At 40.1% G+C, this 63,870-nt stretch overlaps 1 protein-coding gene across 1 annotated transcript; it reads left to right on the top strand.

The window, feature by feature from the left end:
• Positions 1-3,603: 3,603 nt before the first annotated feature.
• Positions 3,604-56,283, top strand: TPH2 (tryptophan hydroxylase 2). Its single transcript, XM_074825896.1, has 13 exons — positions 3,604-3,689; positions 5,602-5,824; positions 9,581-9,733; positions 12,006-12,189; positions 12,298-12,398; positions 15,538-15,605; positions 20,792-20,988; positions 22,755-22,890; positions 28,003-28,089; positions 28,311-28,437; positions 48,214-48,309; positions 55,620-55,753; positions 55,840-56,283. Exons 1-13 carry the CDS (start codon positions 3,604-3,606, stop codon positions 56,012-56,014), a joined length of 1,767 nt encoding a protein of 588 aa, XP_074681997.1. The 3' UTR covers positions 56,015-56,283.
• The last annotated feature ends 7,587 nt before the right edge of the window (positions 56,284-63,870 follow it).

Below are 63,870 nucleotides of genomic sequence, written 5' to 3'. Positions count from 1 at the left end.
GAGTTATACAGGCTACGTGTACCCTATCTTAACATTAGTTCTTTGACTGTTTCTACATGTGTATCTCGTTATTAACCAACTAACCTCAGAGCCCCATTGTGTAGAGCCTAAATTTTTGCCCAGGCTAGCAGTTCAGCAGATGGTGGTCACTTGTTTCCTCTCTGTGTGTTGTGGTTGACCCTGGCCCGCAGCCAAGCACCCACCCAGCCCCTTGCCCACTCCCCTCTACCATGGGATGGGGAGAAAACAGGAGGAAGGCAAGAAGGCTCATGGATTGAGACAATGCAGTTTAACAGGGAAAGCAAATGCTGCTCCCGCAGGCAAAGCACAAAGAGGGTTTCATTCGCACTGCCCATCGGCAGGCAGGTGTGCAGGCACTTCCTGGAAAGTAAGGCCTCAGCACAGGTTCCTCAGAAAGATAAACACTATCACCATGAATGTCCCTGATTCCCCCTCCTTTCCCTGAGCTTTTATTGCTGAGCACAATTGCATGTTGTATGGAACATCCCTTTGGTCAGTTTGGGCAATGTCCTGGCTGTGTCCACTCAACCTCTTGCCTGCCCCAGGGAAAGAAGCAAGAGCTCCAATGCTGCGCAGGCAGGGTTCAGCACCAGCTGAAACACTGCTGTGTTGCCAGCACTCTTTTGGGCACAAACCTAAAGCACAGCAAGCACTGTGCGGGCTGCTATGAGGGAATAACTCCATCCCAGCCTGAGCCAGTTGGGTGTGATGACAGCCATTCTTGATGGTGTCGTGAGATCATGTTAGAAAAAAACCCTTCCTGTTGAAGAGGATGCTTTAAGTGCTCATCTAGGCATGATGAAAAAATAGTTGTATTACATGCAGGCAACTTATAGTCAGCCATTCTGTTGCCTGTCATGATGAGATGCAACACTGGAAATTTTTCCAAAACACTCTTGGTGTATTAATTGGTCCAAACGTCCTTTAGGTTACATGGGTGCATAGCACCTTTGGGCATTGGTCTTGGAGAGCTTCCACACTTCTGGTTTTACTGTAAAAGTAACTGATGGAGGAGACCAAGAAAGTCTTTAAAGTACAGATATTTGCTTGGTAATTCCTCAAGCAGCAACACAGTACAACTACTGCTACCAAAAGTGGCAGTCCCAGTTCCTTGTTCACTACCCTGTGCTGCTACATCTTTTATGCTGGTATGATTAATTTGTGCAGTGTATGGTGAACCACATAAAGGAGATGATAAATTTCAGACTTAACCAGTTCTTTTACCGCGATCATCATACCACACATTTTTTCACCATGAGGTATATACCCGAGTATATACATATAGCAGGATTGTCAAAATCATAGATTTGCAGAACTTTTAAAAGCTTGTCAATAACAGACGAGCTAGACTGTTTCCTATTGGAAGGTATGTCTGTCTTCTGCCAGATGCTCGTCTAACCTGTTTGCAGGATACCTTTGTAGATCCTGCAGTCTATTATGCAAGCACTTTTCAGGTGTTTGTGGACTTCCAGGGCACACTGAATGACCGCATGCAGCTGGTGATTTTCTGTAACTTCTAACTCCCTTCACATGAGCTCTGCCTTCTCTTGTAATTGTGCAGCTGTTCATCTGTAAGTAATCCTTCCCCTGCCAAGATCTGTTTAAATTTTGTAACTTACAGCATCACTGAGGTAGGTACAGTCTGGGAATTTACGGGTGGTCTTTACACAGTCATTTAGGCTATTATTAAACAGTATAGGAGTGAGGGTAGGTACTTGTGGCGCTCCTGTTCTCCGCACCCTTCCATTTAACAGTGAACCCACCCCTTTGTCCAATCTATTAGCTTCATCTGGACCTAGTTTCCTTATCCGATTTATGAGAATGTTATGAGACCATGCCACATGCTTCACTGCCATCAAGATGAATGACATGTATTGTTTTGCCTTGGTCCACAGGACTGTCATAAGAGGAAATGAGATTTGCTTGACAATTGGTTTGCAGCACATCCATCCTGGCTGTTTAATCACCTGTTATTTTATAGGTCTTTACAACTAATTTCACTACCTCTGTTTTCTCAAACAAATGAAATTATACTGGTCCATAATTCTTCAGCCCTTCCTCCTCTCCAATATGTTCTTGACAGTGGACATAATTTTGGCCTTTTCCTAGCCTTTTGTCACTTGTCCATCCCCTGAGTTCTTAGAATAGTTATTGATGGCAGAGATATAATGAGCCTACTCTGTAAGTGTGGTTTCTGTGCCAAGCCATTTGCTATGATCAGATTTATCCCAAGTATTCTCCAACATTGTTTCTGCTTGTTAAAAGCTAAGAGCTTACCTCCCTGTCCTTGCTATTAATTATGATAGTCCCCTGGTCACAGTTAATTCTTTTAGCAAAGAATGATGTGAAAAAAAAAAAAAAAGCATTAAATACTTAAAATACTCTTAAGTTTTTTCTGTTTTGTCTTTTCCTTGTGTTCAATAGTGGTCCAATACTTCAATTCTTCTGGCTGCTGCTGTATTTACAGAAAAAAATTGCTTTTGATGTCCTATACTAATTACTTTGAGTTTTGTACCATAGCCTTTGTCTATGCATTAATGTGTTATGCTGCCTGTATTTAGTAGCTTGGTCCTAGTTTTCATCTCCTGTAAGCTCCTTTTTTGAATTGAAGGTAATGCAAACTGATGACTTATGATAATACTAGTAAAAGCATAATAGAAAACTCTGCTTCCTCTACAGTGAAATAGTTTCATGATGGAAACTTTGGTTTTTTTTCCTGAAGCAAGGAAAGAATTGTCTTTCTGCTCTAGGTTTCCTCCCCTTTGGGGCTGTAATAACTGTATTTATTGAAGTCTTCTTTTCTGAAATTGTCAGTTTCTGCTTTCTTAGAACCTTTTTTTTTTTTTTTTCTGGAGACTGTGAATTCATTTTATGTTCATTCTCACACAGTCTACCTTCTGTATAATATTTTCAACCAATTACTCTCTGTTGGCTCAAATCAAATCTACCAGAGCCTCTCCTTTCATGGTTTTCTTCCAAATCCTGGATCAAAATTTATCATTTGTATTCCCAGATCTTCCTAGCCAGTTTATCATTTGGTAGATGTCCTTTCCCAACAGCTTTTGGTTGATTAAAATCCCCTTAGTCCTACTAGAACTTGGGATGGTTTTGCTGTCTGCTTGAAAATGTGTGCTTCCCATATCTTCATGACTTAAAAATTAAGTCTTACATTCACATCACAGTTTTTTTCGGCAGACCTGTATCACTTTGAGAAATGGAGTTTGGAGTTCATGTGTGTATCTCTGATAATCTGGGAACAGATTGTACATCTTTCTTTTCCTGTTGAAGAAGCTCCTTTGGCTAGTCCACTTGTCAATTATTTCACAAAGTTGTTTTACCAACTAAATTGTGATTTGGTTAGGTATTGAGACTTCTGTTTTCTACTTGTCAACATGTCTTGCATTAATAATAAGCGTATCTGTTCTCTTCCTTGCCTTTTTGACCTTAAATTGAATAATGTTATCTTCATTTTTAGGTCCTTGTGAAGTCCATCTTTCTTTTATGCTTCTTTGATACTTTTTCATAGCTTTCTTTCTCTGTTCTGCTACCTGATGAATTGGAAGTTCTCCTTTCTGCTGTAACATGCCGGTAGACACAGTTGGTGGTGATCTGGGAGAGCCAGAAGTAAATTCAGATTATTTCTTGGTGTACACTAGCTACTCTGCACTGTAAATTTTACCCTCCCTTTAAAATCTAATGGAAGGTCTTAAGGTTGCTAATATACATCATCAAACTACAGTAAATGTTACAAATAGTTTTAAGGGAAACTATGCTGAAATTGACAGTATCTCTAAGGGGGAAAAATGACTCAAACATTGAAAACATCTCTCAGACTTGCTTTGGATTTAAATTTCCACTTGAGAATTCTGCACTTTTTTAAGCTTAAAAAGTGCATAGCTTAGGATTTCAGACAATGGTGACTCTGTTCTCTCATGAGAGACAAAAATATGTGTACATAAACTAAAGAGGATCTTGCAGTTTCTGAATTCTGATTATAGGCAGTAAGATGCCTTTTATAATAAATAAATAAAAGTAAGCTTATCTCTTTATTTCTTACTATGAGCATTAACTCCATTTCCCGAAGTGAAGTAAGATTGCTGTGTGGCACCCTGACATAAGTTCTAGAACAGATATTTCTGAATAGCTGCTTCAATGAACTTCCAATTTTTTTGGCCAGCGATTTTAAGTGTTCACCTGTGTTACGTATACAGCACTATGAACTACAGAAAAATTAGTTGATCTCTAAACAAAATCTGTAGTTTAGCAGTATTCCCAGAGCCATATGCCAGCTGTGTGTAATGTAGCTAGAACAAAAAAAAAAAACCAAAATTCAGTCTATAAATGTATGTCTTTCAATCTGGCACTGATATGGGAAAATCCACCTACAAAATACAAGTTGCAAAAGAAGTAACTTCCTCTCCGTGGGAACAACTTCCTCTCTCTGTGGGATTCATGGGCAGGCAGCATGGCTAAAATGGTTGAATGTTAGTCTTCCCTGCCTAATACCTGCTGACATAATGTACCTTTGTTTGTTTTGCATTAATGAATCATCTGGAAGAGGTTATGAGAGACAGAAAACCTTTACCATGCTTTAGTTACTGCACAGAGCTGTGATAGATAGCAAGCCTACTGGGTAGTGGGGTCATTGATTTGTGTGATGTCCCAGCTGCAGAGCTCACATCTAACAGTAGATAAAATCATGCTCTGTCACACCGGTAGGAGAAAATCCTGCTCAGTAGAGCTTGGTTTCGTCACTGGAGCATGCAGAGACTGCTCAGTCTCCTGTGAACTGTTCAACTGCAGAACTGTGTCTAGATTATCTCAGGCAGAGCAGATACGAATATCAAAGTTCAAAGACTCTGACATCCTTTCCATTATTAAAAATAATGAATAAACATGACAGAGAATATCTTTTAATAACTTAGGATATGATTGAAGTATCACATGTAGACATGGTTTCCCCTAACTGGGAAAATGAAGCAAAACTTTGTGGGTTAGTGTCCTGATCCAATGTTGGGGGAGGTTTCAATATGATCCCAAGAGCGAGATTAAGTCACAAACAAGGTCAAATGGCGTATACCTAAAACAGGTTTTTATTATTAAATAAAAAACGGGAAGAGAGGTTGTAACAGTACTTTCACTACAAGATGTAATTCACCTTCTCCAAATGAATCCATCCTCTCCAAACCAGCCCCTTTTCCAAAGCAGTACTACATAAAAGGGGGAGAGATGAGTTTCTACATCAGCACCTTTCTCACGTCAAAATCCCACCGCAACTTTTCTGCGTAGAAACTCAGCCCCTCTTTTTCTTTAGCATATGGTCCCCACGACCCCCCTGGGCCTACTCCCGCCCAGGCCCCCCCAGAGCTGCCGGGGCCGCGGTGGCAGCGTGCCCCCGGGCTGAAAGCCTTGCCCTGCCCGGTTGCCCACCCTGCCCGCGGTGGAGGGAGAGGGCGGGCTCCTTCGGCTTCCTGGGCTGGGTTCAGAGCGCCGTTTCCCTGCCCGCGGTAGGCGGCCGGGCCGGTTGTGCCCTGCAGCGGGGCCGAGGCGCGAGGCGGCGGCGTGAGGGGACGGCGAAAGGCCTCGCCCAAGGGCCGCCCGAGGGGCGGGCGGCCCCGCAGCGGGGACCTCCGGGGTTGCGGTCGGCGCAGCTCCCCTGGGGCGCCCGCCGCCCTCCAGGCCTCGGGGGGGGGGGCTCCTGCCGGGGTGGGGGGCGGCGAGGCTGGGCAGCGCCCGGAGCGATACCGCTCCCCGTCCCGTACCCCCCTGGCGGCGCTGGCGGTGCGCGGCGGCGGCGGCTGAGGTAAGCGGGGACCGTGGGCGTCTGTCTGCCGGCGGCTCTCGTCACCCGGAGACGGGTCTCCCCTAATCGGGTTTCCATCAGTCTCCGCGGGGGCGTATAAAAGGAGCCGCCGCGGGGCGAGGCGGGCAGAGCGCGGCGCTGCCCCCCGGCCGGCCCCATGCAGCCCGCCATGATGATGTTCTCCAGTAAGTACTGGGCGCGGAGGGGCTTCTCGCTGGACTCGGCCCTGCCGGAGGAGCGCCCCGCCGTCGGCAGCCTCACCGTAAGTGGCGGGGCTCCGCCGCCCGGCCCACCCGCGGCGGCGGCGGCGGTGGGGACCCCCGCGGGGGCAGCAGGCGGGGGAGCCGCCGGGTCAGGGCAGCGGCGAGGGCGGTCGGGTTCGGCTGGCCGGGGCTGGGGGGTTGCGGCCCCGGGGAGCCGTTCCCCTTCCTCTTAACTTTAAGGTCAGGTGAAGAGTTTTTCAGCAGTTGCAGGGGGCCGATGAAGCGAACTTCGCAGTCTAGTCGGTCCCCGTTCAAAACGCCGCCTTGAAAGTGTCTTTGAATAATAGTAAAAGTTTCGTTAGAAATACATGCCTCAGTGCAGAAATGAACCGTATTGCTATTGGAATGATATAAAACCACTAGGGTCCGGTTCAGGTGGTTTTAAGTGCTGGAATTTTGAAAAGCTTTAATTAGTCCTGCGGACTGTATGCATCAGCAGAATCTGACTTTTCAAGGCACTTGTAAACCTCACAGCGCGATATATAAAACATTTTTGGCAATAACGCGAATTGCATGCACTTACGCTGCATTGGTGCCTATGGCACTTTAGTTGCTGAGCAGCTGGCTTTGAGGTTTCCCGGCTTCTGCCGAGTAGCAGGGGCACAAGAACTTGCGGGAGCATCGTGCAGGGGATGTGCAGTTTCCCTGCTGAAAACCCTGTTAGGAGGTGGAAACAGTTCTCTGTAAAATGATGGTGTGGGTGCAACAGGTGCTTGGGTGATTTCAAGAATGGGATAAACTTCTGTATGCTTAAGGTAAACGTATTTGAATAGGTGGCTTTAATAAGAGTAAAGAATGTTGAAAGGTGCTAATGTAATCTGCTCTGAATATGTGAAATATTTAGGATTATGAAGACTTTGCCTCCTAAAAAATTTTGCAACACGTGAAGATTCAGATCACTTGTAGAACCAACAGAATGCACCAGTTTGTACCAGCTGTGAACTGGCCTATTTGTCTTTATAGTAAAATATGAAATATCTCTCTTTATACGTGATTTGCTTCTGTTGGAACTTTGTACATTGTTTGCTTCTTGGAAATACTGGATTAAATGGGATAAATTTGTTTTACTGTCTTTATATTTGAGTTACTTTCTTCACTGAGTTCTGCTGTAGACGACTTCTATTCCTGAGTACTTGTGCTTGCTCCAGATAATTCATTTTCATTAGGAGCTAGTTGACCTGCTAGTCATTATTTAATTATGAAGTATACAGTGTACTAATGAGCATGGCAGATAAGATTTGAGTTCTTGCAATATCACAGCCTCTTCTGCTGGGCTCATAACAAAGAGGTATTCTAGTTTTCATGTGTTTAAGAGGGTCTTTCAGTCATCGCTTCTGGTAATGCTTGCTTGAGAGTATTAGGAAACCTGTGACATTCTTAGAAGGAGCCAAGTGCTCTCTTTTCCCAAAGAAATAGATGGTATTGAGATTCTCAGACACTCGGTTGACTACATGATCCTTCTTACATAGCTTCCAGAAAGCAGCACACAGTGAAAAGTCACGGATGCTATAAAAATAGCACCTTTGTCACTTCATGTGGAGGTTGTGTGCTTGATGTATGTGAAAAGGACTCAGTGAAATCCCACATATTTTTGAAGTTAAAACAAAAGTGACCTTCCCCTAAACTATCCCTGAGCAAACCTCCTCCAGAGCAGAATCATACAAGCTCAATTACTAAAAAATAAACATGTTTGAAACCCTTCATATATCATTCTACAAACATAATTGCTTTTCCAGATTGTGTCTGTGTAGTCTAATAAATGATGAGAAAAGACCACAGAGACTTTTTATCATGTGTAGTACTAGTTTAAGTGTGGCTGGTTTAACCTGTACTGTTTAAAGAGTGGCTGTTGGTAAGATTTGCATTTTGACTAGCCCTCTTTTTAATTCAGTGCCTTCTTGTACCTTAAAAAAAATAAATCTCAGAAGATCCAGTGGGAGCTGACTGGAGAGCTGTGGGCTGAGGGAGATATTTCAGAGTGGACTAGGATCAGGTAAAAAAAATAAACCAGTTTGACATGAACCATGTGGATGCATTAAGATGGATGTGATGCAAACACTTTGTCGCTGTCAGCGATATCCATTTTTAAGAAAACTATTTTATATAATCCGTTTTGAAAAAGAATCAGGCTGAAGCTTACTAATTTTCTGCTGGGTCATGAAGCACTTGATAAAATCTTGTAAAATCTTCTAGAAGCACAGGGAGACCCTTTGCTGAAGTCCATCATCACAGGTCCACAGACATTGTGCAAGTGGGATAGCCTACCTGTAAGGAAAAAATAAGAACAGAGCTTTAATTTGGCTTTCATCAAGTGTTATGAGACCTGTTTAAAAATTCACTTTTGGGTTATTTTCCTTAAGCTGCTTTACAATTTACTAGAGGACAGTTTAATCCATGTGGAATAGTTGTATATGATTCTTAATTTCTAGTTTCACATTTTTTTAGTGACTATATAATGGATGATAAAAGAGCAGTTAACATCTCACTGGAGATATAATTCCTTCAGGAGTCACAAGGTGTGTGTTGGAAAACACAGGCTGTTCTTGAAAATCATGGTCAGTCTTAGAAAAGTTGTCTACAAAGGCTGTGCTGTTGGCATCTCAACAAGATTTAAGGTGATAAAATTACATTTTTTTTGGAAAATGCCGACTGAAATTTTGCTTAAAGCAGTCTTTGACCCCCAGATTGTGAGAATAATGTAGGAGCGGCCAAGGTTAGTGTAATTTTCTGTATTTTTTTGAGTTCCTCAACCAGCCCATCTTCTATAGAAGGTACAGTTTTTCACAATGAGAACAATCAGCCATTGGAATAATCTCCCCAGGAAAGTGGTGGATTTCCCTGACATTGGACACTTTTAAGATTTGGCTGGACAGGGTACTGGGCCATCTTGTCTAGACCGTGCTTTTGCTAGGAAAGGTTGGACCAGGTGATCCTTGAGGTCCCTTCCAACCTGGTATTCTGTGATTCTGTAATACAGCCTATGCTTGTATTTCTGTCCTTGTTTGTATAATCAACAGAGGTTTTGTTTTCTCAGGAAAAATTACATGACAATATTAATTGTACTACAACAGAGAAGATAAAGTTTGTGTTTTAATGGTTAATACAAATTTACAGACCAGTGTAAATCATCGTAGATTGACTGGTACACGTTAGAATAGCATCACTGCAGGCTTTGCAGTAATTTAGACTGTCTCAACTTCCTTCATATTTATTACTAATGATAGCACTGCCCTAATAGTATTATCATATTTGTATCCCGAACATTCATATGCTTTTCCTTAGGCTTTTTTTTTTTATGGACTGGCCTCTTGCACAATCATCTCTAACAACTGCCTTTGACCTGTGATTCTGGTTCCGCATTACCTTTAAAATTAAGGCTGGATGAGTTCCATTCAGCTATTTTCTAACAAAAATTTCTCCTTGCCTAAAAAGACTTAATTTTGGGAAATGCGCATTTACATCTGAGATGATGCTGTTCTTTATCCATTTGTAGCTAAACAGATCGAGTTCTGGGAAAAATGAGGAAAAGAAAGGGAAGAAGGGAAATGGGAAAGGTGAATCTGTTTCTGAAGGTGGAAAGACAGCTGTGGTGTTTTCCTTGAAGAATGAAGTTGGTGGATTGGTGAAAGCTCTCCGACTCTTCCAGGTAAAGCTTACAAATCCTTATGCTGCCTGGACTGAGGAAGGCTACTGAGGTCAGGTTGTTTGTTGGTATAAATCTAATGGACTGTGGCAGAAGGAATAGAGTGCAGTTACACCCTGCAGAATTGAATAAAAGTAACTTAAAATTTTATGGACAAAGCATTTTGAGCTCATGAAGGGTTTTCTGGAATAAAGTTTAACAGTGATGCTGATGTTCACACCATTTGCTTTAGATTTCCAACGTGTCATTCTCAACACCGTAAATGAGATTTGAAGTTGTCTGTGCAGGCCACAATGGGGACACTTTCAGAGAGCAGTTCAGAATCTAAATTACATACAGTCGGGTGGTGATGGCAGCCTTGCTGCAGGACAGTGTTTGGTCATGAAGTTACATGCACCTTTAAGTGCTTGTAGAGTCAGGGCTTTAAGTGTCTAACTAGAATGTAAATTGTGAAGTATTGGTTCCCATGTAGATCCCCACGCAATCAGTGGTTTTCGGTCAGACTGCTGGTACTGCATGTAGTCTGCGTGCCTTATTCATAATTTGAAGAGGGCTTGGAGACATGTCTGAGGATAGCTAAAGCAAAGCAATACAATGAAAGTCTTATGTTGTTCACTCTGTGCAGTGCAGTGAAGAGAAAGTTAGGAGGTGGCTGGCAGCCTACCTCAAAGGCCAAAACCTCAGAGGGGTGTAAGTACGGGAGCACTAGGTAATACCCATCCTAACTCACAGGAACTGGCTCTGGGAGCAGATTCCCAAGGCTGATGTAGATACTTAGATTCCCCAGCCAAGGAAAAGGGGTGAGTTAGACCCCCAGGAGGGAGGCCGCCAGGAAGCAGGTGCTTGATAGAAAGGGGAAGCTTAAGTGAACTAATAGGAGTTGCAGAAGTGTCATGTTTTCAGTGCAGCTTCTATCCAAGAGTTAAGTGTCTAACTGCAGCTCTGGCTTAAATGCTTGAATGGGTTCATGCATGAAATCTTGGATTTACGCATCAACTCCCCCTTCTTGGGAACGGACATATAACTCACTCTGGTCTCCTAAAACATGGCTGGAAAATTTTGCATATATATCACCCCCATTCACCTAATTAACAATTTGAGTACTGTGAGGGGGTGCGCAGGGTTTTGTTTTGTACTTCACCTAGGGTAGATCAGAGTGAATTTGTTACATGAATGGGTTAGCCAAGGAGAAACACCAAATACATACCTTATGGAGCATGCTAGTGGAAGAATTATGTACGTATATCGAGAGGTTGTAAAAGCAGAGTGCGCTGCTTGGCTGTACCAGAGGGGACCTTCATCTGAAATGGACATTTATGTAAAATACAGCAGGCAAATGGAAGTACAAGCACAGATTTCTCCCCATTTGGAAGTCAAAAAATGTTTTATTGGCTTCACTAAGTAACTGAAAGAATAGTTGTGAAAAGTAACAGTAACAGAAAAGAAAAAATCAGAGTCAACACAAGTATTGGTTGAAAGCAGTCATCTAGTCCAACCTGCTGTTTTGAAGCACGTCTATCACAACACTAGATCACATCAGCCTTAACACGTTATGGTTATCTGATGTATGACGCCCTGAGCAGACCAGTAGTTGTGGTGGGAGAGATATTCCGCAGGAAAGTTTTCATGCCAGAAGTATTTGCACACTCATGTTTGTTTGTATCATTCAGTTTTGATGGGGACATTGTAATAGAGAATAAATTGAATTAGATTTTAATTTTATTACTGTTAACTCTTTGGGTTGTTGATAATTACTGCGAGAAAGATAGATGAGGACTGATACACAGTTATCCTCAGAAAAATATTTTCTTCTTCATGAATTCATAAGAGGTACTGAAGTAGTACACTTTTAATAGCATCTATGTAAAGAAGCACACTCAAATCTAGTTAAATTAATACTATTATTGTGCACATTGCCTAATAAAATTTCATTAGAATTTAATATTTATAGCAAAGGTAGATATAAAACTGTTAGATTTATTTTTCTTTTCAGAAATTATATTGGTATATTGTCCTCTGTAAGAGATTGTCTTGGTAGATAAAATTTAATCATTAGTTGACCTTCTTCATTAAGTACAAATTTTATTTTTACTTTCAGTATACAGACATTTTTTGTCTTCGATATTTATTAAGCATCACTAACTAGTTGTGTAGTGAGTACTTTCAAGAAAATGCCTTTTAATAACTGGGAAAAACTTTCCTGAGGAATATGCCATCTGTATTGCTCTTCTAGCTGGTATGTCTGTATTTCAGCTGTTATTTCATCTTTCCACAGGAGAAACATGTGAGTATGGTTCATATTGAATCACGAAAATCGAAGAGAAGGAACTCAGAGGTGGAAATTTTTGTGGACTGTGACTGCAGTAAGAAAGAATTTAATGAACTAATCCAGTTGCTCAAGTTTCAAACTAATATCGTATCTCTCAATCCACCAGAAAACATCTGGACTGATGAAGAAGGCAAGGCTGCTTTTATATCACTTGGTTTAGACACTGACAAATGTTTTGCACAAGTATCTCCATAGTCTTACACTCCAGTACATTCAACTCACATTCTGTCTTCTACAGATCTCGATTGTGTCCCTTGGTTCCCCAGGAAGATATCTGAATTAGACAAATGCTCACAGAGAGTTTTGATGTATGGATCTGAGCTGGATGCAGATCACCCTGTAAGTGTAACATAAAGTTGTCTTGTAGATCATTTGTTCAGATTATTTGCCAGTCAAATAAAAAGCCCGTTGACTCCTGATTCTGAGTACCTTTTTCAGGATATGGTTTTCAGAAGATGGGGATTTAGTTCTCTTCAGTAGTTTCTGCAAATTAATTTCCTTTTCTGTAGAAGGACACCCAAAAAGGAGGTCCTCCAGAAAACTTACTTGCTCTTTAACAACTCTGTCCCCTTTTGTTCTGCTTTCATTTATTCATTGTTTTAATTAACTAGTTGATAGAAAGGTTTCAAACTCTGAAGAGTTTAGATCAATGTGACCTTCAGTTTTGTCACAAGTAGCTCTTAGGTAAGAATTGATATTAACCTAGGTGTCAGAGAAGAAAGAATTATGAAAGAAGACATCCTTGGGCACTGAGAAGGTAATTACAAAATAAAACAGAGCAACATGTTCCTGTTTCTGCATGAATGCAGCAGATGGGAAGGTGTCTCACATTGTTTCCTGACTTTGGTGACAGAAGACAAGCCTGCATTTCAGACAAGCTGTAGTGCCAAATGCTCAATGCAAAAGGCAGAAAAATAGATTTATTACTGTTTTATTTCTTTTGGCTGATGTCCATAAATGCTTAACCTCTCTGAGTGTTTAGATGGCAGATGATTGCAAGCATTTGTGTCACAACATTTTGACTTGTTATAAATCCAAGTTTCTACCTTTGGATCACTTGGCTGAAAGACCCTGGTGGTAGCTAGTTGTATTAATTCCTAAAATAGGCTGTATTAAACTGGTATTGTAGGAAACTTCCAGCTGAAAGAAAGTAGGTAATGAACTAAGATTTCTTACCATAAGACTGTCTTGTAATAGAATCAGATTGAACTCTAGCTGTAGGTGATAGTCTCCTTTGTTTTTTGTCACACACATTTTTGTTGGTATTGTCCAGTGTGGTGAAAAATGGCCCTGAAGAATTTGTAAGTGACTGCAGAAAGATCAGTTTTGTCTAAGGGACTTTCTAGTGATGCATCTGTATACTGTGGTACTACAGTGCCTGTGTAGACTCCTCCCTGGTGACTGCCTTGGCTGAGGAAAGGCAGGTACTCCTGGTGGCCCTGGGTTTGGGGCTCTACGCCAGTGCAGAAATGTCACTGAGACTGCTGCCTTCTATGCTGTCTGCTCCACAGCTCGTACAGCGGCTGTGCCACAGTGGGAGCTCAGGCACAGACCCTCATGCCTGTGCACACAAGCAAATGGACATCATCACGATGTCCCCTGGCAGCCCCACTTCCCTGTCTCTGGTGTCATCTGCCCGTGTATCAGCCACGATGCCAGTCATCAGCTTGCTTGGTTTCCAGCCACCTCTACCATGTGTGAGCCCTTACCACACTGTGGGCCCACAGTTGGGGAGCACGTTCCTGGATCCTGGGTTCTGCCATGTACTTCTTGATGACAAACCTCACATTTTCTCAGAATGGAAAAGTCTGTTGATTACCTTCAACCACTAACAGTAATTTGATTCAAACAGAGGCTGTAGTGGCAGCTCATTCTAGCCTTGAGTTGATGACTGTGATGGGCCATTTGATACTGTTTTATGTTCTGAGCTGGTGCCTTCATTAAATACTTGAGTGCTCTGCTGAAAATGTGCTTTCAGTTTTACAGACAATGAAAAAAGACATTTGCATTATATGAATATATATTTTACACTTGGGAGAACTCTTATAAACATAATTTACACACCATTTGTTAGCCTATGCAGCATGCTAGGTATTAGAAATGGAGGAAAAAACCTGTAAAATCTGTGACTGGCCTTTCAAAGGCCACTTCTGGTGCCTGCCCTGCTCCTTAGCGGTGGCGTGTAGGTGCCAGAGGACCAAAGAGAATTACCCTATTACAGAACCAGTATAGCACCACTTCAGCAGCATAGTCCTAACCCATTCTATATTGGCTAATGTTTTCAGTCTCAGTTTCACTACACGTGACAGGCTTTTAAATCCCCTGTGCTGTCTTCCGTCACTTTTCAGCTCTTGAATGGCCTGTGGCTGAGTAATTCAGTGCTTATGTCAAAAGATATTAAGCAGACAAGGAGGCTCCCCCAGATTACAGTAACTTTTTGCCAGTCAGAAAGCTTTTCAGTGTAGGAGTGGAGGCTTGAAGGTTTTCTGCAGTCCTCTGACATCCTCCCTTACTCCGCCCCAGCAGCACAGCTTTGGTTATGGGGCAGTAAAATGCCTTCTGAGTTTTCTGGAAGCTCATACAAATACTTCAAATCACACGATGTTATCTTTTCATTCCCTTCAGGGATTTGCATTTGTGTATGTGAGCATTAAGGAGAAAATGCATTTTACCCTTCACTCTGACTAGGGGAAACTTAGATGCACTTTCTGGGCTACTAACTGGGGAACTTAGATAACTCTTTACCCTTTTTCATCTTCAAGAGGTTGGCAGTTCTGCCTTGAAAATAGATAACTCTTTTTGTGGTCCAAAACGTGAAGTGTCTACATCTTTTATAGGTATAGAAGAGATCTTGTTCTAGTTTTGAATAGCTCAAAGGGCTGTAACTGGCTGGTGTGTATGTGTTATACAGCTCTGTTGTGCTTAATATGGAAAAGGTGTGAGCCAACTGTAGCCCATGAGGTAGACCCCTTCCTCTGTAACTCAGATTGGAGCAGCAATATGCATATTTGCTGCTGGAGTCTGATGGTTCAGTCCCTAATGTGTTGGTTAAGATGGCAGCTGCTGAAGTAGCATCTTCAAACTGAGTTGTGTATGAATTCTGAGCACTTGATTCTTCTAGTGAAAAAAAGATGTATTAAAGATAGGTAAATTACTCTGCTTTGTACCTGCGTGTAGATTTCCATTCAGATTAAGGAAAACCTGAGTGAGATGAAATGACAAGGAAAAAGTTTCCCTTTTTCATCATCTTGGATGAATGACTGTACCTATGTACAATCCTGTCTCGAAAAAACTCCTGTGGGACTTTGGTGGGGAAAAAAGTGAAGAAATCGTTATCTTCTCTTGCAGTCCAGTAGATAGTGTTAATCAAAATGCAATATAAGTAGGTACTAAATAAACGCTTTAATGATTTATTTTATAATTCTTACAGCTGATTTTCTGTCCTTACTGTAAATTACTCTCCTCTTCCTTGCTTAAGGGATTTAAGGACAATGTCTATCGACAGAGAAGAAAGTATTTTGTGGATGTTGCCATGAGCTACAAATAGTAAGTACTGGCATAATTCTTCCCCATGCTGCTGACTAGTTAGAATTCATGCTCTTAGTTCTGTAGGATGAAGTTTAACAGTAGACAAAGTAATCCTTTAAACTTTGACTAGTTTAGTGTAGGCTATAAATGACAAACCTGATGCTTGAAATACCGTTACATTTTAGGTACAGATACAGGCAAGTAAAGCATTTGAAAGGTAAGCGCTATCTCCAGTATTTTATTCATAGCTGCTTAAACTTAAGCGTTTTACAAATGCTTGCATGTCTTAATGACAAACTGATGCACTGCTGAATCTCATGTATCTAGCATCCCCACATAACTGGATGAGCTCACTAAAAAGCAAAATTACTATTTTCTTTTCATGTGCTTACTATACTGGATGCTGCAAAATGCCATTTACCAATTTTACCAACGCAGCTCTAAATCTCTCAGAATTCAGTTAGTCGATTTCTCTGTAGTTATTGGAGCTGGTGACTGCACAAATACACTGCATGTGATTTCTAATTTTGATCCCCCCCCCCCCCCCCCCCATCAAGTCAGTATTTTCAATTTGCTACCATCCCTAGAAGTTAGGAAACTTTCTGTGCTACCTACAAATACCTACTGTGTTCCATTTTTCTTGTCACAGAAGCATTAAAATAATTCTGATCATACTCTAGGTTTTATTTGCAACAGGCCTAAGCCCTCATTCTCAAGGGAAAGAACATAATAATTTCATGTTCTTTTCCATTTTACCACACTACAGGTTTTTAATTTTTCTCCTTTGAGATTTCTACCTATGCTGTTTAAAGAATCTAAAACACAACAATTTTTTTCTCCCTTTGTAGAAGGCACATCCTGTCAGGAAGCAATTCAAAAATGGGTTTTTGAAGGTTTTCAGTTTTGTTTGTTGTTTTGGTTTTTTTTAGTACAAGGCTAGTATACAGGCTGCAGAAGTCTGGGGTGACAGGACGATGAGCTCTGCTTTGTGACCATGTAATCCTGATTATATTTCTCCTTTAATTTTGTCTCAGTCCTGTCGTTAAGCTACTACCAATCTAATAAATGTGTAAGTGCTTGTGTTGGTTCCCTTTTTTCCTGCCTGTCATGGCATTTTTTTAGCTGGGTGCTCATGTCATTCATCCAGCACACTGAGCTGATGCCTGCTAGGGGCAGGGTGCTCATTGGTAGAGAAGCTTCCTAGGCTGACCAGGTAAGTCCTAAATTTAGCCAGCTTTCAGATGTAAATTGAGACAATTTTTTTGTTTGTTTGTTTATAGCTGATTGATTTATTATCTCTTTTTTCAGTCTAATGGTTGTGGTAGAGTTAGTGCTTCTTGCCTAGCATTTATTGCAGTGTGAAATGTCAGGCAGGTACCTGTGGATGAAGGCAGACTCTGTGTGCTCCTAAAGTGCTTTCAGTAAGTTGGATCGTTCTCCATTTACCCATGACAGTAGCAGTAGTGCCATGCATTTCACAGCTGATAAGTTGCTGGAAATATTCCCCTCTTTCCCCTCTTAGCTGCCTAAGTGCTGGAAAGATCATGCAGCTGGCTCACTAAGCGGTGGTTGGTCTTCTGCTACAAAGGGGTTTTTTTTTTCATCCTGAAACCAGTGAGAAACATCTTTTCACAAAAATCACGTAGAGTAATCCTGCATATTCCCAGAAAAACAGGGAAAGGAAAAAATTTTTCATTCTTTAGGTTTTGAAGGCTCAAGAACCATTTCTGCAGGCACATTACAAAAATCAAACGACCCAAAGGTTATTTGCAAGCCAGTCTTGTATTTTGGCAAAATTCTCAGAAGTACTTCTTCATCCCAGTGATCTTGTCAAACCTTTAAAAGATTTCAAACTCTTCCTACTATTAAAAGCAGAGGGAAGACAAGATGCTTCAAGTATTTTTAGCCAGGGACTACGAAATGACTGGGAGGCCAGTGCTTAGGGCAGTTACCTAAGATGTGACAAAGTCTCATTCATACTCCTCAGGTCTCTTGCAGTGGTTATGTTAACCCCAGGGATGTGCCATATCCACTGGGCTGTGCAGTCAGTCTGTCTCCAGGTGTGCCTGTAGGGACAACCCAAGGAGACATTCACTCTCAGCGTCCTGCAGCTCAGCCTAAGCCATGCTAAGGAAAGGCTCATCAGCTCAGGGAGGACTCCATGCTGCTACAGCTAAGCTATTGTTGCTACCCATGCTGGGGAGCTCAGAATTAATACAGGTGTCTTGACACTACATTGCAGTCTCATCACACTCTCTTCTGTGGTCTAATGACTATTTACTTATTTATACAAAAGGAACAGCTCTGTTGTAAGGACTGCTTCCCTTAGGGATAAATTCAGAGCATTGTCTTGAACCTCTCAGTGTCTTTCAGATAAGTGACCTTCCTAATCGCTTACTGAGGCTTGATGCCTTTTTTGCTTTATGTTTTCTGGTGCAAAAAAAACCCAACCCACACTTGTTTTCTTAAAAAAAATGACTAAGACATTTGGTTGCAAACAATTGTCTTCGAGAAACTGGCTCTGTAAAAAAATTGTTGAGTTGAGAATCCCAGATCAGCATTTCCTTTATGAATGGGTGTTAAAGGGAAAGACATGTTAATAGAGCACAGCAGTGAAGATCAGCTGTATGAAATAAATGGACCAAAAAAAAAAATTCCTCCCTCCTTCACTTAGCTTCTATCCTAAAGATAGTGAAAATGTGTTAATCTTGCTAATTGGTCCTTTGAGACTGATTAGGGATTGAAAAAGTGTTGAGAAAATTAAATCTGTAGGAAAAATACAATGTTTAAGTGTGAATTCATAATATGAGTTGATAGCTCATGACCATTGCAAAATGGAAAGACCCTATTTTAGTAAGGGGAAATAAGAATTCAGAATAGGTTAGCTTGTAGAGTCATCTTACTCAGCCACAAGAAAACTAGCTATGCAGGCTGGCCATTTCCATGATTCATTGAAATGTTTGAGCTCAAGGTGGGTCTTGCTTGTTGAAATAAGAAGGTGAGAAAAATGAAATTTGCAGAGCCGAGTGAGAAAGGCGTAGGTCCTCCCTCAAGTCTGACTGCCTTGATCCTCTTGATAAAGAAAGCAATATCATGATCAGCTGGAAATAAGATCAGCTTTCCCAGACATAAATCCTATTAAGGAATTAATGTTCAGTGAACCTTACTTCAGTACTAATGAATTAATTGAAACAATAAGTTATAAACCTTTTAGCGAGCAGTGACCAAGCTTCAGATCTTTGATTGTGTTTATACCTCTCTAGTGACAGGCTAAATCGAAACCTGAGTTTTCCCACTGGTGCACACATTTCTTCCTCTTTGCTGGGCCAGTGCTGACCTGTACTGGCAGTATCCGTAATAGAGGTCAGGTCTAAGGAAAAGGGACGAGGCTACTGCACAGTATTCTGGCAACCCCACGTGGATGAAGTAGCAGCCTGCTTGTATCTGTCATGTATGGTACAATTCAGAATAGCTGTGTTGTGCTTTCCATGAGCTGGCAGCCAGCTTAAGGCTGATAAGAGTGTAAAGGTGTAAGACGGATACTAGACCTGAAGGACTGACTCCCACTGCAGAATGGGCACAGACCCAGTTGATGAGAAATGCTTCACTAAATCTGTTGTAATTCTTGTCGTGTCTGCAAAAGAGTGTCTGAAGGGGAACTAGTGGATGTATTGGGTATTCAGTGAGTCCTTAACAAGTATGAGTACCTCATACAAAGTAGCCTTTGACTGACAGATAACTGCCGTGGATCAAAATCCTTTGATATAGTGAAAGGCAAGGGGATTAAATGGTAACTTTTCAATAAAGATGAGGGGACAGCCACAATGAATGTAGGGCAGATGATCGTCTCTTGTGCGTGTAGGGACTGCATAGGATCAATTGCATGTGACAGGAGGGCCCATTCATTGTTACCTCGTACGGTGGAGACAGGATTATGAACTGGGCAGCAACCGAGATGGAGAGTCAACCCCCAGCAAAAGCTCAGCACTGCATTTCTCCTGCTTCAGTGGGATTCCCCATGTCAAATACGCCCATTCAGCTGCTGTCTGCAATACTAGGGAGGCTGCAGTCCTGGGCTGGGAGTGCCCACATTGCTAGCCCTGTGGCAGGGGAGTGGGAGATAGAGACCAATGGGGTGGAGGAGGATTCTGTGAATCCCTTTGCCAATCTGTACTTTGTTACAGTGCGGAAAAAGAGGATACCCGAGGAGAAGGCAGATTGCACGGATTACATACTCTAGATTGTGAACGTTAAATCCAGAGAAAGATTATAAAGTTTCTAGGGGGAATTAATGATGTGAGATGATGGCCTGTGACCATGGCATGGGAAGTTCTTTACAGCTAAATACAAGGTAGTGCAAATTGGAAGGAGCCCTTCACATGCTTGACACTGTTAGTCAGTTTTGAATTAGCTGTAACCACTCAAGGCAAATCTTGGATGTCAGAGACAGATTAGCAGGTACCCTGGAAGGCTCCTGCTTTGCGATTTCTGTACATCTGTGTGAGGGGGAGGAGGCAGGGGAACAGTGCAGAAGAAGAAAAAAGGAGAGATTTATTTTTAGAGGCTTAGTTTCATCTAGGCTAGGCTGTTGGCTCTGAGGTGAGCTTCCTCATGATGATGTCCTGCATGAATTTAGGATTCCAAACATATCTGCACATGTAAGCAACAGTCTAAACAATAAATATACATATTTTAATTGGATCCACACATTTCTAGACATCTGTGTAATTGCCTAATCTTTGCTTTGTAAAATGCTAGGTAATTATGCTGTGTGAACATTATGTATTTTAAAGAATGCATAGAGCATGCAGTCTGCTGGTGGACTTACTGAATCTGCAAGTTAGACTGAATCAGGATCTTCAGCTAACCACTTGCAAAGGCATCAGTGGCAGTAAATGGAGAAATATTACTCTGGTATAGGAGCATGGCATATAAGAGATCCATATTTGTCCTATAAAATGTACAAAGACTAAGAAATAATCTCATTGTTTAATGAGAAATACAGGTCTAAAGAAATTAATATGTACAATGTGACATCAAGATGTAATTCTAAGAAAAAGCATCTAGCTGTCATTTAAAAATAGTCTTAATAGTCTCTGTTTGCCTTTATTTAAATAATACTTTTCACAGAAATTTTGCCATTCACAGTCTGTCTAGAATCTGATTGTATTCAAATGTGTTTTGTATTATTTTATTTTTTATAGTGGTCAACCCATTCCCAGAGTGGAGTACACAGCTGAAGAAATTAAAACATGGGGAGTGGTATTTAGGGAACTCAGTAAACTCTATCCCACCCATGCTTGTCGTGAATATTTAAAAAACTTTCCTCTGCTGACCAAGTACTGTGGATACAGAGAGGATAATGTGCCTCAGTTGGAAGATGTTTCTATTTTTCTTAAAGGTAAGATTCGTATTTGGTTTGTCAATAGTTATGGTTTCATGAAAACACTCTTTTTTGTTAGTATGAAATACAAAGCACATTGAATGAAAAGACTCCCAACGTTGTTTGTGGACTTTGGTTTAGCCTGAAGTATTATTCTGTTTTTGACATTCTCCATGGCAGAGAGTTTGTTGAGTCAGGAGGGTTTTATGTATGTATTTGCAAGTATGAAGTTGAGAGGCATTAAACAGCTGAACATGTATCACATGATGTTATCTTGCACAGGGAGAAAAGTCCTTCAGTACAATGAAAAGAAAGAGCAGAGTTACCTCTACTCTTCTCATGGCTCCAGAGTGGGAGTTCTTATAACCGCAATGGGCATCCCCCCAATATCCAGGCAGGTAAAAGAGGGAATATGCCAAGATAACTGAATTTGAGGAGAGCAGGTTTGGCACATTGTTGTACAGCCTGATGAGTATGAGGCTTTCCTGAGTGCTCAAGAACTCATGAAACTAGTCATTATATGTTAAAAAAAAATCAATGGGACTCCATAGGTGATCTGGTACTTCTCTTTCATGTTGTTTTTTAAGTGATAAGTATATTACATATTTAGTTTTGAAAATACCCTTATTTTTCATCTGTATTGGAAATGTATCCCATATGGAAGAGGTGGCAGACATATACCTGCTGGAGGAAAAGCCACCAAAGAGTTAATTTAAGATTTTAATTTCTCCTCAAGGTTCTCTTCAGGTACATATACTTGTTCCTTAATTGTCTTGCTCAGGAGCTCCAGGAGCTCAGGAACTAAAATACTATAAAGATGTGTGTTTGGAAAAAAATGTTATGTGCTGTTAAGTGTTACAAGAAAAATTAGCAAATCGTTTGTCCAAAATATGTATGGAAAATACTTAGCTAAGAGAAATACAAAATTTGTAATGAAAGACTTACTTCCCTCAGTCCCTGCTTTATTTGTAACTCGTTTGTGAAGACCTGCATTTATTAATAACTGACTGACCATTCTTTGAATTTGGTTGTGTCTTTCATATACTGTATTATGGTCTCTAAGGAATGATGCCAAAGTGTACAGGTTCTTTCTCCCTAACTAGAAACTCAAAACCTCACACTTATTTCAGAAATACGTTTTCAGACTAAAATACAGCAATAGTAGTAGTGTCTGTGAAGAAAAATTTGGAACGTTCTCCTGTAAGCACTTGGAAAGAGTGAAGAATGAATTTGGGAGAGAAATGTGCTTTTCAAAATCATTGACTCTGAAATTATTCCCCACTGGGACTAATCTGAAAAAGGAACACTTTGTTAGATATTTAAATGAGGACCTCAGCTGTGGAAGTCAGTATTTTACTGTCACAAACAGTATTTTATCTGTAAAAATAAGGACAGATTCGATTTAATCCTATTCTGTTCTGTTAGTTTTTAATATATTTTAGAGAAGTCATCTTCTGTTTTGGAAACTTCTTTCCTGTTTAGTACCAGACATAAATATCAGATACTCTGTGATTTGAGAACATCACTTATGGTACCTTACCATCTTTTCTAGACAGACGTATTCAAACCAATTTTGAAATACCTCAAGTTGTTTTCATTAAACATATGCAGACAAAGCAAAATAGTTCTTGTATCTAAGAGGTGACAGTGATGTGTGGTGTTCTTCAGCCAAGGTTTCTCATGTCATGCTTCTGGTAGAATAATTAACAGATCATTACCTGTCCTTAGAAACTGATACAGTGATATATCTATAATAAGGTCTTTTATTATCTCCTTCACTTCAGAAAGGTCTGGCTTCACAGTGAGACCAGTTGCTGGATACCTGTCTCCCCGAGATTTTTTAGCTGGCTTAGCATATAGAGTTTTTCACTGTACTCAGTACATACGACATGGCTCAGATCCTCTCTACACACCAGAACCGTAAGTTGCTACATTTGCTTTAGTGCTGAAAAAATATACTCAATAGATTCTTAAAAGACCCAATTGAATTTGCCAAGATTGAAAAGAGGAACATTCCTACAAATGTAAAAAATCTACGTACACTGTTGATGACAAAACCCTTCACACCGGTAAGCCAGAATTTAATTCAAAGGCCTCTTTTAGACTTTTGACAAGGGTCTTAAATAACTGGGTTATTTATATGGTGGGTCAAAAAATTCTATCTATCTGGATTATATTTCAGTGGAAAATGGAGTTTTCAACTAAACGTTTTGAAAAAGTGTCAAAAAGTTTACTTTCTGTTGGACAACTAAGAAAGAAGTTGGGAAAAAAGCCCTGAATCCGCTGAAAAAAAATTGCTTTTAAAATTATAATTTGGTCTTCTCGTATCCCCATTTATTTTTTTTGGGCCAGACTCCACAGCTGAACTATGCTTCTCTCCTATAACACAATGCAAGCAAGTCATGAAACACTATTCTCGCACACAGAGAGGGTATTAGATATGAAGCCTGTTGTAGGGAACATGATAGAAATAAGAGACACTTTAATTATGACTTTCATGGGACAGCATTGCAGCTTTTCCAAAACAGAATATTGCGAGTTTGGATGAAATATTTTGGCATTCAGTCTCTTGATGAAAAGCAGGGGAAGAAAAGATGGAAGCGATTGTAGTTCTTGTCTTGTATTATATATGGTGTGCTCTGTGCAGTAATAACAGAACAATACATGTCAGTTAGATAATATGAAGGTAGTTTTACCAAAGGCATCTGCTGATCTTGTAACCACAGGAATAACATTTTCACAGTGAATCAGTCATCAGGCGGTTAACATGGAATTGTAGCTGTTGTTTAGTCAGCTTGGACTATTTGAGTGTATTTTTTTGGCCAAAATTTACAGAAGGGGTTCATACATATATATTCAGATCCAGTCCTGTAAACATTTGGACCCATGCCTAACTTTGATCTCATGAATAGACTGCCAAAATCATGGAGTAATATTTTTGGATATAAAAGGATTAATGGAGCCACATATTAAGCTGTATCTAAAAATGCTCTAACGTTATTCTGGCAGGAGTCACCAGGTGGTGCTGTTACACACTTACCTACTTTTTTCCTCGGCATGTGAACTGGGCACAGTACTTGCTGGAATGCTATGAGGCTAGTTCTGTGTACGTGTTTCTTTTGGGAGAGAGGTGGTAATCCCTGAAGGGATTCACTCACTTCTGTAACCTCTGTAATTAGAACTTTAATCTCTTAAATTTGTAGGCAAATGCTACAATGTAAAATCCTGAAAGAAGGGCTTGGATATATGATGCTGGACCTTTTCTGGTCTATCTGAAAATATCTGTAGATATTTCAAAAAAGAAATTACAATTAGGAAGTACCAAGTTTTGCACCAATGACTTCCTCTCCTGGGGGAAGCCAGTGTCTCAGATTGCAGTACCGACCAATATTCAGCAAAAGAATGATGACATTTATTAACTTAATACAAACTAGAAGAACATTTTCATCTATTGATAGGGGATTTAGGTACCTAACTCCAACAGGAACAAAGGAAGGAACACCTTCCAGGCAACAATTAAGTGCGTGTCTGATTTTGCTGATGTTCTCTGGTTCATTAATTTGAGACCCCCTGTAGTTTTCAGGATGCTGCTTAGATTCAGAATTGTGCAGTGTATCATAGCTGATCCTTAGTAGTAACAGCAGCTACTCTTTCTGTAACCTTTCTGGTCATGGTGTCTGGAAAGTCACTGTTTTGTAATAATAGTTCAGTTAGAATGAAGATTTTTATTCCTTGTTTGGGCTGAACTTAATCCAGATCATGGTCTTAACACTTCTAAATATGACTAACAGAGGAATTAAGTTGTCATTTTCTAATGATGTTACTCTCTTCTTGCAGACCTCATTGTTCACATAAGTTATGTGTACTGACTATCAGGAACTCCATAGGAAAATTTTGAAAATCCCTTTTTAAATGTGTTTACTTTTTTTCATAAGATAGAGCATATAGTAAGTGTTATCAGAAATGCAGGGTGAAATCCTGGCCTTTTTGAAATCAACAGCAAAACTAAATTGACTTGAGTGGGGACAGCTCTTCATTTTCCACAGTAGCTGCAGTGCCCTGATATCTGCTGGTTGATATATGGGGGCCATAATGACGTTTGCTGCAGGTCCCTGGCTTGGTGAATGTTGCATTTCAATGATATAAACCTGGTAAAAAGACTCCCTTTGACTTCAGTGGGCTTTCCATCAGATTTAACACCCAGGCTATAGAGCTAGATACAAATTACAGAGTTCATTTGGTGTGATCTGTATCACTACTGTATGCATTTTAAAACATTTCCTCCTGTGTTTCATTACGTTTCTACTACATTTACAGAGCTATATAGATTTCCTCTGCTCTGCTAACTAATTTACTCCAAGAAAAATCTTTTGCTGTGAAAAGTGCATTACAAAAATCTTATTTTCTCTGAGCAATGTGTGTGAATAAATTAAAGGAACGTAATTATTTTCTGAATAAAACAAAAGTATCAAGCCTTGGTAGTTAAGCGAAGAATTATATTGTTTAGACTATCTATAAAGGGCCAGACTGGCAGGGAAGTATGAGAGACGCCAGTGACAATCCCAAATGCTCGTTCATGGTTCTATCTGGAAGATTTCTTTTTTTGTTCTTTTTTTTTTTGTTCATGTGCTTTTTGTTTCAAGCTCCCCTCTTTATAACTGCATGTTTAAAATATTACTTTGCATAGTTTTAATGGAAGAACCTACAAGTTAAAGGCATGAGAGAAATAGCTTCTGCCTCCTCATCCTCCTCCCCTTGCCAAGAGAGACAAGTTAATGGGCCTAGGCTTTGTCTGTTCTCATTTTGTCTGCAAGGGTGAAAGTGACACAAAGAGCCTGTGTCCAAGTGTAGAACTAGGAATAACGCGTCTTTGCTTATTTGTTTCTGGGGGTTGTGGCATCAGCACAGGAAAACAGAGATGTAGACACTTGCTGAGATAGCAGTAGTAGTGATGTTGCTGTAGAAGCCTGCCTGGAGACAAGCATGCTTACCTGAAGCCAGGAACTTGTAGCCAGTTTGACTGTATCTTTGCTCTTACATTTAACTCCACATCAGTAGTTCAAATAGTATCTGGATTGATGCAGTGCAGCATAGGTAAAGTGCTCTACAATCTGTGTTGATTTCTCCAGTGAAAATAAGAATTGGAGTTAGAGCTCTGAAATTCCAGAGAACGGGCTTTGGGGCCCATTTCTGTGTTGGAAAGTGATGGTTGGAGGAGTGAGGTTCCTCCAGTGAATTGTTTGGTACTGGGAATTCTCCGGGTGTATCTATCAGACTGCAAACTCCATTTCCCTGCTGTCCTTTATATTGTTAGCGAGCTAAATCTTGCAGGAGATGACAGAAGAAATTGTTGTGACGGGAATGGAATTAATTAAAGAATGGTCATTAACCTTCGTTGATTATCCCCTCAAGTAATGCAAACCATCTCCTCAATAAAGAGATGGATATTGTGCAGAGCCAGCCAGTTTTTGAAGTCTGAGCTCCAGTGAGGAAGGGAGTACTATCTAAGCTATGGGTCTTGTGGTAGGGAGCTTTGATCATCTTTTGAGACTCAAGAGCATCATCAGAGGGGTGTGGAGGTCATAAAGGAGAAGCCTTCCTTCCAGCTGCTTTTGAAGAAACTGGGAATTTGCCAGGCTGTGAAGGGACATACAATGATGTAGAAACAAAGGAGGAAAGATCTTACTTTCAGGAGGAAGGACAAGCTTTACCAGGCAGTGGAAGACAAATGCAAACAATTTTCCTTACAGTCTGATACTGTTCCTGGTCAGCTGTACTTATCAAACATGTTTCATGGATGTTGACTAAACATACTGGCGCACAGTAAACTTGCCTATATTGCTACAAGTGAATCTCTAGTCAGTGTCCATGGACCATGTTTGTTTTATCATGTCAAGCACAAGAGTATCTGTTCACCTCCCCTGCTTGTTTGGAAAATACATATATCTAGGAAGGAAGAGAAATGAGATTTGGTACTTCCTCTGTACTGTTGAATGAATTACTCATATATGAAATTGGCTCAGACTTGTCATGCACAACTTCAGAGTGGTGGTTGTCTCACCAAAATGTGTGAATATAACATGAGCAAATGTTGCTAAGCATCTGTCAGTGAGGCCATCTGGGCTGAGAAGAGAGGCTTGTATGTAGCCCTCCAATACTGGAACTATATTTGATAAGCTTTTGGTGAGGCAAACTAGGAATGCCAGAAATGCTAATCTTCATTTGCATGTGTTCAGAAACTACTATTTACTACTATCTACTATCCACAGTTGGTGCAGACTTCTTGGTGAAGAGTACTGAGTAAGAAGACTTGAAATTCTATAGAGGGTTGTTTTTCTGTTCATGATTTAACTGAAGTGTCAGGTTCTGTGTCTTTTCAAACAAAAATAGTTTATAAAAGACAAATTGGATGATTTTGGATAGAAAGCAGAAAACTTGATGTTTTCTCCCTGCCTTTAAAACATTTGTTTACAGCTGAGGGAAAAAAAAAAAAGAGAGAAATGTCTTTGAAGAAACAAAAGCAAAGGAAATGTCAGATCCGATTTTTAAAGTGAACTTTACTACCAAGTCCATTATTTTCTGTGAACAAATGCACCAAAACTCTCAGAATTGTTTGAGAGCTTTTGTAGATGATGCATGTGCACTTTTGTTAGGTTGGTTAGCAGTTTTTTGTACACTTGTATCTCCACTTTGTCGTGACTAATAATGCACTTACAGGTGTGGACAGCAGTTCTTTCTGAAACTATTTGGGTTCTCTGCTTTTTCTGAAATCTGCTAAGTGAAAGGTGGACCGTGTAATAAAAGTACCCGGTAGTTGCAGTAGGAACTCAGGACTAAATGATAAATTAAGCACACAGAAACCTCTGAATTTCTGGTGGCAAGTGACAAAATCTTTGGTTGTGGAGCTGTACCCAGGTGTGTAAAGGGGAATGGAGAAGGTGAAGAGGGAATGTGTTAGAGTTTGGACTTGATTCATGTGGAGAGAAATGCTGAAAACTGTACATGTGAGACATCTGGCTTTCCTTTGGGCAGTTCAATCTTCATGCTACTAAGCCTGGAAGACAGCAATGATCAGGTCCTCCCACTCAATCTGAAAATGATGGGGAAATCATGGAACAGGTGGGTTTAAATGACATATAGCCCATTTGATAGAAACAAATGTGTATGTTTCTGCAGAACCATACATAGGGAAGAACCACTACACTGTGAAAAACATGTTTCATGGTAAGACTTTTAAAGTAGAGGTCAGACCTATGTAAAATGTCTTATGTTAAATTAATTATGGAATGATTATGGCATTAATTTCAGTAATGACCCTCTTTTCATTTCCATTCCCTTAGGGATACGTGCCATGAACTCTTGGGACACGTGCCTCTACTTGCTGATCCCAAGTTTGCACAGTTTTCACAAGAGATAGGACTTGCTTCACTGGGAGCATCTGATGAAGATGTTCAGAAATTAGCCACCGTGAGTCAAAAATCTTTTTGTGGCGTGCTCTCTCATCTGTCCTCCTGTTTGGTTGATGAAGCAACGTGCATTGTCTTATTAGAGCTAACTGCATTTGCAGATTGCAGATGACTATGATGTGACAATCACAGAGCTTTAGGTATTTTTCCATTGTTTTTAATAACAGTAAAGCTGAACACACTAGTCTTCAAGTAGTCAGTTTTACTTTTTATGTGCAATAACCACCAGTTTTCAGAGCTAGCTGAGATGGATTTTGTCTACTTTAAGGTGCTGAAAACAAGCAAGGTAATTTTGAAAAAAAAAAAGAAAGAAAACACTTTGGTGTGTGCTCTCAGCTCTACACTGTTAGCTCCTCCACAGGTGGCCACTTTGGCTCTTAGCACTGCTATTTCTGTACTCACTGTACTGTTTTGCAGCTGTTCACTGTATTGTAGCGTGTGATGGATTTTAAGATTACCTTGCATCCTTGCTTCTGCTTCTGTTGGAGAATATGTAGTTACTAAGCCAAGACTGTGCAGCTGTAGATCTAGACCAAGGTTAAGTGTGTCAGCCGGTGGCTGTGAGATGGATTCTATGTTGCATCAAATGAGGCACATGCCAGTAGATACTGTGAGCTGGAAGAGGCTGCATGTTAAAAGGTGTTAGATGCTACTGACCACCCGATGGAGCCTTCTTGGCCCTTGTGTGAGGGACCCTCAGTTTGCACTGAAGGGACCTGTCAAGTTGCCAGGACTCTCGGCTCCTGCCCACCTGTCAGCCCTGCTGTATTGCCACTTTCAAATAACTTGTATGCAGCCCTTTGCAGTATGACATAGGTTACTGACCCCTGGTCTATACCACTTACTCTGTTCAGTTGTTTTAACTTACTACATGTATGCTTCCTTTTGTGGCTCCTGTTAGAACTTATGCTGCAAATAACTTACTGAACTATTTTGTATTAAAAACCAACTCCATATTTAAATATTTTATCTCGTGAAAAATTCTGTGAAATCCATCAGAATTGGTTACTTTAAAACTTACCCAGCATACTACTGCTTTTCTACACGAGAAGTGCAGTGAGAATTTAAAGGGTTGGAAATAACTTGGGCACAGTGTTGAAGGTGGATTCAAACCAGGTTCAATTAAACTGTAATAGTTTTGATGCACTGGCTTAGTAGTGGCTTAGAGTCCCATCTGCTGAAAAAGGCATTTGTACCCATTTGTTTGATTTTAATCCTGTAGCCCTCCAGAAGAGGCCACTAAATCTGTTTAATCAAAGTGACCTAACTACTTACTTAGACAGGCTTGATGTCTTGCTCATGGCCTGTTCCTCTCACATGCTTCCGGGTGTGTTCCTTGGTTTTCTAATGGATGTCTGCTGAGAAGAAAGTGTTGTTTGTATGGAGGAATCATGACAGTTATGTGTCTATTTGCACATTTGCTAGGAAGGGACTTAGTAGGAAGCAGACCTACCTTGTCATGACCTGCGGCCTCAAGAGAAACTATCTAACTGGCTGTCCCCGTAGGCACTTTGAGGAAAACAGTATGTTCAAGTCTTTCACCCCAAAATAGCCTTGGATGACATGGGCCTATTGTAGAGGACAGTGTTGGGACTGATCTGTTTGGGAAGGGTTATTAATATAAAGGGACCTCTGAATATTATATAAATGCTTTTACTCCTCCCCCTCACAGAAGTTCCCAGTTGTGACTGGCTGTGTCATCCAAACAATGAACTGCTCCTGAATCACAAAGCCAAAAATAAGACAGCTGAATCACTTTCCCTTATCACACTGAGAATTTGATATGAGTCAAAGTTGATTTCTCCTCCCATTCTGGAAATAGCTCTTTCAGGCAGAAGAGACATTTGGGGAGACTTAAGGTAAACCAGGTGGTGGGGTTTTTTTTGTAGAAGCACAATGAGGGGCTGTACTTCCTGGGGCTGGTGTCTGAGAAATACAGAGATGTTACTTGCCCTAAAATTTGCAATGCAAACAGTGAACTTGAGAGCAAGTAGAAAAAACATCTCTCAGCAGTGAGGGTGAGGAGGCCAGGAGATTAATTCATCTGGGCACCAAACATCACCTGAGGTGCTATTAACTGACTTTTGCAACATTCGGTCATTTCCATCCTAGATAAAAAACCAGACGCAGCGAGCTGAGAAATGCCAGCCAAGAGTCTTAACACAGAAAACAGCGCAGGTTGCAGCGAGGCAACTTCAAAGTAAATAGAGAAATAAATGAATGGAGAGAGAACATGCATGTTAATGAGCTTGAAGCAATATGCCCAAAGCAAGCTTGCCATTAGCATGACCTGTTTGAAAAGATAGTGACATTAACAGCTGAGCCATTGCAGGGAGGACAATGGCTTTAGGAAGAGAGGAGAATGCCTCTTAGGAATTCAGACCAGAAAAGGAAGAATTATTACAGGTGATTTCATAATTTTTCGCTCCATTCTGCTTTCAGAAGCCACCATGTATCAGCCTTGATAGATCTGCTCTTTGTGCCCCATCAGTCCTGAGCTGCAAAGGAAATGTGCAGCTGCAAAGCTGACACAGTGGATGTAGAGCAAGCTGGAGCCTGGTCCCTGGGCAGACTAGAAGTGTTTGCCACATCTGTGCAACCCCACTGAGGGCAGGGATTGAGTGGGAGAGCATTTCAGACACCCTGGTGCTGGCCAGCTGGAGGGGAAAGGACAGCTGCAGGGTAAGAGGGTTGAAAAGGAAGGATGTGAGCTTCCTGCTCCCCTCATCCTCTTGTTTTGAGTCTGATAGTCAGATGGGTACAAGGAGAAAGGAATTGTTTCTGCTTCTTTTTTAACTTAAGCATTCTTACCATGAGAAGTGGAATATTGAAAGAGCCAAGCAAATGTCTTTGCAGTGTTTTTTTGAGAGATGCAGTTTCTTTTACAATGTTTTAAGAGAATGAGGAAGAGGGAAGATACAAAAACCAAGTGACTGAGAGATGCATTACCAAAACAAAATATTTGCACAGTCCACTTTTTTTGCTTGTAGTGTGGTATAATGTGGTTACTAGTTGAGGAAATACAATATTGGCCATGCATGTCTGGGTGATAATTATTATCATCATCGTCACTAATGTCTTGTGCCTTTTCAAGCCTGCCTGGTCTTTGTACTTTCACATAGGACAAAAATAAAAGCTGTCTTTTCTGCTTACCTATCAAGCTATAGGCTGTAGGGAAGATTTGACGTGAGGTGTTTCAACTAATTTATATAATATATCATTTACAACACATGTAACAGCACATAATGTAAGGTTTTGTCAGGAAAATTGTACAAAATACATACCTCGATTTACATTTCAGTATTACCTTGTAATTTGTGGACTTGGGAGCCAGAGAGCAGCTGTCTTTGTAAAGCTGCAAGTTGATAAGCAAGATCCTGTCTCTCTTGCTTTAATGGCAGAAATGATTCCCAGCTCCTGCTGAGTTGTTTCAGAGCAGCTCAGGTTGCCCCTTTGAGATACAGTATGTATATGATGTGTTTGTGTATACAAAATTCAGGGGGGCATGTTAACTGATGGTGGTTCAGAAAAGAGGAGGCTAGCAGAGTGTGTATGGTTGGTATGCAGTTTATCATCAAATTTATTCACTCAAGAATTTGGCCATTAGAGACTAATTAGTCACTATTTTTTTTTTCCAGTGGTTTCTTACTGAAAGTTATGTATAAACCTTCTCTAGAATATAAAATTGTCACCTTTCAATCTTTCTTGATATTTGTTCTGGTATTTTAACAGTGTGGGACAGTAGAAATCAAGAAATTTCTCTTGGTTTTGCTAGCCTTTATGCAGAAAACCACAATAGTGACTTGCTTCCGATTTTGAAGGAATTGTGTGTGATGAGGTCTTGTAAATGTATTTCAGGCTTGTTACAAATCTAAATGTTTTACCTTGCCTGGATGATGACTGAGGCCAGTGGTTTACTTCTAAAGCTGACTTTATTTTATCTGTATATGTATCACAAAAAATATTTTACATATATACCCTGGGATAAAAATAACGTTCAGAACCGCCTCTCTGGGAGAAGTCAGCAGTAATTCATGTGAGCTTACTTGCCAGCTTCCTCTCACGATCTATGTTATCTGGTCTTGTTGGCTTCATTCTAGTTCTTCTCCCACACTGAACAACTGGCACGTAATTCAGGACAATTACATGTTATGTTTGCCAAGGAGATAACCAGAATGGAAGGAAACAGGAGCATTGCAGATAAAGACTGAGTTGCATTTGGTAACTTAGGGTAGATACAGTTTTTGTGGTCTCACTAGATAGAGCAGACTGTTGCAGTCTCTCATCTTCACAAACAACAGATTAGACTTCCCAGAGGGCCTATTTGATAGTGCTAGGCCGTAAGTACAGTTTGTGAACTGGATTACTGTCTTTTTCCATTAATGAACAAATGGAGCCGAGAAGAAAAGTATGAAAATATTTAAGGTTTTGAGCATTCCTACTGTGCATCTGAAAAATCAAGACTGCTTGCATGTTTCTCATTTACAGTTGCAAAATGATAGACAGTGAACTGACCACTGTTGTAAGTCTGTGATCAGCTCTCCTGCTGAATCTATTCTGATATATAAAAAAATTATGTATTGGCCAAGTGAAACCTGGTATTACAGCCTAAGAGCTATGGCAGTCACTGAGCACATTGAAGTTTAATATTCAAATCTCTGCTCAGTCTTTTCCCTATATCCTAATCACATGCCATGATTGTGTGACAAATGCCAAGAGTGAACACGATGAGTATCCTAAGTCCAGTGGTGACATAATGTAGTTTCTTGCAAAAGAGTCACTTCCAGTTACACCTGTAGTTAATGAATAAAGGAGCTGCAGCATGAAGAGCTGGGAGTGAATATGATTTAAAAACTGCTTGAGCAGATTTTGATGGACAACATATGAAATTATATGATTTGGGATGTGTGTCACTTAGGGAATATGAACCAATTCTCAGGGTGAAAGCTAGGACTCTAAACCTGAAGTCAGTTATGATGGATCACTACAGCCAGACATTGTCCTGCCGCACATCATGACACTGGAAATACCATGATCCGCATTGTTCATCAGTAGATGGCCTGGGCTGTGTTTCTGTTCCTGACTGTGACCAGGCAAACACCCGTATGTGGATGTATCTGGAAATTGCCCAAGTGCAAAACCTGAAACTAATACAAGAAGTAGAAGAGAAAGCTGATGAAACCTTGTGGCTTGCTTAAGCATTACAAAGTCATACAGGTCTGTTTGAATCAGAAAAGAAGGATAACTTAGTGATGGATTACTTTCCTTTGAGTGGAGAGGTGTTGCTGGGCTCTTAGACTGCTGCTCTGAAAGCATGTCCTAATTTGTGGGTTTGCTCTACGTACTGTTCTAAAGGAATTAATAACAGGTAATAGTCTCCATTTTTTAAGGGCTTCTTTCAGCAATACTTTTTGATAAAGTAGCTGAAGCACTGATGTCAAGCCCTTCCTACAGTATGCGTAACCAAATAGGTGAGGAGAAAAGATAGTACATATATCACAGAACAGGACTAAAAGGGAAAAGACCTTGTAGATTCCAGGGATCAATAGTTAATATTTTAGAATACTGCAGTGTTGCCCTGCAGTGCATTTTCACGGTCATCACATCAGAGATTCATGGCACAAGAACAAAATCTCAGCAGCAATGCCTAACTAGCTTTGTAGCTCAAAACCAAATGCCTCTGTATTACATAAAAATAAACTAGCACTCTGGAGAAGTTACTACAGGGAGAATTTGAAGAGTTCTGTTGCTGAAATGGGAGCAAATGCTCAGTGTTTTCTGCAGGAATTATGACAGTTTGTTGAGACCTTTGTTCTGAGTTTGAAGTCTGTTTCCAGGTTTGGATCTGTAAGTGTTGTGCTGATCAGGCTGCATGGCTGGTGCCTTGTGCCCAAGTGTGGTCATAAGTAGCTGCTTAGGAGGGATGTAAGAACAGGATGAACATACCTGATTGTTTTAAAATGTTTTCCAAGTTTCTGACCACTCAGAAACTTGGGGAACTCTTGAGCCAAATGTGGTTTCTGTGTATTTAATTATCCTGAATGGATTTCTGTCCAGAGACAGCTGTTTATCTTTGAAGACATATAAATTTTTAGTACCTGCAGTAACTCTGGCAATGAGCTCTATGGCTCAACTATTCACTGTCCGGTCAACTATGTTCTTCCGTTGATTTTAACCTGATTCCTACTAGCTTTTTTGTATATGAAGAGAGAATGATCAAATCATCCCTGTATGCTTTCTCTATGCCATTGTGACTTTACAAACTGTTAGTTTTCTCCCTTAGTTGTCTCCTTTTTTGGATTGAAAAGCAATTGTTTGTTTAGTTATTCGTCAGGTGGAAGATGCTCTGTAACTTTGAGCATGTTATTCCTTCCCTGAACCCTTTCTACCTTTCTAGCTAGAACTGGAAAAGAGAGAGGATATCTCAATCACCAGGCTGGGGAGTGGGGTAAACAAACATTTTGAACCCTAATCTGAGTTTTGGTTAAGAGCAGCACTGTGGAGTTAAGCTAATTTTGGATGTGCTTGCTATAGAAGTGGGCAGGAAGAGTGGACCTGATGTTGTAGAGCTGACATGGTTTGCTGCTTAGGAACAAGAGAAATGGGCTGCAAGCAGAGGGAAGTAGGATTCAGTCGATCTATCTTTATCAGCCAGCATTGTTATTCAAGGTTATGAAACCCTGCAGTTTCTGATCAGCAGAAGATACAGAGGGGTGATTCCGCTCCTGTAAATTGTGTGAGGGCATGGGAGAAGTAATTTAGGTGGAGAAATTGTGAGTCAGCCACTGCAGTGAAGGTGGGGAGCTGGACTACTGATGTTGGAATTGTGGTGTTTTTTTTATTTTATTTGTAGGATGTCATATAAAATACTGGTTTGCAAAACATTTTTAAATACAAAGCTCCTGATTTAACTAGTTTCTGGGGTAAGTAGGTCAACACAGGATGTGTTACATCTGGAAATGAAATATTTTGTGCTTTGTACTGTGTCAAAGTTAAGAATGTGAAGAAGGGTTTGCCCCTTTCTCTGAGGGTGCCCAGTTGGTCAGGTCAGTGATCTGCTTCTTGAGATGATCTCAAGTTGCCCTAACAGACCAAATTTTGCACTCACAGGTAACTAGAAATAGTGTTGTTCTATAACATGCGTGTATGTTTGTATGCTTGGGCCCAACCCTGTAATGAGAAGCTAGATGCAAGAGAACTAATTTGACTTAATTGGGAGCAGGGAAGGAATTAGAAATTTTGCTGTAGAAATAATATTGCTCCTTTTAGACAGGATGCGGTTTATGAAGATCAAGCCCTAAGCAGTTAGAAACGCTAAAGAAAAAGCCTCTAATAAAATAACAAATTACAGCCAGACACTGGATTTGTTTTTATTTCTTGTAGCGTTATGCTTCCAAAAGTGGTTAGATCATAATCGGTGAGGTTACTGAACTGAAAATGCAAATTTACATGCACACAAGTAATACATTTTGACATATAGGTTAACAAGAGAATGCTGCAAATTTCACACAGCGCTGGCTTGCTAATTACGTTTGTATATTTTCAGAAGCAACTTCATTTTCATTAAGAAATTGCAGATTCTGCAATAGTAATCTTTGCTGGTAGTTCAATAGCTCATACTCTGAACATGTGCTCTGCTACCACAGTAATGAAAGTGAGCCTCAAAAAGAAGAGCTGAGGGAGAATTTGTGGAATTTAGGAGTTCACACAAGTGGCAAGCATCTACTATTTTGGTGTTGGATCCAGTTGAGATAGGTTGAGGAATAGGTGGAGGGAATCTATGAATTTTGGTCGGGTTTTTTTTCATATTTGTTTTCTCTTTTGACCTAGAGTAGGAAATGTATTAGCAAAAAGGCATAAAGTGTCTTTTATAGAACATAAGTAACTGGGACAAAAAGAAAGGACCCAGCATAAGCTTCCAGTGAGCAACAATAGGACAGGCGTTTTGGGTAACAACTACAAACAAAGCACATAAATTATGGGAATACAGGTTTAAATAAAGAAAGTGGGGAAAAAAAACAGAGGAAAGGTTGGGGATATATTGCTACTGCTGTTCATGACTGCCCCTGTGCTTTCACCGTTGTGTTGAAGGGAAGAGATAATCCTAGCCTCTGTGTAGGTATTATTCATACTGACACGGCTACATGTATTTTTCTTCAGTTGTAGCACATGTGAAACTCACTTGTAAAATGTGTTCATGTACAGTCCAAAACTGCAGGGGTCTCATGCTGCTAAAGCTTTATTTGTGTACCATAGTACATCCCATACTACATTAAGAAGTATTCTCAGAGGAATATATAGGTGTTGAAGCATACTAACGAAGTAAATTTTATAATGCTCATTGCCTTTTCTGTTGTGTTTGTTTACATACTTAAATCTGTAAGATTCTGTAGCACAGAGTGATAATTGAGTCATTTGTACAAGATGTGGAGATCCTTTGGCAGCGGCACACAGGTGTATGGGGAAGTGAAGGAGTTCAGCATGTGGCAACTCATTTCAGCCATGTCTAGGTCTCATTTAGGACCGAGGGAATGTCTGTGCTGTGGGCGCACATGTGGAGGAGTGGGCTTTATCCATGCTTTCCCTGGAGCCAGAGCAGCTGAGAAGTGCTGTGCAAAAGAAGCTTTGGTGACTGCAGGTGGGGTTCTCTTGGGAGCAGCTCCCTGAATGCAGCTGTCTGGTTATCTGGCTGGGACCTGCAGTACTGTTGGGGTGGGCCAGCTCCGGGTTCTCCTCGCTCAGGGATCTGTGCACCCTGCTGCCCTGTGCAGTGCAGTCATTGCTGTGAGCCTGCACACGTGGCCCTTCTTTCGGGGGTTGGTGGGCCCATCAGGAGAAGAAAGCCAGGACATTCTGCTTTCAGGCAGAAACCAAACCAATTAGGTGTAATGAAGAAAGTTCTCAAAGCATGCACTTATCTTTCTATTGTCTGGAATATTTCAGTAAATAATTTTGCTTCCAGAAGGCACATTCATATGTGTAGCTACTATGCATAACCCAAATACCATCTTACGATGGTCTTAAAATTCACGTCTGTACAGAGCTGAAAAGATCCGAACTTAATATTTACAACTATGCACTAATCTGAATTGTTTTAAATACTGGTTCAGGGACTGAGCATTCCACATGTGTTTAGTCTAATTCTCTCACCCAGCGTGTTCCTGAGTATTTTCTTTGTATGCACAGATAAAAGTATGAAAGTAAGACAAAATATGGCAGGTATCCATAAAGAGCTAACTGTGCCTAGGGCTTAATTACTTAATGCTACAGCTTTGGAAGTGGTTCTTGTGCCTGTCATCATCTTTCTATCAAATGACATCAAATTGCTGGATGGAATATGGTCCCATAAATTTTTAATTGAGATATTTTTGGGTGATCTACCATAATGATTTTGTAAGTATAGCTTAATTATATATTTATAGGTCCAACTCTGATACTACAGAAGGCCAAAGGGAGATTTGCCATTGCTTTAAATGGATTTAGGTCTGTGGGCTAAACTCTACCTTCATTTCCATGTATACAGTCTCCTAAAGGTCAATAGGGTTGTGCACATGCAAATGAAAGTAGGATTTGTTGCTGTAAAATTACTGTTAATCATTTACTTGCCAGAGAAAAAATCGACTCCAGAGGACACATGATTTTGCAGTTGTGTCTCTTTCTCTGTTGAAACCAAGCTTACATGGTACAGCATGCAACAAATTCTGTTAGCAACTTCTAGAGCTGGCAGGCCTTCTGTAGTTATTCTAAAGGCTTTTTTAATTTGTTGATGATTTTGGAAAGTTAAAGCAAATACTCAAAACCTGAGAGCATTGTTGAAGCCAAAGAAAAGTTTACAGAGAAGGGCCTTATGTCTCTTAATTTTGGTTGTTTTAGTTTGATGCCAGCTGTGGCTGAAGTTGTTGAAGTGCAAGGTCAACAGAACATCAACATGATGGTGCTGTTTCAGGCACACTTTGAACACCCCCCCACTCCCTCAGTCTGTTAGGTTCAAGCTTGGCTTGGGATTTTGCTTTTGCATCAGACAAAACGTTAGTTTTGACAAGATAACCTTGCTTCAGTTAGCATCTGTAAGCTTTGTATTTTCTGTACATTATAGAGAACTTTCTATAGATTGTCACTGTGGTGTTAATAAGATGGTGTCTACTAATAGTGCTAGATAAAACAGTTTGAACTCAGAGCTTTTTCAAGACATATTGGAAAGAGTGTGTACACCCAGATTATCCTTTTTTCCCCATGAAAGATTTTACTTTTTCTAAAGGTTTTTTTTCCCTCCCTTGAATCAGTAGGTTGTAATTGTTACAATTATATAGTTTACGTATATAAAACTGGCTAAAATTATAGTTTAACGAGACATTTTATATTTCTAGAATGTAAACACCTTTATAGGATTAATTTTTCAACTTTGAATGAACAAATTAGTTTATGAACAGATCAATATTATACATTTGCAATGAATTTAGGGCTCATACGAGCACAAAAATCTTGCATAGTGAGCATTTCAGAATGATCTTCACATTCAGTAAGTCACTCCTAGACCACAGCCACTGTAAACTCCTTGGACTTTGGTACAGTGAAGAGCTGTGAACTCTGCTCCCAGGTACTTGCTCAGTATAACTTTTTTTCCACCTTGCTGAATACATGTTCATGTGATTTGCTTTGTGTTTATAGACTTCTGGCAGGTAACTCAATGATGAGTCAGTTGACTACTCTGTGGTTATGATAGATTCATTTTACATGCCATCACTGCTGAAAATCAGGGAGCTACAAGGAGATGCTCAGCTATACTTGGAAAAGATCTTGTTTGGGGCTGTGAAAAACCTCTTCAAATTGGATATATTTTTAGTAGTAGCAAAATTAATAGATATTTAAAATTCCCTGAGCTACTTTTCTTCTTTGATGTCTGTCAGCTTGACATGAATAGAACTTACAGTTTTGTGCTGATGCCTACTATCTTTTTTTGGGTTTTTTTGCAAGTCAGGTTAAGCAAATGCTTTCAGAGCCACAAAAGCTTTTGGGAGTCCCTTTGCATTTATGTGATTAAAAGAACATTGAGTTTAAACGCAGTATTGCTGTTGGAAACGGTGATGTTTGAAAACAAGACTTAGCTATTAAATCAGTTTTCAGTAAATAGATGCAAGAAGTTAATTTTCTTTTTTTAAATGTTCAGAAAATTAATGTGGATTCTGTTACTTTTGGAATGAAGTCCTGCCCTTTTTTTGCTCCTCAAAAATAAATTTGAAATGGATATGACTGCAAAGAAATAGTACGTTTTCTCCTTGAAATAAGAATTTTAAAACTTCTGTGGCCATTTGTCCCTGTCTCTTCGATGTGTTTCTGCCCACACAATTTCAGGGCTTGCAAAAGTTCTGAGATCCTTCCATCCCCACGAGGCTGCTCCCCTTTCTGAAGATAGGACTTCCCCTCATTAGTAGATACATTAGGACTTCTGCCGCTGATCATGTACACAAGAACCTCATACCCCTCCTCAGCAAAAGTGTCATGGGAGGCTCAGTGGCTTTTCTGCATCACTCCTTGCAGTGCAACTGCCATTACGGAGTAATTGGCCTGGCAATTAGGGGGGACACAGCCCGCTCCAGGGAATAGCAACATGAGAAGCACTGTACTTGCCTGGTGCCTTCCCCAGGGGAATGCCTGTCAGGGAGGGTGTTGGGGGTCTGTCTCTGGGCTGGCCAAGGATAGTTATTAAGGAGGCCTTGCAGCCCACAGTAATTAATTGTGACAGTGGACTGGCGTAGGGCAGTGATTCAGTAAACTCTCTGCTTATAAAATGAGGATTGCTTGTACTGTGATTTGTTACTGCACCTTTGCTTTTTGTTAATACATGGATTTACCGTGCCAGTCTATCAAAAACTTCTCCTGGGATGAGTGGAAAAGACTGTTGCCGGTTTTCCAATTACGCAGTTTCCTTAGAGCACTGCAGCATGTTCAAAAGCACAGACTCTGCCTCCCCAGCTTCGAGAGGTTTTACTGGTATTTCAGGGAGTGTTGCAACTTTATGCCTTCTCTTCTGAGTCTCCTTCTTAGTGTTCTTGCTGGGGAGTGGAAAGTGGTCTTTTTAGAGAAGGGGAAACTATGTTGGACCAGTGTTGAGGTCTACAGATAACTGTGGGAAACGGGTCCTGAGAGCTGAGCTAGGCTTTTGTAGAGATGCTGGCCCTGGATCCTGGAGGAAAAAAAGTGCAGAGGATGTTCTTGTCTGTTCTTTGAGTATTCTTCTAAGCAATGCAGTTCACAATTGGGGCAACAGTCCTAGTGTTGATGACTCCACATAAAATGTGAATGCTGTCAGGTGGACAGCTAAATGATATCTTGTATGTGTATTTGTTCCAAATTCTGCTCTCGCTTGGGTCATGCCAGTCTGTCAGTGTTCAAGTTCCTGGCCCTTTGCTAGAGGAGTCATAGTCTTCAAGCTGTAGCATAAGCTGAGGGAGCGCTTCTGGGGTGCCAGCCCTTGGCCATGTGGCATATAAAATCTGAATTGCTTTTATAGGTTTTGTTAACGCGGAGTCATCATTTGAAAGAGTAGCATGACAAAGATCTCGAAAACAGGAATGGCAGAGCCATAATGGTGGATCAAGTGTGTCACGTGAGGCAGCATAGACTGAAGGGTGTGGTTAGACAGCAGACATACGTTTACTCAGCTTTTTTTTTTTTTTTCCTTTTTAGTTTGACTTTCAGGGGACCCTATCTCTTGGAGTCCCAGCTAACATGTCAGAAGACCTGACTGTGGCTCTTTTGTTAACTGTGTGAAATCTCTAGATGGCTGAAATTTGAAGCAACAGCTTGAAAAAGAAATGAGCACATACTCACTTCAGCTACTGTAGGGAGTGCTGAACATGAATTCACATTGCATGTTGTAAAATAAAGTGGAAAGGGAATGGCTCATTATTGCACATCATTTGTTCTTAATAACTCTGTATGAAATTAATAAACCTTAAAGCCCCAGGTTTTAGAAGTTGTTCAAAGTAAGAGTCAAATGATAGGAAAGGGGAAATAGAAAGGGTAAAGCGTTGGGGCTTCAATGCCTTATGTTTCACAAATGATCTAAGCAGCAGCTCATGGTTTCAATGGTTTTATCTCTTTAGCTGCATATTAAGCTTCAGCACTATTAGTTAATTATGTTGAAAAAACTAGGAGTTCTTTGTCTGACAGTGTCGAACAAGTTGAGGCAAGTGCACTTTTGTGGGATTGATTTTTCGCATCATCTCTGTGACAACTAGCTTTGGTGGAGGGGAATTGCTGCCTTGCCAGGAAACACTAGCCTTTTACGCAGAAATATTCTCTGCCTAACTGTTGAGGTTCCTGATTCTGCAGTTCCAAAGGTCTCCAAGGCTTTCAACTGAGATGAAATGAGAGGGGCGGACAGACATCATCTTTGTGCAGAGAAAGCCTAAATTCAGATTATTTAGGAGTAATTCAAACATGGAGTGGGATATCCAGTGGCTCCAACTCTGGGGGAACTACTTTTGGAGTGGCAGCAGGAGAAAGATCCCAGAAGTGCTTCATCCTCCATTCTCTCTGCCTGCTCTTCAGAGTAACAAGAGGGCCTCCTTCATGTGAGAATGAATAACACAAAGACACATTCTCTCAAGAGCCACAAAGGTGTTAGTAGGGATGTTCTCCAGATCTTATTCCAGAAGATGTATTGCAGCTGCAAGGTGGGCAGCTGCCATAGACATTGTATTGTCTTGGGTGGGCTCTCCAGTGTTGGAAGTGTAGATTTACCTGCTTACTGATACCACTGCAGCATTGTGTTGCTTGAGGTACGTTTTCTGCTTCCGTACAAACTTATGATGATTATTTTATTTTGGTTACTAGTATGAGTTTTTCTCCAGAAACTCCTGAAAAAAGAAATACATGATTTCAAAGTATTCACAAGGGGTTAAGCTCCCCTGTGCTCACTATAGTGCATGCTTTCTCTCAGTATGCCAAGCCTCTGCATTAGAGGAATTTGCATGTAGTGATGCTGTATGCTGTGGCTGTCAGCAGAAATACGAAGGCTAGTGTGCATCTTTCCCCAAGTGCTCTAATGAGTGGCACCACGTCTACTGAAACTTCTGTTTATAAAGAGATTGTTCCAAGCATTCACCCTTAGTGAAAGGTCTGAATGCAAAGTAGTCAGATGAGGGAAAAAGGACAATATTGTTAAATATATACCCTTTGAAATCCCCGAAGGAGACTTCCTTTCAGTGAGCTAAATACTTCAGAGTGGGGGACTAAACACAATACTTCAAGAAGGTAACTGAAAAATTAAACTTTGTTTTCTTATTTAGAAATGCTGTTGGCTGTGAATAGGGTCAATGCCTTTGTTGGAGGTAGGTGAGTCATCTATAATGAAAGACTTAGCCATTGAATTTTACTTATTTTCTGCTTTTGATCTATTCACAAGCTCATCATGAGATTTATTTGTTGTTCAAAAATCTCCCTTCATTTCTACTCAGTAATGTTCCCACATGAATAGCTGTCAAATAGCCTGTATTGCTTGATGTCTGGACTCCAACATTGGGCTGTACTGGCTAGTTGCCTGGGTTACCTGTGTTATATCTATCTGTGTCTTGTAGTGGAACATTCCTGATGCTACTCAACAGACTGTGAATTTTGAGTAATTCAGTCAAATGTGAAATGCCAGGTGTTTTTTTGGTGACTATTGATGTCTTTGAGATTGAAAAATAAGCAACTATTCACGAATTTATTTGCATCAGCTCTGAGTAAAGAAAGAAAGCACAAATGGGAGTCACTGATAGCTCTGAATCAACATTTGCTTGCAATTTGAGCAACTTCTACAGGGGGAAAGAAAACACCTTTACTTCATTAATTCTTAGGATTCATTTCTAACAGTGGGATTTTTGAAAGTCTTTCAGTTGTGTATAATGGTCTTCTTACAAGATAATTACAACTATATGAGAGATTCAATCTCTAGGTGAATAATTCTAGAGCTAAAATATCAAAGGTCTTCTTCTCTTCTAAAGAAAAAGGAATTAATCTTTGCATATTGTGAACATATCACACGCATCTGAATTAAGAGTGGTCTATTCCAATATCCTCTGAAACCTTAAATCCAGTAGAAAGAACGTAAAGATGTTTTCTTAAGGATATTTATTTGGCACTGGTCTTGCAAGTATTTACACACATTGCTAGTTGTATTGGCTTCATGGCAACTAGTTTTATATATATATAAAGTGATTGATTGTGCTACTTCATGTCAGCTTGAGGGCTGTAGCCCCATTCTATTAGCAGTTCCTGTAGTGGTGAATATTCCTGTCCATGTACTAGGGTTGCAGTCATGCAGTTACTCAATCTGTCCTTCTTCCCCCTTGTGACAGGGAGTGTAAGTGAATCATCTCTTGACATGGTTGGTGTTCTCAGGAGTCAACCTGAAAACATCTCTACAAGGTACTTTTAGAAAACAGATGAAATCTCATGTTATACATCATGCTGAAAATTGCCAAGTGAACACAAATATCGGTCTCTAAACTATACCATGAGGAAATTAAGCGAAGTGGAATGGCTTGAAAGGCCTTTTTATGGACAAGTCAGATTTTGAAGTAGTAACTCTGTGACATTAGCACCCAACACCCTGCGCAAGCGCTTTACACAGGTCCCAGGAGGTAGATTCCCAAATCCAAAGTGATGTGATGTGAGGAGTGATTTTTCAAAGCCTTAGAAACCAGTCAGATGAGGAGAGTTGAGCTTAATAGACCTTTTTTTCTGCCTTTGGAAATTTCTAAACACCCATGAATAACATTTTTTTTTTTTTTATTAACTGTCATAGCTGTCACTGATTTTTTCTTTTTCTTTTTGGTAGTCTATGTCTATAATGCAGGACAGTACCTGAACATGAAGAATAGACATTGTGTTTACCAGGCTTGCAGTTTGACAGGACTTGATCTGTTCTGTATCTTTCCTGTCAATAGTAGGACAACTGGTCTGATTTACAATTGCACATATCCTGGGATGGACCAGGTACCCCAGTATCTTGTCTGTGACACTGGCAAATTGCGACAGTGTAGGTCTAAAGCCATACAGTGGTGATATTTTCCTGGTATGCTGCTTTAGTTGCCAATGACTTTTGTTGCAGGGACTCTGAAGAAAGAGATCTGCTATATTAGTATTTAATAGCCCTTAATAGGATTTTCTTCCATATATCTATTTAATAATTTTCAAACTCATGTAGACAGTGTTTCATGAGCATTACTAAAGTATCTTTCATATACTTTTGTTAAATAAGAGAAATAAATTGAAATCATATCGTATACTGTTTTGTGCTCCTGGTACAGTCTTGATCATTATATTGACGTCTCTTGGCTTAAAAATTATTTTTAATCCTTCATTTGGCAATTTGATTCTTCATCTTATTTTGCTGATTTGGCTAGTGGAGCAGCATTTTAGTGTAAGGCTCTCTAAGAAATGCAGGATTTATACAATATGGGAAGACACCTTTCCTACTTCAGGAGCCTACCTATAGGTTGTTGCAAAACCACACTTCACCCCAAAGATGAGGTGGAACTGGAAGTAAAGGGAGATGACAGGATATTGCTGTAGCTTGTAGAGGAGCCACATGTCTGGGGCTGCAGGCTGCGGAGTATGCCAGAGCCAGGTCCACCATTTGAAATCGGAACGTGAGAGCCTGCATGTGACCGATCAGCTATTTGCCTTCAGGTTAGACTGTAAAAAATGTATTAATCTCAACAGCCATTTCTTTGTTCGGTCATTCCCACTCCAGTGCAGTTATCCTGTACATAATAGAGAGTACCACAGTCAGCGTGGTTTACCATACAAAGAGAGGCATATAGTGGGTATTTATGCATCTGGTCTATAAAAAGTGTCTCTATATAGTTAATATTTAACCTCCTTATCAGTATGCTTTGGTGTTTGTAGACTTGAGAGCACAGCTTGCCAGAGGCTGCGGAGTCTCATAACGTGCGGAGCCTCCTCTGCATGTCTGTCTGTGAGTGGGAGGGTGGGGGAAATGGTGTATTGCTGACTAATGATCTGAAGATGGCAGCATTGGGTGAGCTATGTCATTTTCTTAGCTAAGCAGAGCTCTCTTAAATAGAATTTCTATCAGAAATTGTAGTTGTTGCATATGGCAAATTTATAAAAAAAATAAGCTTTTAATTTGAAGGGCTTTTCTTAATGCTGTAGCTTAATACCACAAGTTAGTAGTAGGCAGATGTATTTTATCATATGGTCATTTTGTATGCATTTTATTTGACTGAGTTATACTGAGAGTGCAAGTCTTATCAATACTGAAGATAGGCTCTCATCAGCAAGTGTTGGCTCATAAATATGACTCCCTTTTATAACAGTAACAATTATAATAATTTTTGAATGTAAGTAAAAAAGGCTCCCTCTTTGTGTGCTGTCTATCCGTCAAGGAGGAAGTGAAATTGAGGTCTCCATGAACACCCTACCCCTGGGCGGCAGGGATTGCTCTCTCCTGTGCCGGTGTTAGCTCTCTGCCTTTTGCCCCTTCCTTCCCCATGAGTGCACATCCTCAGGGAAGTGGAGAGCGTTTCTCCTCCCTCCCTCTGCTGGTCCTGTAGATTGCCAAGGGGGCATTCTTCCTGGAGCCACATGACATTGGTTTGGTCCTCCTCAGCCTGACGAATGTCTACAGTAAAGTAGACATACAGGGACAAAGTCATGGCTGCTTTTACGGATCAATAACAGGTAAATGCCAGACCCCTGCTTTTAAGCTGCTGCTGGTTTTAAGAATGAAAATGGCTGTGATCACTGTGTTTTATCAGGAGCCTAGTTCTGCCGTGTATCAGTCAGGGTGTTCATGTTCAGAGTATAAGAGCTACTACCTGATGGGTTCTTTTCAGAGACTTGAGGGTGGAGGGGGCAAATTCAAACATGTTAATGGGATTTAAGTGTAAAGCTGAGTGGTTCATTGCTGACAGTGGCAGCATGTACAGAGCAAGAACTATAGCCTCCTGAAGGTTTTTCTGGCAAAATATTTAGGCAGGGAAGCTAAGCTTGTACTCTTTTTGGTGGTAGGTCTCTCAGCTTCACTCATCACTCCTGCAGCGATGCCTTTGACATTTTGTATATCTGGCTGTTTGTCCCTGAGATGTCTTTTTTGGAAACCAGTTATCTTGGCCTTCCTCTAAGTGGTGACATCAGCTCATAGGATCAAATGAAAAATTTTATGCCAGCTTGGCTTATCTGAGTCAACAGCAAAGCCAGAGGTGGAACTTTGATTTTTTTTTTGTTTGACGATGTTGTGCTTTCACCTTCTCTTGTGGATATCTGTGCCTTTGACTGCTGTGATGGAATCTGACTCAAGACATTTGAAGTCACTGCAACCTTTCCTTCTTCCCAGCTGACTTAGCAGGTTTGGATCCGACACAGGGCTCATGTTTTTATTCTTTTTTATTACATCCTTCTACATAGTGCCATGCTGCATGAATCATTAGCTCTACAGGAACTTTTATGAGAGGCAGAGAAATGAATCATTTCTCAATTTCTAAACATTTGTTGGACTTAAAAAAACCTGTTAATTTCTGCTCTTTTGCATTTAGTATGATACTCAGCCTGGAAGAGTGGGGGTTGTAAGGAGAAAGTGGACAAAAAAACCCCATCATGTTAGGAACCATTCTCAGGTTATTCAGAAAAACTTAAGATTTAGTATCAAACATTGAATTGTTTCTTATCCTAAATTCGTATTTTCTGCAAAGACACATAAATCTGTTGGGTTCAGTGGAGTTATGTCCCTTTGCACAAAAACTTAAATTGTCAGTGTAATAAACACACACACATACATATTTTTGTATAAGTTAGAAATCAATTCATATGTAGAAATAGTTACTAGCTTATTATCATCTGTTTGATCTAACATCAAAAAGCAGTCTTGATGTGTCGTAACAACACCAAACGAAAACTTGGTGACATAGGAGCAGAAGTGACTGTCTTCTTTTGCGTTTAGTGGACAGTGAGCTGTCTATCTGTGCTTTTTACAGTCTTCCTAACATTTAACTTTGTTGGGTGGATATAGCAAAGTTAGATACAGCACTGTTGTGCTGATTTAGCACGTCTCTTTCACAGCTTCTCATCAGTTTTACAGCTCAGATAGATATATGTTACCTGTTTGAATGGAGACCTAAAGAACAATTGTAATGGATTGGTCAAGTGAACTCATTCGACTGACTGTAATTTTCTTTCTGTAATTTAAGAAGCCAAGTGACATATTGGTTGTTCATTTACGACAGAGTAAAATCTAGTGAAGACTGAGGCCTCGGCTCAAGAAGGCTCTTAAGCACATACATATAAGTAAGTTCATTCTAAGTCAAGACAGCACTTAAATACTTGCCAGACTTTAAAGTGGCATCAGCTTGAGCTTACAGCTGAGTGTTCCGAAATAGATCTCAGAGATCTTCAGAGGTTCCTAGACAGGCAGACCAACTACCAACTATTCTGAGCCACCTCATTTATTTCAGAAGGTTTCAAAAATATCTGCAGAATTATTATCAGTGCCTTTGATACCTAAATGAACTTGCTTGTCTGTTCCTAACTGGCCATTCCTGTGAACTGGTTGGGTGTCCAGAAAAATAGCAGAATTTCACATTTTTGTGCAAAGTTCCCTTACACGACATGTAAAGTACTTAGCAGTAATAACATTATCTGAATTTATGTTAAAGACATGGCATTCTGAAGAAATGGGGCAATGAAGTGAATATGGTACCGATTGTCATTGCTGAAGTGCCTGTTTGCAACTACACTATATATATCTGTATATCTGTATATTTTACAGTGCTATTTTTTTACGATTGAATTTGGCCTTTGCAAGCAAGAAGGACAGCTACGTGCTTATGGGGCAGGACTTTTGTCTTCTATTGGTGAATTAAAGGTATGTGCCCTTAAAGCAGAAATCAACTTTCTTTTAATCTTAACAAAATAATATTTGGATGTAAATATTTTGACTTTCAAATAACAAAGTTCTCAAGATAAAAAACTTACTTTAAAAATGTGATATTGACCTAAAAGCTTTGTTTGAAATATCAGCTGGTGCTTGAAGCGTGACATGGATTTGTAAGGACCGAAGTACCAAAGAAACTATGAACTATAAAACTTATTTCTCTTTGAATTTGCATTTCTTGTAAAAGGAGGCTCATAGGTTAACAGGTAAGGGGGGCCTTGGGCTCTGAAAGCTTTGTTTAGAAGAAAAGTGTGTATTTTTAATACACACAAAAAAATTGTTTTGAAATTGGACACAATTCTTTTGTAAGTAATCCAATGTATTTCAGTGGATTTTTTATTGATATTAAAAGAACAACATTTATTAAGGTCCTGATTCAGTGCATTAATCATATTTAAAATTAAAGAATGCATATACTAGACTTGAAGTACATGCCTGTGTGACAGTACATAGAACCCTGTTCTTATAAAGGTGAAAGTGTTTAACCTTGCATGGTGTGAGTAGTTGTAGTGGATCATTTATTGCCTCTTTTTATGCCTAGAAGACATAGGAAACAAGCAAAAGGTATTTTGTCACAAGTGTAGTACTTTGGGACATAATACTCTGTTGGCAAGATAGTAGGGAAGGGGAAGGAGAGGGAGGAGGGCTGTGTTCTGGGACCCAAATGAACTCTTGGTGGCTTTTCAGGTAAACATTTGGTTTTAGAAAGCATATATAGAATAGTATTTACAAACTGTTTTGCAATATTTCTGCTGTTTATTGTGTTTAAACATCTTTCCACCCTCCTAGGCAGGCTTTCAGTGAACTACCTGGCAGTTTAATAGAAGTATCTCAGTCTCTTTTTGCTGTTTGTTTCACCTGTAACTGAAGAGCGTTCATGGTGAAGCTCGTTAGTCAAGTTTCTGTTCTTTCATTAGTAGAAAGAAGGCCAAAGAAAAATTCTTTCTCCAATATTTTTTCTTTGATTGCTTTACAGTTGCTCTAAGTTCAGTGCATGATTCAGCCACAGCAGCATTTTGTATCAGCCTGGCAATATTTTATACCCACAGTGCAAAGGTGGTTAAATGCAAAGAGATGAATGTGTCCCACTTGTTTTCCTCTGGCCCAACAACATTCAGTGCTGAGCCCCAAACTCTGTGCAGGATTCTGCAGAGAATCAGGCCTTTTATTTAAGCCAACAGTTACGGTCGTTAGGTGATGACCCTGAAAATACCTATCACATAACTTACAAAATCTAAAGGCATAAAACCGAGGAAATTAATAGTCAAGAACACAATAAATCTTCTATCATCAATGTCATAAACAAACACATTATTCTTGTCAAGTGTGCATATTTTGTTACCACACATTTGCAATCACAAATCTGTGTTCTTCACTCAGCAATAATCTCAGACTATAAATGCAAAGAATAATCCTTTTGAAAAGCAACAGTAAAAATTAAATAATGTGCACATTAATGGACTATATTGATCTGCTTCAAAGGTATGGCCATATATATATCATAATAATTTTTTCATAAATCAATAATATTATACGCTTTTCTATTACACTACATATATATTTCATAGATGTGAAGCCAGAAGGGACTATTAGATCATCTGGTTTGACCTCTTGTGTATCATAAGCTATTAAATTTCACCAGATCTTGCATCTACTGAGTGTAGGGACTTAAGTTAGACATTTCAGTTATTGAGAGACTAAGCACTTGTGTGCCACAGGCACAGAACAGCACCATACCACAAATAGCCCTAGTCTCCATGAAGGAAATGATAAGGTGAAAAATGTTTGGAAAGTCTTTGTGGGACTGTGCTCTAGAGTAGAAAAGAAGGTAAAAGGTAAGGAAAAAAATGTGAAAAACCGAAGTTTTCTGTTGATCTGTGGGAGAAGCTCTTTCTAGACCAGAAACCTGGCAGTGAGTGTGCTTCTTGTCAATAAGTTACATCAGACAGATGCTTAGGAAGGAGAATATCTGAGCACCTGTGACACTGGTGCACAGCCTTGCATCAAGCTGTTGCCAGTTTGTGATGTTTTCTGGGAAAGCAACCTCCCTTACCTCCACCCTTATCTCCTAGCTCCTATTAGGAGGCAAAATTTCTTCCTTGACCTGAAGGTATCTGAAAGATAATGCTAATATAATAGACTGTAGTTGAGATCCTGATGATATAAATATTCTGATTGTAACCGAAATCCTAATGGATGACAGCAATAGCTCTGAAAATGATGGCAACATTACTGACTGTTTCTGTGGTGAGTGGGGATGAATAGGAGACTTAGGTTGCACAGCCATGAAGTCTGACCCTCGTGTACGCAACACCCATACTTCTCATAGGAGTCAGAGTGAAGGAGTCCTTTCAGAAATAACTACTGCCGTTCTTAACGGCATTTGTGGGCCCATAGTCCCTTCTATGAAGAAGTTTAAATATTTATCCTTGTCACTAGTACAGTAGATACTGTTTCAGTGCTGAATTTTACTACCTTGACTTTACAGGCATTTGATACTAAAATGCTTTTGTCAGCAAGAACAACCTTTCTCCAGCCTCCCTACTAGCTCTCTTTTCAATGCAGCAGTGTTCACAGGAAACAAAACGGTGGCCAATTTTATGTATAATTTCTAGAAATTTCTAAAAATAAATGAGTTGCACTATTTGCAGGGCAGAAGTGGCCAGCAGTATTTGGGCCTTTCAGATAATCAGTCATCCCTGTTTCTATATTACATTGCTCCACTCTGCAAATCTGGTCAACAGCTTTAGCAACAAGGAACTATAAAAGCTAGAGAAATGTGGGCATCAGTCTATCAATATATCAATATAGGATTCCCTTCAAGTCTTTTTCCCCACTCAGTATGTAGACTTCAAAGTTTGGATACTGAAAAATGAATTTCCTGATGTGTGTGCTATGGAATCATCAAGCAAAAAAATTTTAAAAGCACAACAAAATAAGGAGAAAGAGAAGATTAAAAATGAAGCCTAGGGGGAAATGAATGATACAGTAAGTAGTTACAAAATGTTCTGCCTAATATGGTCAGGTTAACTCTAGCTAATGCTATTACACTGTATATTTGGGGCTTAGAGATAAGGCAGAAATAATGTACATTTCAATTATTAAAACTATTTCTAAAAGGCAGTCCAATTGTCTTCGGAAACTTTAATCCATTTACTTTGTATGATGCTCTCTTAAACTCTTTCATTAAAGGAGTCTCCTATCAACCTCAGCTGGCTGTAGATCAAGTCATACATCCCTCTTATATACTTCTATATTTAACAGAGAGGTAGACTTCAAATCTTTCTGTATAGATTTTTAAAATCAAATACGATATCCAGTCATATTTTGTTTTAATGATAATTTACATTAAGAAGAGCCAGCATTAACCTTTATAACCAAAAAAGGTTCAAATACAAGTTTTGGCTGTGTTTTCTGAAGAGGATGAAGATGAGAGAAAACCATTCTTGGATCCCACGTGCTCATTTTAGTGCTCTTTTTAAATGGAGAGTCTTTTCCTTATTTTTCTAAACAATATATAAAATTATACTGGTGAAAATAAAAAATTCTGGTAAAATCAGGATACTGTCAGATTTGTAACCTATGTTGTAGATAAGCGGAAAAACATTTAAGAGCAGGTTTTCCAAGACTCTGTTCCCCCTGGAATAACAAGGTGATAAAATCAGTACTGGCACACAGACAACTTCTCACCTCTGTTCTTCTGTGCTCCTGTACTCTTCAGACAGTGCAGTATTTATAACTCATCTCAAGTTTTTCCCTTGCTAGCTGAAGATTTTGCTTTTTGGGTTTTGGGGTTTTTTTTGTGAAACTGAAAAGCTCCAAGTTGTATTATTACTCTACATTTTTTATACTCAAAGGAGACATTACAAGACCAAACTCTTTTTTCATGTGTCAGTAATAGTGGTCACTTAGGAAATGATTTACGGTTGCTCAGTGTAAATGCCTGGTGCCATCTGAGATGCCCCAGTATATCTGACCAGCTCTCCAGCTGCTGCTTCAGAAGCATGTAAGTCGTCTTTAGATCCTGTCCTCTATCTTAGTCCCTGTACAGATGCATCAGACATCCTAGGCCCTAGAGACCTGTGGTTAGGTCCTCAGTCACTCTTTTAACCTTTGATCTAGCAGGGAGAGGAGTCATTTCTTTAGTGTTATGCTTGTTTCCATTATGGGTAGTTGTCTAATTCTTAAGCTGTCCAGTTGTCTGGTACTGCCGCTTTTCCTGGAAATCAGTGCTGATTCATTTGGAAGTTTCCCTACAAACTCTTTTTGCTTGAACTGAAAGAGAGTCACCAATAGCTGCATTAGCATAAGTAGAAGTAATACAGGTTGTGTGAATGGACCATTAGAGACAGTATCACAAATCCACAAGATGGTAAGATGCTCTATTTGACCAAAAGCTGTTTTCCATATGATTGTTAGCCTTGACATCTCATTGGAGGTGGATAACTGAAGAGGTTTCTGATGGACAAATCCGTATTGGATACTTACTCATTAGAGTTCACTGAAGAACTTAATGTCCAACCAAAGCATAAATGAATAGCATACATTAAAAAAAATACAGGCCTGAGCTTGAAAGCTTTCAGACTCACCAGACGAAGTTTTTAATTGAGATTCTATACTTCATAATGTTGAGAGTGCCATGGACCAACATTTTAGAGCACTGTAATGTTTCTGAAAAAAACTCTAGTTCAGCTTTGAGTCAGTGTCCTGACTGTCCTAGTTCACACTAGAGAGTTTATGGTCTGAAGGTTTGTCTGCAGGCTCAGTTCAGTTGCTGAACTCTGGTATTGCTGGTGTCAGCATATCAACTCAATAGTAGATGTTACAGATGCCAGGCTGCAGAATTTGAAAACATCATCCAGATTTGCAAGGATATTTCCCATTGTTTTGGTAGCCATGACAATGCCTACTTGATCCAAAAGCCAAAACACCATATCCTAGAAGGGTTATAGGTATCTTGGGTGGGAATTCATCAGAATTGAGGCACTTCATTCCCAAACAGCAGTCCCAAGAATAACCTAACTTTGAAGGTGTGTCTGAATTCTTTACCCTCTGTTTCCAGGTTGTGTGTTTCCTGGTGTCTTCACATCCTAGTCTCTGCATAGTTGCTTTCTGAAACAACAGCTCTGCTCACATAAACTAAACCTCTATCCAGAAAGTAGGAGTCATTTCATATAGATAATCTGAGGAGAATAACTAGAAAGGTTTTCTCAGAAGACATTCACTGTGATAAAGAATTAGCTTTTGCTTGTCTTTAAGCTCTTCCCTTTTATAAAATTAGAGCTCAGTGATTAGAGCAGTTCACAATGTCGGACCCACAGGCTGAATCCCTTCTTGCCTCTGGTGGCTTCAATCCCAAGGAGTAGGCCAGGCCTAGCAGAGGCCATTAGTGAGTGGAGGAGAAGAGGAGAGGACAACACTGTCACCCTTTCTGTTGAAGCTGTCACAATACAGGAAAGAATCCATGAACCAGAAGTGGTCATCTTCTGATACAGTTCCTAAGAAAACATGTCCCATATTACTCCCTTGATTCCTTGCACAGGGCTTCACTCAATCTACTCAGAGTTTTAAAACTTTGTGCTTTAGACATTTGAGGCATCAAGTCTCACCTGGAAGTACAAAGACACCTTGAGAGATGTTTTTATCTGTAGTTAACCTCCCAGGGAGCCTATTATAATTCCCAGTTAAGAAAAACAAATTAATTTCGATAGAAGGAGGTAAATGCCTAAATTTACAGGCACTCAGCCACATCATGGTTCTGCAAGGAAAAAGTGACAACAGGGATATAGACAGGGACCTAATAAGATGAGCCTGTTCCTGCAACCCGTTTAGAAGATAATTTTTGATTTTTGTTTGCAAACCTGTTTAACTGATGGCTGGCTAGAAACAGCAAACCTTGTGAGAAGGAAAAGATACATGTACTAAAGAAGGTTAATTCCCTGACGTTTTAAGATTCCATGCATGAATTTTTCATGTATTTATTTTTGGAGAGAGAGGAGGTGGGAGGAAGAGGTTTTTGATCCAGTTTTATGTCCTGTTATTTGGAGACTGCAGGTTGAGAGCTAGTGTGATATTTTCAGAGCCTTTCACTGGGATTTAGGAATGAACATTAGCAAGAGCTCGGATAAAAGGTGTGGTGAATACCTTAAGGTTAATACCTTACTCTGCTATAAAGAATGTCTGTGCAGAAAGAAAGTAAAGGGATAAGAGGCACCTTTGGACCTCAGGGATCTGCTCCCTCCCTGTCATTTCTCTATGCTTTTCATGCACATCTTCACTATGGATAGATACTGGGGGACTAAAGAAGGTTGAAAGTTGACCTAAATATGCTCTCCTTCCTTACCTTGTACTTTTGTACAGAGCACTGAGAATGAAAATATGTGTGTTCTAAAAGTTATGGTAGATCCAAAAGCTAACACGAGTATTCCAAGTAGAAAGGGGAGCTACAAAAAGATTGTGTTGGAAAACGTCTCGGTACCTGATTTTCAGTTTTGAAACCAGTGTCCTTTCTAGTGGCTTGTGCCAGTCATGTAAAGAGAAAGGCTAATCAAAAATTTATTCTCTGGGTAGCAGTATTTGATGTCTCATCTGCCCACTGTCTGCTCTGTACTTGTCTATGCCTGTTTATTTAGTTTTTTTTTCCTTGCAGTACTGGATGGAGCGTTATTGCTCAGGTGTACGTGGTAGAAGGGTAATGCGTTTCATCAGCAAGCAATAAATAGTCGTTATTTAATGGGTTTTCAGATATATATAATTTCACTCTTAAACTCACTGTCAGGAAAATAGTGTATGATTTTGGCCTGAAAATGTAAATCACATTGTATGAATGATCTGAGCAGACTCAATTCACCCACCAAGACAATGATCAATGCTGCCAGTTAAGTGACATTTTGGGGACATACATACTTGTAGTTGTATAGATAATTTTTCAGGAATGGTTATTTGATGACTTTCTTGTTTCCAGATGAAGATTTAGGTCTGTATGCCTACATGGCAGGTGCATTTCTAATCTTCTCTTTATTATTTGAATAATTATTTCGGGGAAAAAAATTACTCTCATAAAAAGAACTTTAAGTAACTAATTATTTATTCTGCTTAAACTGAAAAATCACTGTATGTAAAACAAGAGAGGCTACCAAATAATGGGAGACAGCACAGCAATATAAAAGTATATATGAATGGTTGTGTAGATACAAAGCAGTATCAAAATATGGTTTATATACCTGTGGTGTATTTTGCAGCATGCTCTCTCTGACAAGGCCAATGTGAAAACATTCGATCCAAAGACAACCTGTTTGCAAGAATGCCTTATCACAACTTTCCAGGAAGCTTACTTTGTTTCAGAAAGTTTTGAAGAAGCCAAAGAAAAGATGAGGTAAGTTACTTCCCTTGACTCAAAAATCTAATTTTCTTTTCTTCAGTCGTCAAAAAAAAAGGTGTTAATTTTCTTTTTTCTTTCAGGGACTTCGCCAAATCAATCAATCGTCCCTTCTCTGTGTATTTCAATCCATATACACAAAGCATTGAGATTCTGAAGGATACCAGGAGTATAGAAAATGTTGTCCAGGACCTCCGCAGCGATCTAAATACTGTATGTGATGCTTTAAGCAAAATGAACAGATATCTAGGGATTTGATATGTGTGACACTGTGATTTGCTGTCAGTTGCTTTTTCTGTAGCCAGTCTAGTAACATCACGTGATATGGCTAACTTCTCAAACCCATCAATTTTCCCTTTACAGCTTGGCCTGTGGCTTGCATCATTGTGTAGCTCTGTCTAATTGTAATGCGCAGACAAACCAAGGCAATGCTAATTCGTAAACGCAACATGGAATGTGGCAGAATATAATCATCAATTCCTCAACACAATGTCATGTACAAGTACACCATTAAAAACTTGCCTAGCAATGGTTTTGTTTTCATGATTCACTTCGATGTATAAGAAACTGTTGCTGTTTTCATTAAGTCTGAGTTTATTTCTTTATAATCCCTTTCCTCCCATAAGAATCCAGAAAAAATTATTTACAACATTCTCATTTTCATTGTAAGAGAATCTGTGTTTCTTTCTGTAGTGGTGAAGACAATGTCTTGCCCATATATCTGTAACAGAACTGAGTGTCTCTTGTGTCTGAACAATACAATTTATATACCAGTGCTGAGTTCAGGAAGGCTATGTATCAGTACTAAAAGGTCTGTGGAGATTACAGATTATGAGAACTCACAACTGACAAATGTTCAACGTGGCTGAGTAATTGCAACACAATAAAAAAACCACTCTGACATTTCACATGAAAAGGTAGGTCCATGCATGTGTTAACTGTGAGAGTCCTGAGCATATATACTTCCTCTGCGAGGGCTATTTAGGAATAAGAAAAGAAGTGCTTGTGTTAATTCTGGGTTGTTAGATGTGAATATAAAGCCCTTCTACATCATTGTGTGCTTTCCACACTCCCTTGTCTGTTAAACATACGCCTCTTGCATTTCATGCATAATTTGCCTTTCCTCATTATGCCACATTCAACCTTGACATGACCATGCATGACTGGGTCCACGCTGTGTCACTATCAGCGCATATAAAGGGGTGAATATGGAAGTTGTTATTTAATTATAGCCAAGACGATTATCAGTTAGTAGATTACTTGTGGGGCGATTAAATCATAGAGACACCCAAACCAGATGGATGCAGGTAATGCCTGAATTAATAAACTCTTAAGTTAGGAAGCTCTGACAGAAGTACAAGCTCTGTCTGGGGAGCACAGTGCAGAAATATTTGAGCCGGCTCTTATCTGGAAGCAATAATTATGCATGTCTTTCCTTTATCTGGGTTATTCTGTTCTCCTATTAGCCAAGATAATGGAGAGGACTATATTGTATGGACCCTTCTTAATGGAAACCACGTGGCTTATGCAGATCATGTCAGTATGGATGAAAGTGTCATAGCTTGTCTACCTGTATGGAAAATAGGTATCTATTGAAGCTGCTCTCCCAGCTGAAAGAGTCATGCAGATACTTGTAAGTGTTGCTAGCAATTCAGCATAAAAAGAGCACCACTTGATAGTACCAGTTTATCCTTAAATAAGAGGCAGTCTGTAAAGATAATTTTCACAGGGAAATCTGCCACCTCCTCAAAGATAACTATGAGATAACAGAAAACGCTCTTTCCTCTGGATGGTCCCAGCTACGTTCTAATGCTGCTGTTAATAGGGTGTGGAAAAATCTAGTTTTAGATTTAACTGTGACTGCCATTGGTTCAAATGAAGAGCTGTTGAATTATCCCATGGGGATCAGCATGCCGGAGGAGTTTTTAACTTCCCAACGTTAGTGCTGACTCAATTAGCTAGCACTGATCACAGAGGGATTGCTGGCAACCTTGGCATGGAAGTTTCTCCCTCTTTCTTCCCATGGAATCTGATGAACCCCTTGTAGCCCTTTCTGGAGAAAATGGACTGTAGTGAGATTTACTTTAACTGGTCTGAATCAGTTGTGCAAGGAATAGTAGATCTTACTCAGTTCAAGAACTGACAAAGTATTGCCTGCCTAAGTAAAATAAAGCCACAATGAGTAACAAAGATCCAAAGCTTACAAAGTTACTGAGGCTTTCCCTTGAATCAGAATTACACAGGAAAACTTCAAATACTTATAATATCTGGATTTATTCTTGACTTTTATGAATAGCTTAAAATAAGAATTCCACAGCAGTAAAACAATAGAAGCATATCTTTGTTTTGTTTTGTGCTGTTAGCAAGTAAATCTTATTATGGATTAGGGAGAAACCCTTGAAATCCAATAGTCATTTTAGGACTAATGATGGCAAGGAAACTGTCTACAATGAAGATATAATGTCAATGAAACAGAACATTGTCAAAGGATAATGGGCTCCTGCTGCTAGATATATGCTTAATCCAATGATTTTATTTCTATTATACAACATGATTAAAAATAAATTAAATATAATGGGCTACAGAATAATAGTGATTTAGAGAGACAATTGCTCATTGTTCTTACATAGCAAAGCTGCCTTCTTACAGGCTGCAGAGCAAACTGGCTGTGGGCTTCAGCCAGTCAGGAGCCAGGACTGGGAAGGAACACTTTAAAAAGTGCACTATTGCACTTTTATGAATCAAATAGTTCCAGCTTAGTTGAAATTCTTCTCTGCGGTTTTTATTAGCAAATTAAGATCAGCCATGCGGCAATCTCCTTGGATGACAAGCTCATTTAGGCATAATGAGGGAATTATTGACAGTTATCAAATTACACTAACGTTTCATTTAAAATAGGCCATATTTATCTAAGGTGCTTGTTTAGCTTTAGTGAGCTGGACTCTGGGAATTGGACTTCTGGTTTACGCTCATTTATTTCCTGTGTAATTCTGAACTGATGCTTTATGGGTCTGAGATATATGTACTTGCTTTGCCTGCACACAGTAAATGGGCCTGAGCTTAATGAATGTAAAGCATTGCACTGTTTACTACCATGCAAAGTCTAAAATGAAAAACAACACTGAGACATTGCAGCAAATACAAATACCAGGTTTCATTTGCAAACCAAGACATGGTTCATGCATTTCATTTCATTTGTTAGGTAGAGGGGATGGAGTGGGGAAGGTGTTAACACTATATATTGCTTTCTCCCCTCTACTCTTCTAGACATGTTTAGAAGCCTGTTCTAAGTTTAGTCTTTCAGTACACTTTCACGAAATAAGGTGTCTTTTCCTTTCTTCTTCTGATATTCAAATGTGATGGAGAAAATTCCAGAAATTTGCTGTACTGTAATGTATATTTACTGATACGCAGTAATGGATTACAGAAGAAAGTTTCACGTCTTTGAGAGGACAGCCTGGCTCAGAGAGCTAAAGCTGCTGAAGGCTTTCACCTACAGGCTGCTGGTACAAATCCAGCCCAGTCAGCAGTTACTGAAAGCTATCACCAGCCAGCAGCAGCCTGGCTTCTGTGTGATGAACTGGGAAGCTGGGATTGCTTAGTTTGGAGTAGAGGAGACTGAGGGGAGACGTGATAACCTTTTTCAAACACATAGAAATAGCTGCAAAATGGAAGGGACAAACTGTTCTCCGCCCTTAAGAACTAATGGACTTAAATTGCAGGAAAGAAGCATTAAGTTATGTAACAGTGAAACATGGGGGACATTGCCTAGGGAGAGAGCAGAACCTCCGTCATTTTTTAAGAGAACAAGTTAGCTGCTATTTCTCAGGAGTGGTATTAGCACAGTTGGTCCTGTATTGAAACCAGGGGAGAGGCTGGAGTCTCCTGGAGCAACTGCCTGGAAAAGGCCTCAGCCTGCTCATAAAAGGGCTCCAGCTGGCTCACAAAAGCAGTAATGGTCAACAGCCACCACTGCAGAGCATTTGTACATCACCTGCACCTCTGCCTCCTCCTTCAGTCTTTGACCGGTTCTAAAGAGTGGTTCTTCATCTTTCTGTCTTCCCTTAGAGGATGAATAGGATCCATAGTCAGATCGTAGCCCTAAATTTAGCTGACTGTGGTGCTCTGTTTTAAGTTCATAGGCCATTTGCGAGAGCTGTGTGTGTGAGTTACCTGCTAGTTACAGCCACCCAGAGGCAGAAGACTGATAGTGAGCAACCAGTGTTTGTCCTTTCTGTAAACAAGGTTTAAAGCTGCTCAACTTTATAAACAAAATAGAAATGTATATTTCATCCTATCTGTGCCTGCATTTGGGCTGTCAGGAAGACTGTAGCTCCCTTGAACAATCTGGAGAACCTGGAGCTCTCCCAAGTTCCTGAGCCTGAGTGGTTGAGCCACGCATCAACCTTGTGTCTTGGTGAAATCTGGGCACAGAGCAGCCTGTTCTCCCTAGCTTCCCTGGTTTCCAAGGGAAAGAAACCAATTGGTGTAGTCCAGAAGGGAGCTTTGGTTCAAGCCCCTGACGTAGCTGGCCAGGGAACTTGGGGACCACACCTGCTGCTCAGTGTGGTGTCACATTAAGGGCCACATAAGGATCAATGCAATGCTCTTCCATTCAGGAAATTGGCTTTCCACCCCAACCTGGAAACTTCTCTTCTTGTTTCAGCAGGACAGTCTACGCCTCTTTAGAAATACGGCAGCTTCCCTTCCATCTCAGTAGGAACTATTATCATTTCCAAATAATTTACAAAGGGAGTAATTCTGGTATTGTTATATAATGGCTATGCTCTGTGCTACCAGTCAGTCCAACTCTGAGATGTTTTGCAGACAAATTCTTTCCTTCTTAGTGAAGAATAGGACAACAGTGACAAGATTCCTCTTCTGGACTTTGAAGTACATTTGAGACATGGTGCTAAGAGAGGGGTTCTGGTTATACTAGCAAATATGTATCAGTAATGAGTCCTTCCAGTTGACACAGTGAAGGCTGTAGACATGTCCTCGGCGTCCTTATTGGCAATTTCCTGTGACTTAACTGAGCTCAGAGGCTAAATAATGACCTCTTCAGCTGAAATACTCCATGAAACCTCTGTTGTTTCATTTTGTATCTGGTCCTAGAAAAAAGGTAAGTAAACACAAAATAATCAGAATTCAGTGATGTCTATTCAAAACATTTTGCCACAATTACATTTAGTTTAAGAAGGCCCTCCAGCACCTTAGAGTAAGCATTCATATTTCTTTGCTGACAGCTGAGATGTTAAGACAAGACTAAAAATAAGTGCTGGCATCTTTTTGGGATTTGGCCTGGAGTGGACTATTCAGGTGGAATAAGTGTGAAATGGGTTACATAGTCACATACTTTAAAATGCAAGTGGGTGATGGATATTCAGGTGGACATTTTTTTAATGTAGTCAGAAATTTCAAATGTCTGGGAAAAATAATGGAGAAGAAGCTGCTGTTGCCACACTCCACCTTTGGAGGAGGAGTTGAGTTTCCAAAACAGCAGGAGGTAGATTTCAGTCTGTGTTAAACTGGCACATGACCTGAAACACAACCCAAATACGCCTACATCACTGGCTTCGGCACGAGCTCCAGCGTGAACACAATTCTGAGAACAGAGCGGCAATAAAGCACTCCAGAGCCAAACAGCCCTGCTTCCCCACAGGAGAGAAAGTGGGTGATTTGAGACCAGCATGGCACAAATAAAATCACTTTTATTTCCTATTAAATCAGGTTTTTTTCTATCTCTTTTGAAAAACACCTTTTGAAATGTGTTACTATTTTATTTTTCCATAAGGATTATAAAGAGATATATTAATTGTGGAATGGTTGATGTTCTTTGCACTTTCTGCCTTGAGCTTTTCTTGTTGCCACCAATCTCCCTACCCAGTCTTGCTTCTTTACATGAAAGTAGAGTAATGCTGAAGATGTGATGCTGTCATTTTCCAGGGCTTGACAATGATGGGTACACATAAAATGCTACCCTCTCTCACCATCCTTCCCTGTCATGAATTGCTAACCTCAGAGATGTGAATAAGGCCAGTTAATGGTAAATGAGTTTAAGGTTATGCACACAGTGGATTTGCCACTCTAGCAAAATTTGTCTGGAGGACCAGTTTGTTTGAATTCCTTTTTAATGATTATCCCTGATAGCTCACTTGCAGGTAAAGTGAGAAAGCAAGTGTCTCACATCTGATGGGAACCAGGGAGTCAAAATCTCAACTGCTGCAAAACCAGCATGTGTTCCAAGAGACATTTTAGTGCCAGTGACAATCAGTTCAATTAGAAGTAGCTCAAAATAGATTTCATAGTTGCTGAACTGAAAGGCTACATTTCACCTTCAGGTCTCAATTCAGCCACTGTTTTCTGAGATGGATCTGTGCCTGCTGGAGCAGGAGCTAAAGCCGTAAGTCAGGCACGCAAGGCCTGTTCCTTATTTCATTTGCAGGCACTTTTTAAAAGCCTCTTTTGCAATGTTATCTCCAGAATAAAAATGCAGTGTGCAGAAGATGCAGAGGCTATGAAGTCTGATCTTTTCTGAGATCTGGTTGCTTCCTCTCGGTGTTTCTCTGCATAGTTCATGCATCCAAGGGAAGACTCTTGGCCCATGCTAATTGACATGGGCCAAAGTTACGAAGCCACCTGAGTCCCAGAGAAGAGCTCCCTCTCTTAGTGGCTTCTGTGGCCTCAAATGGCCACTGTTTGTCTTCTGTGACTTGTTTTTACAGAGCAACTCCTCAGGCTTTGTCTGTGGGTGGCTGTGTAGCGGGATCAATTAACGTGTGCTGCTATATGTGCAGGAAGGGCACTAAAGAAAGGGTAAAAAGTGCCAAGAATTCTATTTTATAGCTGTCCTTTCAAATCTTCTTCTCATACCTGGCTTCTGCTTGACAAAAAAGCACAACAGAGGCACACCAGCACCATCCCTGTAGGTACCAGGCGTAGACGACACAGTCATCCTTTCCAGGCCTCTCTCCCATTGCAGTCATCCTGCAGAAGCTGTGCAGGTGGTCGTTCTTGGCTGTCTAGCGTAGCCCACCTCTTCTCTGAGGCCAGTAAAAGTGAAAGGTGGATCTGAAGGTCTGCGTGAACTCTCACTGCTGTGCACACCCAGGGCTGTTGCCCCACAGGACATTGCCATGCAGAGGTAGGCAGCCTCGAGCAGGTCTGAGGGTGAATGCAGCATGGTTCTGCTGGGGATGGTAAGCCCAGCCTCACTGCTGGAGTGAAGCCCTCCGGGATAGTCAGGGCTCTCAGTTGTACGAATGTAATCTTCCTTGCCCCATTTCAGAGGCAGAATTGCTTTAAATAGCTTGCTTAGGAAGCCTAACACCGGAGGACTTTTAAGAATGTCAACAGCTTCCCCAAACTTACAAACACAAGGAAAGGGCATGGACAACAGTGTGGTACCTGTAGGCAAGTATTGATTTTCTCATCACAATGTCAGCACAAAATCTGGCATAAAAACAACATGGGGTTCATGTGAATTCAGTTTTGATACACCATCTCCCAAAAAGCTCAGGAGAATCAAAAGGGGGGCTGTCTGCAGCAAGATAGGCCCAGGGGCCTCTATATCATTCTCTGTTTTGCTCCCATTACCTTGTTTCCAAAGGAGAGGAAGAGCACTGTATTCATGAATGCTATGTAAAAGCTGTTGCATTTTCACTGAGTGATAGCTTGGTTTGTCAGAGTTGGGAATGAAAACGTGGTTAGAGGGAGTGAATTAAATCTCAAATGTAATGCCTCTGATTTGCAGAAGGGAAAGGGGAAGTGCTAAGTGAATATAGGAAATTGCAGCATTATGCGTTGAGAGCAATTCTTTCCATCCTTGTAGCTAATGGACTGAACAGAAAGTGAACAATTTGTTTCATACTATGATTCACCAACACTCTGACAGGGTTTCCAATTCTGAGCTCAGTTTCATATTCAGCTCCCTGTTTACTAGTGAAATAGTACAATTATCTGTCTACCTCTTACATTTTATAAACAGGCAAGGCTGCAGTATCTGAAAAGAATAAAAATAACTGTATAAATCCTGGTTGTTTAAGGCTGGAGGGAAGGGAAATGAAGCAAGTGTTATCTTTCCAGCGGTCTGTTGGAACACTCCTCTAAAAATG

Source organism: Strix aluco, chromosome 5, assembly GCF_031877795.1.
Source record: "Strix aluco isolate bStrAlu1 chromosome 5, bStrAlu1.hap1, whole genome shotgun sequence".
Lineage (NCBI taxonomy): Eukaryota > Metazoa > Chordata > Aves > Strigiformes > Strigidae > Strix > Strix aluco.
Note: the sequence above shows the minus strand (reverse complement) of the source record. Positions and strands in the feature narration are given on the sequence as shown.

Excerpts from the sequence above, each read along its gene's own strand:
- TPH2 (XM_074825896.1), top strand. The coding sequence starts at position 3,604 with ATGCCGGTAGACACAGTTGGTGGTGATCTGGGAGAGCCAGAAGTAAAT. Across the intron at positions 20,989-22,754 it reads TGTTTCTATTTTTCTTAAAG|AAAGGTCTGGCTTCACAGTG; the intron begins GTAAGATTCGTA and ends CCTTCACTTCAG. Across the intron at positions 55,754-55,839 it reads GAAGCCAAAGAAAAGATGAG|GGACTTCGCCAAATCAATCA; the intron begins GTAAGTTACTTC and ends TTTTTCTTTCAG.